Source organism: Oppia nitens, unplaced genomic scaffold, assembly GCF_028296485.1.
Source record: "Oppia nitens isolate AA-2021 unplaced genomic scaffold, nextdenovo-longstitch-racon4-pilon3 scaffold30_pilon_pilon_pilon, whole genome shotgun sequence".
In the NCBI taxonomy this organism is placed as follows: Eukaryota; Metazoa; Arthropoda; class Arachnida; order Sarcoptiformes; family Oppiidae; genus Oppia; species Oppia nitens.
In genome coordinates, this window is record NW_026533211.1 from 185,687 (window position 1) to 247,839 (window position 62,153).

At 28.3% G+C, this 62,153-nt stretch overlaps 6 protein-coding genes and 1 pseudogene across 7 annotated transcripts; 4 read left to right on the top strand and 3 right to left on the bottom strand.

Annotated features, from left to right (window-relative positions):
• Window positions 1-15,168: 15,168 nt before the first annotated feature.
• Window positions 15,169-17,739, bottom strand: LOC128956541 (frizzled-4-like). Its single transcript, XM_054302262.1, has one exon. It carries the CDS (start codon window positions 17,610-17,612, stop codon window positions 15,252-15,254), a length of 2,361 nt encoding a protein of 786 aa, XP_054158237.1. The 5' UTR covers window positions 17,613-17,739; the 3' UTR covers window positions 15,169-15,251.
• Window positions 17,740-21,237: 3,498 nt separating this feature from the next.
• LOC128956551 (cyclin-dependent kinase 20-like) lies at window positions 21,238-22,851 on the top strand. Its single transcript, XM_054302274.1, has 2 exons — window positions 21,238-21,633; window positions 21,932-22,851. The coding sequence occupies exons 1-2, from the start codon at window positions 21,307-21,309 to the stop codon at window positions 22,520-22,522; spliced, it is 918 nt and encodes a 305-aa protein (XP_054158249.1). The 5' UTR covers window positions 21,238-21,306; the 3' UTR covers window positions 22,523-22,851.
• A 471-nt stretch (window positions 22,852-23,322) lies between these two features.
• LOC128956548 (m7GpppN-mRNA hydrolase-like) lies at window positions 23,323-24,748 on the bottom strand. The gene has a single exon (XM_054302269.1). The coding sequence runs from the start codon at window positions 24,563-24,565 to the stop codon at window positions 23,531-23,533; it is 1,035 nt and encodes a 344-aa protein (XP_054158244.1). The 5' UTR covers window positions 24,566-24,748; the 3' UTR covers window positions 23,323-23,530.
• Window positions 24,749-26,167: 1,419 nt separating this feature from the next.
• LOC128956552 (sepiapterin reductase-like) lies at window positions 26,168-27,943 on the top strand. The gene is made up of 2 exons (XM_054302275.1): window positions 26,168-26,789; window positions 27,487-27,943. Exons 1-2 carry the CDS (start codon window positions 26,198-26,200, stop codon window positions 27,774-27,776), a joined length of 882 nt encoding a protein of 293 aa, XP_054158250.1. The 5' UTR covers window positions 26,168-26,197; the 3' UTR covers window positions 27,777-27,943.
• Window positions 27,944-33,481: 5,538 nt separating this feature from the next.
• Window positions 33,482-35,366, top strand: LOC128956542 (myb-like protein AA). Of its 2 annotated transcripts, XM_054302264.1 has the most exons (3): window positions 33,482-34,515; window positions 34,573-34,924; window positions 35,075-35,366. In XM_054302264.1, exons 1-3 carry the CDS (start codon window positions 33,537-33,539, stop codon window positions 35,286-35,288), a joined length of 1,545 nt encoding a protein of 514 aa, XP_054158239.1. In that variant the 5' UTR covers window positions 33,482-33,536; the 3' UTR covers window positions 35,289-35,366. The 2 variants fall into 2 exon arrangements, with proteins under 2 accessions (XP_054158239.1, XP_054158238.1); XM_054302263.1 differs by having other exon boundaries at window positions 33,482-34,924.
• A 3,662-nt stretch (window positions 35,367-39,028) lies between these two features.
• Window positions 39,029-43,222, bottom strand: LOC128956491 (CTP synthase 1-A-like; annotated as a pseudogene).
• Window positions 43,223-45,279: 2,057 nt separating this feature from the next.
• On the top strand, window positions 45,280-48,144 carry LOC128956492 (CTP synthase 2-like). The gene is made up of 4 exons (XM_054302209.1): window positions 45,280-45,618; window positions 45,895-46,367; window positions 46,466-46,923; window positions 47,418-48,144. The coding sequence occupies exons 1-4, from the start codon at window positions 45,453-45,455 to the stop codon at window positions 48,142-48,144; spliced, it is 1,824 nt and encodes a 607-aa protein (XP_054158184.1). The 5' UTR covers window positions 45,280-45,452.
• Window positions 48,145-62,153: the final 14,009 nt, after the last annotated feature.

Genomic DNA, 62,153 nt, shown 5'->3' on the forward strand with positions numbered 1-62,153 from the left:
AATAATAATAAATTTGAAATGACATGCATTCAAACTAAACAAAAATTTTTTTGAAATATTTGCAAACTATTTTGACTAATAAGCAATTTTTTTTCTCTCTCTCTCTCTCTTTCTAAATATATTATACAATATTTTATATGTAATGTAGTTTCTTTTGAGGTAATGCCTATTATAGTGTATATCCTTTATATATATATATACATACTATTGTGACTATACTAAAAGCATTTGGTAATCGGCCCCATAGAAAATAATGGTATTACCACATCATTACACACACACACACACACACACACACACACACACACACACACACACACACACACAACTCACTAAATAAAGTGATTTTTAGGCAAAAATCTATTCAATTATTTCAGCGAAAATTACTATTTTTAGTGTGTCGTTATATATTTAGTACATAGTATGTACTGTATGTATGTATTTAMTGTATATATCGGGTCTAACATAAAAAAAATCATGCCTTTCCTGTTGCTTAAGATACTATGTGTGTATGTATGCACTGTATGTCGTGTTTGACAGTTAGCTCCTTAAGTAAACCTCTAACTAAAAACTTCAATCATATACTTATTGAATGTATAATATTCATGTATGTGTATGTGTATGTGTATGTGTATGTGTATGTGTATGTGTATGTGTATGTGTATGTGTATGTGTATGTGTATGTGTATGTGTATGTGTATGTGTATGTGTATGTGTATGTGTATGTGTATGTGTATGTGTATGTGTATGTGTATGTGTATGTGTATGTGTATGTGTATGTGTATGTGTATGTGTATGTGTATGTGTATGTGTATGTGTATGTGTATGTGTATGTGTATGTGTATGTGTATGTGTATGTGTATGTGTATGTGTATGTGTATGTGTATGTGTATGTGTATGTGTATGTGTATGTGTATGTGTATGTGTATGTGTATGTGTATGTGTATGTGTATGTGTATGTGTATGTGTATGTGTATGTGTATGTGTATGTGTATGTGTATGTGTATGTGTATGTGTATGTGTATGTGTATGTGTATGTGTATGTGTATGTGTATGTGTATGTGTATGTGTATGTGTATGTGTATGTGTATGTGTATGTATGTCTAGAGTTGCTAATCGTCCCCAATAGGACCCAGGACAATATCAGGAATSCTAAAARTTTTAGCAATAATTTTGTTTAATAAATCAATGATTTGTAATATTTGTAAACTCTTTTAGCATACAGTTTAGATAAATAATAATAATAATATAAACCCTATTATTAGTTATAAATTTTTATTATATCGATATAATATATCGGTAGTAATGAAACAAAAATAAAATAAATATTTGGCAACACTACTAATATTATACCGTATACTGTATATAATGTAATATTTAAGGATAACTTTAGTATCACATAATGGTTACATACATCACAAGACAATTGCCGGTGCGATTCGCTTCGCATATCATACTACCAGTCCTTTAATTATACAGTATATGACTTGAAAATTGAAGTTTAACTATAGTTAAGTCAGTTTGCTCTCTCTCTCTCTCTCTCTCTCTCTCTCTCTCTCTCTCTCTCTCTCTCTTATAAATAGTCTATCATAGTTTTATGGTGACATTATGTGAAAAAAGTTATATAATATAAAGTTTGATAATGATGCACTGATACACTGTTTAGTGTATGGTGGTGGGGGGCCACTGTTTAGGTTTAGGTAGTTGTCTAGGGCACCAGTATGTATATATRTATGTATTATTTTATATTATCACAACCTCTCACTTAGGGCTCATTTACTCTACTTTTTTTATATATATATTTTATTTGCCTTCAAGAAAAATAGGACTCATACCTCTAAACAAATATTGATTATCTTCATTAAGTTAGAGAGAGAGAGAGAGAGAGAGAGAGAGAGAGAGAGAAAGAGAGAGGATAGACATTATAAATAATTTTTGTTGTTGTTATATATAAATATATTATGAGTGACTTTCCAAATGAAACTAATGATGATTTTTAGTTTTTTTGTGGATAATTTTGTTGTTGTTGTTGTTTGACCGGGCAATCAATTCAATCGGGTAATTATATGTAAATTTCAATAATAACAACAACAACAACAAAATAGCATAATTATCTGCTAATCACTAGCTAACCATTATAACTAACTAACTATCCTATCATTGCCCTAACTTACCCATGATTTTATTATTATTATTTTCTGATGATTATAATGATGGATAATTTGATCATTTATACATTATTATTATTTTATTTTTTATTTAGGTGATCAAAAATACATTATATAAAGTTATACCCAATATTTGTGTTCTATTGTCTGTATACCGCTATCTAACAAAAAAAGTTTTACTTTTTTTGTTTTGTTTAATAATACTTAAATAATAATTGTCTATAATTTATATAATGTATTTAACTTAATGTTAGTATACAGTATTATAAAGCAGTTTGTTTTAGAGTAAAATAAGTTTGTTTAAAAAAAGTTTATTATTATTAAAGTATAATTATTATACCGGTATATACTGTATATATATACAGTATGTTAWAAGTAATCAAAAACAATTCATCTAACAATATATCAAATGCAATTTAGATTAAGATTTTATATATATAYATATATATTATATATATATAAATGTAATGTTTTTTWATAGAAACTTTAAGATATAAGTTACAAAAAAAATAAATATAAAAAAATATAAAATAAAGTTTAGCTTCAATTTTATTGCCTTTCGCTTTATATTAAAGAGCTATAAGTTATATAATATTATATGATATATAAATTGTTAGTGTAGTTAACATTTTTGTGTGCAGTCTTTCAAAAGTGAGGGGGAAAAACTCAATTGCATGAGTGAGTGAGTGAGTGAGTGAGTGAGTGAGTGAGTGAGTGAGTGAGTGAGTGAGTGAAAGAGAGAGAGAGAGAGAGAGAGAGAGAGAGAGCCGTAGATGATATCATCGTTGATAATAACCATCAAAAAAATAGTATAGATGTGTATATAAAAAAAACTAGTATTAAAATCAAGAGATAATATGATGTGTGTGTGTTGTTTGAAGTATTTTTTGTTCAAAACGATTAAATGATAGTTTATTTAAAAATAAAAGATATACTAAAGATATCGAGAGAGAGAGAGAGAGAGAGAGAGAGAGAGAGAGAGAGAGAGWGAGAAACGGTGYGAGTATTTAGGCAATAGGTATGTGATATGAAATGAGTGGGAATGCCTTTCCTCAGGTTAACCGGACTCTCACTTTAACAGCGCATACCATCTCTTTGGGCGCCCTTTTTTGAGGGCCATTCCGCCGCAACAATTATTCTACTTATTTATCTCTCTCTCTCTCTCTCTCTCTCTCTCTCTCTCTCTTCATGTWATAATATTTTTTTTATAAATATATATATTTTATGTATACATACATAGTTAAAATATACTGTATATATATATATATATATATATATATATATATATATACAGTAATATATTTTTTTGAAGGCCTATTCACGATAATGTTTGTGATGACAACAAAATTGTAGGCCTTATTAAAGAAAAAAWWTTTTTCTTTTGACTGAAGGAATGGGATGATAGAGAAATGAGAGGGAATGTCAACATTGAATGAATGAATGAGAGATAGAGAGAGAGAGAGAGAGAGAGAGAGAGAGAGAGAGAAATGAAATTTTTGTAACAAAAATAAAAATTTTGATTATCTCTCTCTCTCTCTCTCTCTCTCTCTCTCTCTCTCTCTCTCWCATTGCTAACAATTTATATATTTTTTTGTTGATCTAATGATAATCGGTATGAATTATCTGCCGGTGCGGTGTGTTTTTTTGATGGCTATGAAAAACATGCAAAAATATAACAACATATATATATATATATATATATATATATACAAAGTATTTAGTTAACAGTATTAATAACATCACTGATTCATCTATAATATTAGATATATTTTTTTATAGTTAATAGTAAATTATAGTTAATATCTAATAATTAAAAAAAATACTTGAGAMTATATATATAGTTTTATTATATATATATATATATATWTWTTTTGACTAAACTATTAAAAAGTTTTTTTTGTGTTGTTATCTCTTCAACAAAATATATAGCAATTTAGCAACATTTTTAAGTTTATATATATATATATTTTTTGAGATAAAAATGTTTTAAAATGTAATTATAAAAGTTTATATAACTAGAGATATAGTTATCTCATTTTTATTTTTTTAGTTTTTTTTGTGAAGTGGTTTTTATATATGTTAAGCGATAATTTTCATCATTCAAATTGACATCAAATTAATTGTTTGTTACTTTAAAAAAACTAATAAAAAAATTTATTTTATTATTTATTTTTATCCATTTACCTTAATAGGCAATAAAATATTTTTTTTTATATAAATATATATTTTGTTTTCCCTCAACAAATCATAATTTTAAAAAACTTTATTTTATTTGTTTGTTTGGTTTTTTACTGGTGTTTTAACTGTCAGTAAATATCTAATATATATATATATACTGTATATAAATGTATAAAAAAATTTGGTGTTATTTTGATTGTGAATTATTATTTTTAAACAATAAAAAATTATATAAGATGATGATGATTGATTTGCTACACAAAAAATAAAATAAAATAAATAAATAACAATAAAAAATTTAAATTATATTACATACTAAATAAGTAATAGTAACAACAATAAAAAGCATTTTATTTTTATTTATATTTCAATTCAATTTTTTTGTTGTTATTGGTATTAATAATAATAAAAATAAATAAATAAAATTTTCTGTCTATTATCTTCACACAAAAAAAACAAGTTATATAACTTATATCTCATATAAATATGAATATATATATCGGTATAAGTAATAATAATAATATTATTATTATTATAAAAATCTGATTACTATCATATTATTATTAGTATTTATATTATCAATATATGATATTATTGTTTTACTACACAATAAGTTGTTTTATTACTTTTTTTAATATACAATATATAACTTATAATATTATTTTGACAAATGATTTTTGTTTGTTTGTTATTGTTTTAGTTTAATAATATGTTATATAACACACACACACACACACACACACACACACACACACACACACACACACACACACATACATACATACAAAACCTGATTATATATAATATAATATATTAAAAGAGATTTTTTATTTTATTTTTTTTATAGATATTCACTATCTATCTGTCTATCCATACATACAACCAATTGATTGTACAGTATTTGTGGCTATTGAACGGGAAGTGGAGTTTTATTTTATTTTTTAAAGAGTAAGGTTATACTGTATGATCTCCTTATGAGAGGTTATACTGTATGATCTCATGAGAGGTTATACTGTATGATCTCCGTATGAGAGGTTATACAAGCAATTAATTTTTCTACTGTATATTTACCTAACTATTCAACTAAGACATGTTCAATGAGGTATTGATAGATAGATAATATAATATACAGTATATACTGTGTGGTATTATAGCATATATTATTAATATTATTATCATATATAATATCATATACAGTATAAGCTATAATATATAATAATATGTGATATCAACAACAAAAAATAGCAAACTAACTATTATAGCCCAGAGTCTATTGATTATCAAATCAATGCCTCAACTAACTAACTAACTAACTGACAAAATAGCTTGTATTATATCATATATATTTGATAATATTTATTAAAATAATAATAAATAAAAAATAATAAATTGTTTGCATATTAAATATATTAATAAATATTATTATTAACTATTTTATTTTATTGAGCTATACATTAAATTATTATTAGTTTTTTTTCTGCATTTTTTAATAATTTTGTTTTATTGAGTGCAAAGTTTATTCAAATGCTTATCATCACTTCATTTGTAACAAAAAATAAAAATAAAATAAATTATAATATATTGATATAATAATATCATATAATAAATATATTATAAATATATAGCTATAATATCACATTTCTACTGATAAAAAGTTGATAATAACACATAATTCATTAGTTAAAATAAAATTTAAAAAAATTAAATTTTTATTTGATTTATTTTTAACTTTTCCCAGACTTCTCAATTTTAATATTTATTTTAATTTAATATAATTTTTTTAAAAAAAAATATATTGAATGATCTAATATTTAATTTCATTATAAAATAAAAGTTTAAATATCTAGTTGTCTAATAAATAATTTTTTTTTGTAATATACTCTAATTTTATATTTTAGATAAAATAAAATTATTAAAATTATATTTTTGATATCATATACTCAAATATACAGTATATACTCTAAATATATGAGAAAAATATTATATTTTTATTTTTATGAGATTTTTAATAATATATATAAAATATGGAAAAATATTTTATTATATTATATATAAATACATGTACATCATATAAATACATATATATGCACAATATTATCTATAAGTACAATAACTACTGGTATATTTGATTAGGGTATACTTATTAAGCACCGGCAGCTAAAGCATGTACTGTATGTATTTGTTGAGTGATTTTTATATGATATTTACTTTAGGTTTTTTTTGTGTGTGTTATAAAATGTAATATATGATATTTATGATAGGATGCTGTCAATTGTATGTGTGTGTGTGTGTGTGTGTGTGTGTGTGTGTGTGTGCAGCACAGGTAGCACAGCTCTCAGTGTCGATAGAAACTCAAACATATACTGTATTACTTATATATATATAAGTTGCTAGTTAACTACCTGTACATACAGGTTAATAATATGGTTAGTGTGTAGTTAAGTAGTATATTACAGTAGTTGTAATAATAATAATAATAATAAAAACTTGGTGTATTGTCATAATGATTAGATAAACATACAATATAACACACACACATACATACATACACACACACACATACATACATACACACACACATACATACATACACATACACATCATATAGTAGTACAGTACTACACAATGTAAATGTCAAAACACTCATTCATTTTTATTGCGAGAGAGAGAGAGAGAGAGAGAGAAAGAAAGAGAGAGAAAAAAAGAGAGAATCTTATTAATTATAGTAATAAAAATGTTTTTTAAAAAAATTTACGTGTATTTATTAAGTTAACATGTGAAATAAAACAAAAATTATATATATATATATAATTGATTTTTGTTTTTTTGGTTGATTTTTGTCTACTTAAACTGTTAAACAATTATCATTATCATTACAGATATATATATAAGAGAAAATTATTATATATTTAAAAACAATAAAATAATAATAATATTTTCTGTCTCTCTCTCAAACATATTCATCAATATTGTTATGGGTATTATATAGTTATACATGTATTTATGATTATTTTATTATTATTATTATTACTATTTTGTTGATGAAAAACAGGTGCAATGCCTTTACAATTACAGTACACACTGTTGTATAATATAAGATAAGAGTTTTAAATGGCTCAATAAAATACTAATAATATGACAGGTCATTTATTGAAAGAGAGTCAACCCTAACCTATACCTATAACAACAACAACAAAAAAATCATCATCATCATAAATTATTTAGTTGAGTAAATATTATGACTTTGAGGCAGACCCCGGTCCCCCCCCCCTCTCTCTCTCTCAATCTATACACATGTATTTTTAGTCATGGGCACAGGTATTATTATTATTAAGGGTAAAATATATTATACATGTATATATATTTTTAATACCCATATAACAAGGTATGCAACTTTCTATGCATTACTCTCTCTCTCTCTCTCTCTCTCTCTCTCTCTCTCTCTCTCTCTCTCTCTATCCTCTCTTTTACTTATATTTTGTTGTTGTTGTTGTTATTGTTGAGCTACCAGTGCCAGAGTCAACTATACAGTATGTGTGCGCTGAAAATCTAGCTTAAATAGCCTAGACCTCACAGGTATATTGACTTATATACTGTACTAATAGTATATATATTTATAATATTAGGTTTTTAACTATTTAAAATAAAATTAAGCGCTAATAATAATAATAACTAAAATAAACATTATTGTTAAATACTTGTATTTTGTTGTTTAATAATTATGTTTAAACTTTAAACAAATTTTAATAAATAAATTGAAAAAAATTACTTTACACTCTAAGTCAATACTGTATTAAATATAATGATTAATAACTAATATTTACATTTAACTGGAACTAGAAATCTACTGAAAAATTTGTTAACAAAACAATTAATTATTTGAATTTATATTTTTTTCCACAAACATTAGTGTATATTTTTCAAAGAAAAATTTACTTAAAATTTAATAATAAAAAAATATTGTTTAATCAAAATTAATAAAAATTTTGAATTATTACTAAATATCTTAAAAACTAAAATCAGAAAATTAAACATTTCTCATTTATTAATATTATTTACAATAAGGTAGTATTTTTTGTTGTTGAAAATTAAAAATTTTTCATATATTATACTATGTATTGTAAAACCATCTAAAACTTTATTTAAACAGAAAAATTTTTGGCTTAAAATTTTTTGTTTTGTTTATTATTAACATTTTTCACTCATATTTTGTTTGCTTATTTATCTCTCAATAATTTTTAAAAATAAAACCTGTGGTGTGTGTATGTATGTATGTATGTGTATAATATAATAAACTGTATATGTGTGTGTATGTATGTATATATGTGTGTGTATGTGTATGTATGTATGTGTATGTGTGTGTGTCTTAAACTAATAATACTGGTATTACTCGAGTCAAGTGAGAGTACAATAAATATGTTTCTTAACTACTGCTGATCTCTCTCTCTCTCTCTCTCTCTCTCTCTCTCTCTCTCTTTACATATTAATATAAACCCCTAAAACCAACCAAACCATACATCTGGAGATTGTCTCTCTAAAAATACATAACACTTATAATAATAACAATAAATTTAGTGGAAAACCAAAAGTAGAGGAAGAAATCTCTTGTGTCAACATTCAGAAAGAGAGAGAGAGAGAGTATACTATAAGGCATTAAAATAAACAAAATAATGATTAAATACCAGTCCTCTCAACATATGAATAAATAAATGTGCAAAATATCTTAAACATTAGGAAAGAGAGAGAGAGAGAGAGAGAGAGAGAGAGAGAGAGAGAGAGAGACTACAGTAGAGAAAATGAAGAGTTTTGAAACTTTTTGACTCTTAAGACTTAAGCAAAAAACGAGGGAAAGATATATATATATATATATAATATAAAAGTCAGTGAAGAGATAGGGGAACGCCTGGAGTTACAGTTATATACAGTGTATGGGTAGTAGTGATTGATAAAGGACAGGACAGACAGCACTGGCAGCTCTCTCTCTCTCTCTCTCTCTCTCTCTCTCTCTCTCTTAAAAGCCAAAAGCAAATGCTTGGTCCTGTGGTGTGGTGTCTCTTGAGCTACCAGTGCTCTGGTGTGTGTGTAAGTAAACATCTGTGTGTTTAACTTTTTCCGTAAAATTTTTCTATTATTTCTAGTATTTCCAAAAAGTTTTTCAAATGGCTTTTCTTTTGCCAATTTATATAAAAGCAAACGTTAGGATAGAAAGAAAAAAAAGGTTTTTCACTATAATAACAACAATAGCCAATGACCTTATAGTATAGTACTATGAATTAAGCACACATAGACCCCTGTATGTCACATATCTAAGGTGTATGTGCTCTGTAAGCACAGGTACACCACTACAACAGAAAATCCTTATTTCACGGACACGACGACACACATATACACACACAATGTGCTGGGTATACACCTGGGTATACATAAACTCGGGGTTATGGTACTGGTATGGTGTATGTATGTATTTATGTGTGTCCTCAATATATTAATACTAATGCTAAAGAGATCTCAAAACCATTGTGTGTCTGTGTGTGTGTGTGTGTGTGACCATCACTGATCACATCACCAATACTACTACCAGTCAGCACAGATATGGCTTTTTAATATGAGTAGGCTTTTCCTGTGAAAAATCTCCCTGTTTATAATAACAATGATGATGATTGACAATAATGCCATTTAGTATTAGCACAGCACACATACATGCATACATACACACACACACACATTAAAACACCTTTATTTTTACATAGCCGTGCATTTTTAAAGTAATGTATAGTGAAATGGCATATAATATAAAATAAATGCCAGTTTTCTTGTCAATGAATAATAATAATAATATAATTTATTTTATTTTTTTGTTGTAAATTTTATTATTCAATACACCAAATGACTCGTGTCAATGCATTTTAGTTAAATATAATAATAATAATAATAAAAACGTTTTACACAACAAAATACTATAGTAGTAGTAGTAGTAGTAGTAGACATGTGTTATGTAATAAATATATACAGTAAATACAGTAACGTTTATACAGTATATGTACTGTACTTTATATATATATATTTAAAAAATACTGTATATAATAATGTATTTACACTTTTTAAAATAGCATCAAACAACATGTTTAAGCACTTTTACCCCGTGTTTTATGACACATACACACACACACTACACATATACATACATATTGTTGTACAATCTGTTACCTCTCTCTCTCTCTCTCTCTCTCTCTCTCTCTCTCTCTCTCTCTCTCTCTCTCTCTCTCTCTCTCTCTTAAATTTTTATTTTATTTAACTACTATTATCTGGATCTCCAGTTTCCAGTGAATATATAATAAATTATATATATAATAAAAATAATGTTTTATGTAAATGAAAAATGTTTTTCAAAAAAAATAAATTACTATTACATATATTTCCTATTTGTTGTGTTGAATATCACTCATACTTGTTGACTGTGTGTATGTGTTTGAATAAGTTTAATCATTAATTATATTATATAAATTATATATATAATAGATATAATATACCAGTTAATAATTCATACATAAACTTTATGCATACATATACAGTATGATATGATATTAACCTAACATTTTATTTTTGGGGTGATATGATATATATATATATATGTATGCATGTGTATGGTTATGCCATGTAATGGTATATTATCATCAATGACTTTATATTTTTCAAACAACAAAAAAAAACATAATGTACATTGCTCACTAAATAATAATAATAATAATAATATATGAAAATACATGGCTTGTTATCACCACATTATCTCAATTATCTCAACTGTTTTTTAAGAGCTTTATTGAGTGCCTGTTTATAACAAWAATAATAATAATATTATATAAAAAAAATTTGTTATATAAGATGACTAATACTGTATATAGTATTAATAGTATAAAGTATTTATATTTATAGATCTACTGTATATTTCCTACTACTACTACTTCTTCAACTACTGGTGCTCAAAAAGCTATATAAGCGCYAACATATACAAACACACACACACTATGGTATTATATAAATAAACAATGCCACACAAAAATTATTAGAAAAATTTTATTTTGGTTAAAATTATATATATAATATATACATGTATATGAATACCCATATTGTAAATATACAATTAAGTACAGTACTTACCGATGTGTACGTGTATGACTTACATAACCCCATACCAGCATACCATACCATACCATACCTACTGGTACTACCGTATATAAGCACCACAAAAAAGTTCAAGTGATGCCATGCGATGTTTGTGTGYATGTATGTATGTATTTATGTATGTGTATGTGTATGTGTATGTGTATGTGTATGTGTATGTGTATGTGTATGTGTATGTGTATGTGTATGTGTGTATGTATATGTGTGTGTATGTGTATGTATGTGTGTGTATGTATGTATGTATGTGTATGTATGTATGTGTATGTGTATGTGTATGTGTATGTGTGTGAATGTATGTATATATATATATGTGTGTGTGATTATAATATATGATATGAAAATTTTRTAGATATAATAAATTAATGCAAATCTAATTTTTTTATATTGAAATATTACATACAATCATATTATTATTATTTTTATTTATAATATTTGATTAAACAAAATTGAGAATAAATTGTTTAGATGTATTCAAAACAATAATAAATTATTGTTATTGTATATTATATCACATATTGTATAAATATTATTGAAATTTATTAATATTAATATTATTTTGTTTTTGCTATATTTATACTGTTGTGCGGATAAATTGTATTTCAATAACAAAACTACCAATTATTTTGTTTGTTTGAATTTATTTAAAATTAAAATTTCTATACAGTATAAATATAAAAAAATTATTTATTTAATTTCTTATATATTTCTATTACACCATTATATTTCATAGTCTAACTTATATCACCTTTTTTTTTGTTTAAAAATGATATAATGCTGATAATATGCTATGCTWTAACTTAAATAATATTATGTATAATAAATCATATTTTTATTTGGAAATACCACATAACATAACATAACATAATGTACTTATTTATGTATACATATATGTATATATATAATATAAGATAACCATATATGCTGTAAATAATTCAAAAATAAAAAATAAAATAAAAATTCAATTGCTTATACAGCAAATACATACATATATATACATACATACAGTATATATTATATACTGTATCCAACATTTCCAGTTTTTTTACTGAAAAAAAAACTTTGACAGATAATTTATTTTCTGATATATAGTGTAATGTAATTTTATTTTCGTTTGCGTTGAAAAATAGTTGTTTATAAAAGACAAGTTATATCATATACTGTATATATATATATATATATATATATATATGTATACAAAAAAATGTTTTTTTGGTTGTGTTTTCATCCATCAGACAAGTTATGATGAAAAGTCATTTGCAAACAAACATTGAAAAAAACATTTATTATTTATATATTAATTAAAAAGTTTTTTTTTAAAATTTATATATTTCTCTCTCTCTCTCTCTCTCTCTCTCTCTCTCTCTCTCTCTCTCTCTCTCTCTCTCTCTCTGTATGTATGTATGTATATATATTCAGTACTACTACTATARCTATAAATTTTCATTACCTTTAAAGTTTATAMAGTTTTGTATTAACAAATTAAAATGAATTGTATTATTAGTAGTTTTATGTGTGATATTGTATTTAGTTGTCTTCAACTATCATGTAGTGTACTCTCGCTTTTAAAAACAATCTGTGAAAACCTAATAATAATAATAATAATAATAATAAATGAATTCAGTGGTCTATCATCATTATAAACATTTTAAAGTGTAGTTCCCTCCCCCTACYCCTCTCCCCATATAAACTGTATGTATAAACTTTGTTAGAGGTTTTCCTGGTTAGGCTAAAAATATACCGTTCCCCTAACAAACCAAACCTCATCACATCACTAACTAACTTAACTAACTAGACTGTACAATACAGTACAGTAACAAACAACTGGGTAATATAGTGAACCTCTATATATATATATATCTCATTTTCATTACCTTTCAACAACAACAACAGTTCAAAATAGAGTAGACATACATACATACAGTACATACCTGTGCTGTCATCGGAAACAAAGTTTATTTAGAAAAAAAACTTTTCTCTCAATTTTTGTTTTGTTTAGTTTTTCACATTACAGTTGTTTTTACTTTTACTATACACTTGTAGTTATAGTCGTCCCCCCATAATAGTGTGTGTGTGTGTGTGTGTGTGTATAGCAGTGTGTGTTTGTATTTATAATAGGAGGTTAAACTATATACCAGACTAAGTAAACCATATTATTTGAAAGGCAAACCATTTACCCCCAGAAAGAGAGAGAGAGAGAGAGAGAGAGAGAGAGAGAGAGAGAGAGAGAGAGAGAGAGAGAACTAGCAATGAATAGACAGAAAAAAAAWTTTTGTTACAAACTAAACAAATATTTTTGTTGTAAAACTAATATATAAATTGGATGTTTTTGAAGCCACAAAACTAACTTTATTTTTTTTTAACAAAAACCAAACCACACGTATAAATATATTATTATTTATTAGGTATTGTATACTATGATGATAATATGATATATCATATATTATTATTATTACTGTATATATATATACAGTATGTATTTGTCATATATATACTGTATATATATATATATATATATATATATATATATATTTATGAGTAGATTTTTAGTTATGCTTGTTTAAACTAAAAAAACAAAACAATTGCCAATATTTTATTTGTTAAACTTTTTTGTTTTGTTTAGTTGTTTTGATTTTTTGAATACCATTTAAAAATAAAATTAAATAAATTGAATATTACATGTTTATGATTGCAATAATATATTATTATTTATAWTTATTATTATTTTTCTACAATAATTWTTTTTCTACATAAATACATATCATATATAAATATTTTTTGTCATAACAATTACAATTTTTGTGATTTTCAATTAATCTAAAATATTTACACATTTAGTAATAATTTTTGTTAAGCTATTGTGTTAATACATTGGTTGAGATTAGAAACAATGTTATTATTATTATTATATTGTTTTATTGTATTTTTTTAAATAATAATAATAATAAATTAATGACAATAATAATTATATATTTATTTATAACAATGAAACAAAATGTGAAAATCCTATTTTAATTATACAATACATAATATATTTTTATGTGCAATAAAAYTATTATTTAACAATTTATATATATACAATKTGTTTGTCTATTAATTATCAATTATATAATTAAAAATTATATATATAGTTTTGGATTAGTATTATTATTATTATTATTGATTGATGATTAGTTACATAATAATAATAATAAAATAATAGCAATTAAGCCGTCAAAATACAAGTAATAAATAATAATAATAATTAAAACTATTTAACAAACATATATAAAAAAATTATTGTTTTAGTAAWAAAAAATTCATTCATTTCACTCAATCAATTAAATGATTAATTAATTAAATAATCGAAAAAAAATAAAAATCAAATCATCAAATAAATTATWGATTAAAAAAATGCAATGATTTATGGATAATAATAAAGTGTGAGAAATAAAATAAAAAAAATAATAATATGATAACAAATAATTATAGTTTAAATTTATAAAAAAAAATTAGTTATCAAATAATTATTATTATAATTTTTTTAAATAGATTTGTAAATTGTTGTGATTTTGTTTGTTTGTTGAGTAAAATTATTAKTAGTAGTAATAATTAAGATTTTTTTKTTTGTACACTAATTACAATATACAGTATAATAATAATACTAATATTATTATTWAAAAAAATAAAATAAAATAAATAAGTTATTAAAAAAATGCTTTTTTYAAATTGTATACCAAATAACACTTAAACGGTTGTCTCATTGCCACTCTTAACACGTGTCCGCTTACCGCTGCCGCCGCAGCCATTGAAGCCGCCGTTATGGTTGCCATTAGGTATGAGCGCCTGTTTGTGTGCAGCAATACCACCGCCGCCGCCGCCGATACCACCGTTAGCCGCCTGCAGATAGAGCGGTAGCGGCTGTTTCTTTTGGACCAATCGGCGGCCAACAGTCTTCCAGGTAACAAACGGTGTCTTATTTGACCACAACCACAGACCAGTTTTRATACCGATGACCAGCGACATGAAGATCTTCAATGTAAATATTTCCACATTAGGCCTGTCGTCGACAACRATCTGGCCGTTGGTCATCAAATACCACGARTTTCGGCTAAAATATTCGTAGATATTGGCGGCCAATACACAGAAAGCCGGCAACGTATAGAACATKGCAAATATGCCGACCCGTACGGTCAGCTTATCGCTGTCCGGCTGCTGCTGCTGATAGACGCCCAAYTGTCCGCCGTTGACCATAACTCCCGTACATATAGTTGTACCCTTACTGTGACAGCTGCCCGGCCCTACCGATCCCTGTGTGGTTGTCTGATGACTGCCGCTTAGCAATGGATACGGATGCGAGGCATGGGAACAGTTAGTTGATGTCGAGTGATGGGAACCGTGTCGCTGCCGATTAGGTATAATACATGTTCGGCAGCACTGGGACTTTTGATTGTTGTTGTTGGCCAGTTTGCATATAAGACCGGCTATGAGAAATACGGCGCCCAACGATAGATACAGTGCCGACGGTACAATAACAAAGTATAGCAAAGTGGTCAGCGATTGATTGCCAACATAGCAGGTACCGGTCAGTTCGTCGGCATCGACGACACGCATAACCAGTATGGCTATGGTCTTCAGGGCCGGCAATATCCAGGCAAAGAAATGAAATACAGTATACTTTGAGTCGATTCGATCGGCTGGCCATCGGAGGCCAACAGCCATAAACCAAGTGATGGCCAATATTAGCCACCAGACAGCCGAAGCCATACCGAAAAAGTATAGCAACACAAAAACAATGGTACAGTTGACATTGTCGAGTCCTTCCTGTATGAGTATGGGTACGTTGTGTTGGCTGTCCATATGACACGACACGTCCGAACGGCCGGCAATCAGCCGATAGATATAAGCACAAGAAAATACACAATAGTTTGCGGCCATGAATATGATGGCCCGTTCAGGGTATCTGAAGCCGGAYGAGTCCATCAGGAATGTACTTATCGTAAACAGTGTCGACAGGAAGCACAGTGCGGCCCAAATGGCTGTCCAGGCGCTGGCAAACTGTTTGTTATCGTTGGTAAACAATATATCCGCCGAACAGTTATGGGCGCACCGTTCGGTTCGGTTAATATAGTAGTATTGGTCAAAGTATTTATAGTCCAAACAAAGATTGTAGTGATGTTTGCGTGCAGTATCGCCGGCCGCCACTACCACTGGCGGCAGTCCGACGGCAGTGATGGATGGCTGCTGTGTACCACCTGATCCGGTAAGAATCGGCCGATGCATCATCGGTGGTCCGCCGCCGACGACGACCCCGCCGTTAACCACTGGTATGACAACCGCCGGATTCTGGTGGAKGACACCACTCGGCGGCTTATTCTTGTTCTTGTGTTTGCGTTGCGGTGGCTGCGACTGAGGCGGTACTTGCGGTTGACTAAACGGATTAGTGATAACCGGCTGCTGACCACCACTACCGATGCCGGCGCCGCCGCCAACACCACCACCAACCATACCACCTGAACCAATACCGCCGCCACCACCAGTCATGCCAGTCATTGGCGGATAGATATTCAATGGCGACAACGGCGGCATACGTTCGTGTTGGGCCAGTTCGGGTCCTTCCATACACATTGTCATGAGATTGTTTTCGGCRGGAAATTTTTGACATTCAAGCTGTTCGGGCCAATTGAAWCCRAACTCGAGTAATACCGGTTCGCATCGCAATCTAACCGATTCGCACAGTGGCCTACACGGACCGATATTGAACGGTAATTTTTCGGTACACATCGGCGTATAGACCGAACAGAGAAAAAATCGCAATTGTGTTGAACACTGGACATGAATTAGCGGATTGAATGTCTGCAGCTGTAGTTCGGCATCGGTTTGCAACTCGTGGCCAACCATATTGGGCATTGCCGTCACATTATAGCCGATACCTTTGCACAGTTCAATTTTGATCGGGTCACAGGTGCGTACGGCATCGGGTGGCGACAGTTTTTGGCCACTGACACCACCGCCGTAAGCGYGGACGACAGTGGTCGGTGACAACAACAACACCAGTAGGGAACTGGCTATCAGTAGAGCCGTTAGATAATTGCTTTTCGGACACATATTTATTATTATTATTATTTTTTGTGMTGTTTTTTATCCAATAACTTGTTCAACAAAAAACAAAAAGTTTGTTTAAACACAAAACTTTTTTATTTTGAAGTTAGTTTGGGTTGACTTTTAAAAAAAATCAAAATACAAAATCACAATATAATTAAATGTTAWATAAATATTAATAATTCATTTCACAATTCATTGATTTAGTTGTTATTCAATATTTTTTTTTTWAAAAATATTATTTACTATAAATAATATTTAACACAAATAATAATAGTATTGTAGAAGTAGTTGTTAGCTATTGAATACATTGATTACAACTAATCAAAAAATAAAGTTTGACTAAAACTTTATATATATTTATTCAAAAAACATATTATAATTATTATTATTATATATAACTTTATTTTAAGAGTTAATAGTTATAAACATCTTATTATAAGCAGCACTGGTATGTGTCTCTCTGAGCCAGTTATTTGAAGACTAACCTAACCTAAACATATGTGTGTGGAAGTGCTCTGACATATATGAGAGACACAATCTTATGCTGACTACTAATACTTATCATCTGAACACTGGCTGCTTAGCACTGATAGTATTTATATATATATATATATGTGTATCGTATAGTACAGTGAAATCCCGGTGCGCTTATGTATGTGTGTGTGTGTGTATGGGAGTGTGCGCATAGAGAGAGAGAGAGCACACATACCAAACGGGACTCCCTGTTGCTCCCATAATACCGAACCCATAGCCCCCCTTTCAACTGATCATTATGTATATATGGCTTCAATGCCATCCCCTTCCTCCTCTCCATCCACTTCATACACACACTTGTAAAAACAGGTCATCCCTTTCCTACCTCCTACCCCCATAGGTTCGCTCAGTGGGGTGTCCATAGGACTCCACCCCACTCTCTCTCTCTCTCTCTCTCTAGGACCCCCACCCCATATCGCATACCATCTCAAAAAATAGATGTATAGTTTTTGACACGACATCTAAAGTTTTGGGATCAAAACAATAATCAAAAATTTATTTTCTTCTTAAAAATTTAATTTATGGAAAGTTTTACGAAATATAAAAGTTTTACAAATAATTGTTGACAAAAATTATTATTTATTTATTTTTTTTTAAATAAATATTTGATACAATTTTGTTTATATACTGTACAATAAATTAGTATTTATTAATATATAATTTTTGATTGATTTATAATTAAAAATGTTTAATGTTAATATTATCTATGATTAATTTACAACAACAACAACAACAAAATTGATTGATAAAACCATTTTATTTATATTATTTTTTTTTTAAAAATTGACCCTGAAAATTGTTTTATAATTTTAAATTAAATTTGTTTTGAATATATTGATATATCTTATATCGGTATGTTATAACTTATAACTAGCATTGACTGTAAAAAAAAATTTATTTGCGGTATACTATTTGATGTTTATAGAAAATTATTTTCTTAATATTACTAAATAACTACTAATACAATGATAAACACAACATTTTTTTCGGCAATTTATACAATGAATTGAAGACAACACCAAAAAAATAGTTTAAAATCAAATCATTTCCGTTTAGTCGCCTCTAAATCCTTTCATCTATTAATCCATTGATTATATACTGTATATATAATCAATGAATTAGCCGACCCTTTAAAAATTGTAAACTTTTTTTTTGTATTATTATATCTTTCTTATAAAAAACTTTTATAATATTATATTAATTTTTGAATACAATCATTATTTACTGTATATTGAGAGTCTCAATTTGAGACCCAATAAACAAAAGTTTAATTAAACAAAAACATAATAAATCCACACAAAAAAAACTACTATTGATTACAACAACAAAATACTTTACATTATTATAATATGCATAATATGTATGAAATTTTTTTGACACACTTTTTCAAATGCCTATTAATATGCATTTACTAAACACACACACACACACACACACACACACACACACACACACACACACACACACACACACACACACACACACACACACACACACACACACACACACACACACACACACACACACACACACACACACACACACACACACACACACACACACACACACTGTTTATTATAATAAGTGACTTATTTTTTGTTTGTCGGCAAATATCAAAAGCGCTTAAACCTATTGACTGATGACAATAATAATAATAATTAATAATAATAATAAATAGATAATAATTTATTTTTTATATATTAATAAAAAAAAGTTTTTAATTATATAGTTTTAATTATAACATAGAATAACAACAACTCTACTCTAATTATATTAAATAAAATAATAATAATAATAAAATAGATTATGACTTGAAGTATACTACACACAAAATATTATTATTATTATTATTACTAATAATAATACATTGTATAGATTATTATTATTATTATATAACAATATATTTTAGTATTTTTTATGTATACTGTATTATACCGGTATATGTTTCCATAGAAATATGGCATAAATTCAATATTTTAGATGTCATTAAAACTATTATACATTTTACTAAATATATATATATTTTGAATATATACCTGAAATATATGTTAGTCTGGCGTTACTATCAGTAAACTATTGTATTATATATATAATAGTGTGAAATATATATATATATATATATATATATATATATAAAGAATTTTTTTAATTATATTTTATTTAATATTTTTTTTGTTTTGTTTAAGCCTACCTACCTGTGCTCTCACCTGACACACACACACACACACACACACACACACACAGATACATATATAGACATATATAATTTATATAATATTTATACAGCATTTTTGCAGACACACCACACATACACATGTATTTAATAATAAATTTTAAAATGCTTTAAATACAAGTTAATAAAAATATTTATTAACAAAAATGTAATTTTTTCTCAATGAAAAATCACATATGCAATAATTATTATTTTTTTTATTTTGCAAAATTAAATATTATTATATTAGTAGCGTTAATAATAATATTAATAATATAATACTGTATAAAAATTTTATTATTTTTATTGAATTTTGAATGAATCATTGAATATCAATTTTCTAAATAATACTAATATATATAAAGACGATATATAATAATAATAATTATTATTATAATATAAAGACGATATATTATAATAATAATTATAATAATAATAATAATAATTTTGTTGTTGATTTTAAAAAATAATAATAATTGTTTATAACTAAACATTATATATATATATACAGTGTAATTAAAAAACAATTATAATAATTATTATTTTTTTTCGGTGTTGTTGTTATCGTCTAACAAATTAAAACAAAAAACTTGTTTTTTATTTGATGTGTGATTTTTGTTGGTGATTGACAATTGCCTGACTAAATGACTGTCGACTGTCAAAGTCAACCAACAAATTGCAATAATAATAATAATAATAATAATAATAATAATAATAATAATAATAATACTACTGTTTTATAATTGTGTGCATAAATCTATAGCAAATAAAAAAAAACAAAACAAAAAAAATAATTTGTCGCTAAAAAAATCATTTTTAAAAAAATTATTTTCTCATTACTGTTATATGGATTGTGTAGTGTCTCTCTATGTGTGTGTGTATATTATAAATATTTTCCTAAAAAACTAGTGCATAATATTTGTTAAAGTACTGTAAGTAGAAAATAAAATTATGGACAGGTATAARATTTTAAGTCATATGGGTGCCGGTGCTCACGGTGTCATACTTAAGGGCACCTATACTAGCGTACTGGACAGGGCTAAACGAGTAGCCAGTAGTAGTASTACTACTAGTACTAACAGTGTTGGTGGCAGGGCCAGCAGTGTCAAGGGTGGAATAGCTGGTGCTGCTGATGATGATGATGATTATCAGGACAACCTGGATATACCCAATAAATATTTGTTGGCCATCAAAAGGATAATCATCCGGAATAAGACTATACCGCTATCGATAGTACGGGAGATCAAGTGCTTACAGTATCTTAGAAGTCATGATAATGTAAGTGTGATATGTTATTATCAATAAATTAAAGTTTTTTTATTGATGATAAAGCTTGTATTATACCTAACTACCTACCTGTCCACTTAGATATATACAGTACTGTACAAAAACAGGCTTATTATACTCTGATATCCCTTTCCACTGATAGTATTATTATTAGTTTAGTTTAATTAATTTTTTTTTACAAAAATCAAAATGCTATAAAATATTACCTATACTATTACACCCTCACTTTTCCATCCATCCCCATCCCAATCCACCCTACCCTACCCTACCATCCCATCTATTTTTTTAGATAATCCTATTGGAGGACGTGTTTGCACTGGGCTCGAGTGTCAATCTGGTCTTTCCATTGTTGCCAATCAATTTGACAACAATTATCTACGAAATGCCTGGCGAACTGGGCGACAGCCAGTGCCAGATCTACATCAGACAACTGTTATCCGGTGTCCATCACTGTCATACCAACGGTATTGTTCACCGTGACCTCAAACCAAGCAATCTACTGGTTGACTGGTCAGGCGTATTGAAAATCTGTGACTTTGGTCAGGCCCGGACACTGACCACGACGACAACATCAACACCGAATACAGATTGCGGACAGTTTGCCACTGCCGATGATGACGAYCTCAAGAAAGACCATTATCATCATCAKCAGCAGTGCGATAGCGGTAACGCCAGCAGCGGCAGTGCTCGTAGTCTGGATAATCCTGTACTATCGCATCAGGTATGCACCCGCTGGTACCGATGCCCGAACTATTGTACGGTTCCAACAGCTACGACTACACGATCGATATGTGGTCAGTCGGTTGTATTATTGGCGAACTCATACAACGATGGCCACTGTTCAAAGGCGAATCCGATATTGAACAGTTATGTTTGGTAGTGAAAACCTTAGGCGCACCGCCGGCCGACTGGACCAATTCGATGCCCGATTTTAATAAAATTCAATTTACAGTAACCACCGATCATCAGACGGCCAGTCGCCAGTGGCTTAGAAAACTGGARCGCAAATGTCGTACGCAGACATTGGCCGCCGATTTGGTTACCAAATTGTGCACATATACCGACCGATTGGACAGTTATGCGGCTATTGGTCATCCATATTTGGCCAACAACTCCTGTAGTAGTGTAGTCAACAACGATAGTCTACTAATTAAGCCACAGTTTATCATGCATTTAGTGGGACCGCCAATGAATCGCAAGCCATTGTAAATAAAAAAAAATTTATAATTATTATTATTGATTATTATGTTTAAAAAAAATAAAATAAAATTATCGGTAAATAAATATTATATACTCGACATTACCGATAAAATTATTATATAAATTATATACTCACTCAACAACAATAAAATGTAAAAAATTGTTATTACCGTTAAATTATAATCCAAAAAAAAGAAAATTTGTTTTTATTATTATAATTAATAAATATTTGAAAACAATAAATATTAGATATTATTATATCATATTATTTACAAACATTTTTTTCTGCTTAATTTTCATTTTAAATAAACAAACAATCAAAAAAAAAATATTTATACACAAAATAATAATAATAATAATAGTCAAAAAAAATATATACTATATTTAGTGATCATAAACTAGATTTTTACGGTAATTATATTTTTAAGATGAAAAAAAAGTGTGAGAATAATAATAAAAAAATAATAATAGTTTTTTCGCAATGAAGTCATATGTAAATCATAATCAATTTTTAAGTGTTTTTATACATTAATTAATTAAATGAAAAATTAATTGAATCAATCAATCAATCAATTAATTTTAATTTAATATAATTTAAATCTCATATCGCGTCTGATGTCCCGCCAGATGCGGTCCCAATCAAACTTCACGTTATCCCAACTCTTAGCCCAAAATTTGTTGGCCGTATTCATGTTGGCGCTGTTGCCGTCGTCATCGCCCAGTGGTCGTCGGCCTCCCGTTCCTTTCGTTGTTGGCGTTCGCGGGCAATCCAACGGCGCAATGCTTTGACAAACGGTACGACCGAATAGAATTGGTTGGCATTAACAGTATTGCCGGCCACTACAACACTATTAGTGATACTACCGATACTACCGGCAGCAGTAGTAGTCGGTAGGTGCGTACGGACGGGCAGTTCATCCACGGCGAACCAGCGGATCTCTTTGATTTCGTTTCGGGCCAACGGTTTGAAGGCAAACATTGGATCCACATCTTTGGCAATATAAAGTCGTACTGAGGATTCGTTAATACGGCGCTCGATATAGCACTGGTCGCTGATGCCGGCGGTGGCATCGTAACCGGTTTCCTCTTTGACTTCACGGGCCGCGCACTGGACGTACGGTTCGTTTTCGTTGATTTTGCCTTTCGGAAACCCCCAGCTGCGGCCACCGTAACCTTGGACAAGCAGTACACGCGATAGTGTCGGATCTAATAGGATGGCACCGCAAGTGGGAACCAGTAGCTTATAGTCTTTCCATTTGCTAACGATTATAGCCAGTCGACCGATATGTTGATTAAGGAACGGTATGTGATTGAACATGATTTCCGTAAATCTGGTATAGTTGTGTCGGATTAGCTGATGTTGTGGACATATAAAGTCCAGATAGTGCCAGTGTGCTTGTTCAATTAGGAAACATAGTCGGATCAGATCGTCACGTTCCCGCTGAGGTATGTTAATGATGAAACGGGCGGCCAAATCGTCCAGTATTTCGATCGGTATCCCCGACGGCTGTTGCGATGAAGCCATTGATGTTGCCGTTGTTTTCGGTAATGTCGTCACCCGTTGTTGTTGTTGTTGTTGTTGATGGTAATGTTGTTGATGTTGATGATGATGGTGTGGYTGCAGATGCTGTTGTTGTTTTTTGTGGACATCGCACAGGTGGCCACCATTACCACCACCACCACCACCACCATCGGTGGTATTGGTATTAAAAGTGTCAACCATTATATATATATGATATTGTCATCCGATGTGATGATTATAATGATATCAATAGTAATGTCTTGTAATTATTTTGTTGATGATTAGTGTTATATATGTCTTATATATTATCAATGAATCAAATGGTCAAACAATACATTACATTGTTGTTAATGTTGTGAAAAACACTGTATATTCAAAACATATAATAATAATTATTGCAATAATTTTAAATGTTTTATACTATGAATCATAACATTATATATTATTTATTATTATAGATATATTGTATTAAAAAACATGTATTAAAATACATACATAACAATAACAGCGTAAATATACAGTAGAGTTATATTKTATAGTAAATAACGTAAAGGGGGTSTTAAAGGGGGTGTTATTATTATATCATATACAGTATATAAATTAATTAATTAATATAATTAGTTATTATTATTATTATTGATAATATAGTTTCAWAAATAAATTRCATAATAAACACTTTAAACATAATTAATTAWAAAAAATATTTATTTATTTAAACACATYTATAGTACATGTAATGTAATGTTCAAAAAATGTATTGAATATTATTTACTATATAATTATTATGTGATATAATTTATTGATAACGTTATTGATGTTGTATTGTATGTTATTAATAATAATAAGGCGTGATTAACATATTACGTTCGCACTTTTTAAGAAATCTAGACCCCCTCCCTTCCCAATGTTTGCAATTGTTTGCATGTAGTCATATATAAAAATACCCCCCCCCCCCATCACAAGAAATAAGATATTATCTAAATGCGAACGTTCTAAAAGTCTCTACCCCTTCCCCCTCCCCCTCGTTCGCAAAAGTTCGCTTTGGCTAACCACCCCCACCTCCCCTCAAATGCGAACGTAATATGTGAACGACGACTAATATAGTCACCCGTTTAATATTAATAACAGTAATAGGATTCAGATATAAATGTATGTAATTTTTAAAAATTATTATTATTATTATTATTATTATTATTTATAAAAATAAAGTACCTTGAAACTATTATGTTTATTATGTATTTATTTTAATTTTCTCTCTATTCAATGTTAACATATCTATTATAAGTTTATTATTAATATTATTAGTACAGTATTATTGTTATTATTATTATCAGTCAAGTTAGTCAAGTAATCTATGAGATAGAAAAAAAAGTTTAATTAATTAATTATTTTTAAATAACTTTTTTTTTWAAAATATTTTTTTTTTATCTACAGTTTCAACATCAAAAATTAAAACATCCCTGAGCTCACACACACACACATACTAACATACCTGTGCCATACATATATAAACACGTAGATCATATATAAATCATAAATTTTTAACAAAAATTATTTATTTTATTTTTTCTAAATCATTGTATGAATTGCTAAAATAATAATTACATTAAAATAGTTGTAAAAATTTTTAATATAATTTATTTTTGTTAACTAACTTATTATTATTTTTTTTAAAAATCAACTAGGTTACTATTTTAATTTTTAGTATTTTAGTATTTTATATAATATTTAATTTATTATTTTATATTTTATATTATTTTAATATCATATATAAACTCCATGTCCATAGACCTGAACCTATCGACACCATCATCACCACCACCACCAACAACAATGTTACCGTCAAACCTATGGTTGGGTCGACACGTATGTCTAATGATTACCGGTGCCAGTCGTGGCTTTGGCCGTCAAATAGCCTTAAGTTTGGCAAAAAATTTTGTCGACTATCACAACCAACGATGTCAGGAAAGTCCGGCCAATTGCGATACCGATTATAGTCTATCGTTTGTACTGATGGCCCGCAATGCWGCAGCACTTCAGGGACTGTCCCATGAGTTGTCCGCTATTCACGATCGACACATACACGTAGTGGATATCATTTGCGGCTCATTGGACGACCCGATAACTGTCGAATCGTTTGATAGGACGTGTCAAGCGATAGACAGTGGTTGCGGCCGTCCGTACGATCAGCTAATTGTCGTACACAATGCCGGAACTCTCGGCGATGTCAATCAACGAACCTCGGATTACGGTCCCGATTCTAGGCTCAAGATTGTCAACTATTTGGACGTTAATCTCGTTAGTGTTATGCAAATGATGGGCATATTTCTGGGACACTTCCAGGCCGTCGAGCACCGGCTGGCCATAAATATCAGTTCRTTGTGTGCACTGAAAGCGTTTGATGGACTGTCCCTCTATTGTATCGGTAATCTCTCTCTCTCTCTCTCTCTCTCTCTCTCTCTCTCTCTCTCTCTCTCTCTCTCTCTCTCTCTCTCTCTCTCTCTAATCATATTTAATAATTTATATATTTAATGAAAAACAGTTATATTAAAATTTTATCCATACTGTCCATAAACTACCAGTATTGCTAAATTGAAATTTATTTTTATATACAGTATATATATATAATTTAGATAACATTACTAATAATAATTTACTATCGTATAAAACTAGTAGTCAATAAGTTTGTGTGTATCCTAATAGTTATCAGTAAACAAAACAAAAAAAATTAGATAAAAGTTTATTACCGAAATATTAACCCCGTTATCATCCAAACAACAACACCAGTTGATTGATTGCCACTTAACAAACAAACAAAATGCTAACTATCCTCTCTCTCTCTCTCTCATGTTTTACTAACATTTATATTAATTACTAATTATATATTACATTACTTATTGATTATTTATTATCAGCATTTAACTGATAATAATAATAATTATTATTATTATTAAAAAACAGTGTAATTATTTTCAAATCATATACACTATATATCATATATCATATATAAACCTGATATTAACTAAAATCTATAGACACAACAAAAATTAATTTATTAATTACTGTGGTAAACAACATTATTAACCTCCCCATTTTCTCCCCCCTCCCCGTCCACCAATTAGGTAAGGCCGCACGCGATGCCTTTTTCCGATCGGTAGCACTGGAAAATCCTACCGTACAGGTGCTCAACTATTCGCCCGGACCATTGGAAACCGATATGGTCGATACGTTGCGTAACGAAGGATACCTGTGCGATATATACAAACAAATGGATATACTAAAACCGGAACAGTCGGCCAACAGGCTTATTGAGATACTCGAACAAAATGATTATACATCCGGCGATCACGTCGACTATTACCCGCCGACGCCGCCRMCACCACCGACGACTGCCAAAAGTACTGCTGTCTAACAAACATACCGTTCCTCTCTCTCTCTCTCTCTCTCTCTAAAAATCAATGGACTGATAAATTGTCTATCAATTTGATCGCACAATACTAACACCCTTTTAATTAATTGTCAACAACTATATTAAAAAAAAACTTCAAACAGTATTATGTTTAGTACCCATCCTCCACACCCACCCCCTCCCAAATAATTAAGTTATATATAATTTTTTTAAATGTTTAAAAATGTTTTATTATATTATATTAAAAAATATACAGTATATATTACATTATTATTTTCAAACTCACAAATTATTTAAATATTTTTTTTTATATAATATTATAATATATGATTATTTTTTTTAATAATTTATAAATTGATACAATAATGTGTATATGTATAATAATTGCATTTAATTTTGCATAGAAATTGTGAATTTCATTTTTTATATTAATAATAAATTAATTATCAATTATATAAAGTTTTACTTACCAAACAAATATATATATATTTAAAAAAAAAATAAAAACTACTAAATAAACAAAAAAAATAATCACTAATTTATCAATAATTTATTTGTTGATTAAGCATATTGAGAAATATTGAGATTTTTTTTTGTTATTTTAATTAAGTAAAACTTTATTTATTAAAAATTAAATATCACTTTCAAATTGCATTAAAAATTGTATATAAAAAAAAATAAATATTTATATAGTCATTGATATATGACCTAAATATACATAAAAATGTTTTTAAAATATTATTATTATTATTATTACATATTATTTTTAAAAATATATATATTATTATCGACTGATTTAATAAAAATTAATAAAAATTAAAATAATTACATATTTTTTAATTTACAGAAAATAATTACTGAATCAATACTGATATAAATAAAAAGTTATTTTTTMATTACATTATCTTATAATTAAAAAAAAAGCTTAGTTAGGCTTTAATTAATTGATTTATAATTTTTTTTAATTGTCCACTAATTTATCACATATACCTACCTTTTGGACGACTGTCCCCCGCACACACACACACACACATATATATACACCACCACCACCACACCCGTGGCCTCACATATATACACTGGTTATATATACACACAGATATTATCGGGTAATAAGATATTAAGTAATAATAACACACAAACACATACACATCCATAGTATTGCTGTATTAAACGGATGAGACATTWTATAAAAAATAAAATTAAAAAATACATAAATTGTCGGTAAATACTTTTATCTATCTATTTAATCAATCATATATTATATATTGCCAACTAAGCACTGGTATGTGTTATGGGTATGTGTGCGTAATATTATTATATTTTAAGGCCAACAAAATATAAAAGCCTGTATAGTATTGTTTTGACGCCATTATATAACTTGTTTGTTAAACAACTTATATTATATATAATAATAATTTTTTGAATATTGAATATTATATTGTAATTTAAAATTAATAATAATAATAATAAATTTTTTTATAATAATGAAAATAATTTTAAATAATTATAATTTTGTTTAGTTGTTTGTTTGTATTGTATTTATTAATTGAAAATTAAATTTGAAAACTAATTTATCACAACTATTATAATCACTTTACTATTACTACTACTACTACTGCTATATGTATGTAAATATATGTGTTTTTWAAATCACATAATAATAATTATAATGTAATTGTTATCCAATTTGTTTTAATGTTTAATTAAAAGCTCAGTTGGCTATTGGATTGTTCCCATATATATATATATACAGGTATGGCCTTTAATAAACCACTTTACTATAGTCTACTGGATAGTAGGCCTGTCCACACACACACACACACATATCGGGCCTAACATGTACTGTACATACRGTACTGTCAATCGGTGCTATTAATAACATCTACCAGTGCTATCTACCAGTGTTTTCACTGGTCATACCCATTAAAACATAGTTAAACACATACAGACACACACACACAAAATTGATGACTACGGGCACCGGTATGTGTTTAGGCAACACATGTGTTCAAACACTTGTGTGTGTGTGTATATACAGTGTACCGTATAATACATAGTATACTAAAGTAAAACAGTTATACATTGAATATAGCTATGCATTGAATGAATGAATGAATGAATCATTGATTAAATAATAATAAATTTAATTAAAAAACTGTTGACATTTAGTAGCTATAGTTACGGCATAAATATATATATATATAAATAGACGTATTTTATATACACATAACAAAAAATAATGTAATAATAATAATAATACTATAGTTTTTATTAAACAATATATTTACTAATACACTGTATTAGTAGTACTGTATTACTATAGAGATAACAACAATAACAACAAGTAGTTTATAGAATGATAAGACATAATACAGTATTATATTAATAGTAATATTAAAATAATAATAATAATAATAATTAAGTTAACAGTAAGTATAGTATCATTCGAATCGTCTAATTTTCAAATAATAATAATAATAATAATTAAAAAAAAATATATCGAATGTGTTTAGTAATCGAATCATGAGTTGAAAAATACTGTATATATAGAAAAAACTATTGAAATTTAGAACACATTTTTGATATAAAAAATATYTATTTTTTAATTATATTTTTTTTTGTTAATAGAACTATTAGTTTCAAATGTTTGAATCGATGACTCATTCACATTCACATTGACACTGACTCGACAGTGATTTTGATTCGAATGTTTTGTTTTGTTGACTAAAAAATACAATTTTTTTTTRTGTCATAGTTTCAACTCTATTACCAATCTATACACACAACTAAAGTTTCTACACTTTTATTGCGGAAATACTGTATATTATGAGTCAAAAAAAAAAAATAACAAACAGTAAGTATGAATTAAAGGGTCAAATGGGGTTAAAGGTCTAATCGAATCAAATATGGCGGACATATATAATCAGATAATTCGATTTAATTATTTTTTTCGTTCGATTTGTTCCAAAAAAAAATTTCGAATTTTTTTTTTTAATGTGTGCTATGTATAGGTCCTRGTATTTAGATTTTTTYTATGGGGACCCCCCCCCCCCCCGGGGGTGTGGGGTATAGAGAGAGAGGGGGTCCCCAGAATTTATTACAAGAACATCGAACGCTTGCAGATTTCGCAATCATTGTTTTGGCTCAGTTCCAACTTTACTAACTACTACTCTCTTTCAGTCAATGCCTTATTTGGCCTTCAATTGGTTGGCTAATTAGCCAATCATCAATCGAATGCCAAATAAGGCATTGACTGAAAGAGAGTAGTTTCACGATTGAGTCAACATTTAATACAATTCTATTTTTTCTCTCTMAAAACCAGTTGTAGTGCGCAGTTGTCTCTCATTCTAGTTCTAGCTCTTGGAGAGTAAACATCAAGTTTTTCTTAGTAGTGCTTAGTCTTCAAACTTTTAGTGTTTTCAATAATATAGTGTCAATTTCGAAGTTTTTTGGTATTTTAGTCCCGCTAAACGGTAAGTTAAAATTTTTTATTTTAATATAAATATAGGTTCAAATTATAGGTTCAATTTTTAAAGTTTTATTTAGTTTATTTAATAAAAAATTTTCATTTACAAGAACATCAAACGCTAGCAGTTTTTCCTAAAAAACTGCATTTTTACAAATTTTAGCGTTTGGTTTCTTGTATTAAAAAAATTTATTTTTTTTAGGTTAGGTTAGATTCGGTTAAGTTAGGTATTTTACAATAGTTTAGGTTAACTTATAACTAAACATTCTATTGTTTAGTATATAAGTGTGGGGGTTTTACACGCCTCCTATTAACCCCCACTAAGTGGGTTAAACGTGTATACTATTTATGCACGCGCGTTTTTGATTATAAACACGTGTTGCTGTATTAGCATGCTCATTTTTTCCAACTATATATTCGATTTGACCACTAATACAAAAAAATACGTGAAATCCGTTTCGATGTACTCGTGATTATTCTAATACGCCGTAAATTTTTCGCCAATCTATTGATTGATTCAATCGATTGGTCAGCCGTACTGTCCGACCGAAATGGTCACTAACTCCTAACCCCGTTATAAGTGTCCGATCGGACGGAAAAGCGAGCTTCGACTGTACCATTCAATTAACATTACTATTGAGTACTGTTTTCGGTTATAAACATATAATGCTTGACTATAGAGTGTTGCTGTTATACTGCTTTATACTGTAGTATTGATTACCCGTCTGTATGTATGTATGTATTCAATACATATTGACTGTTAGTGTGTTATCTCCTCTCTCAACACTACAATCCCATAGACTTACTATTGTATGCAAACGTGCCGTTAAAATACACTATAGGATAGCTTTACTGATAGTTTTACTATTGAATTGCATTGCATTTGTTATATAAACTAAATTGATTGAAACAAAACATTTTTTAAGGCCTTAAAAACAAAAAGTTTATTAAAAGTTATAAAAATTTATATTTAAATATTTATATATATATTTATTATATAAAAGTTTTTAATTATTAAATATTTAAAATACTTTAAAAATACTAAAAAAAAGTATAGCCAATAGTTTTACTATTGAATTGCATTGCATTTGTTATATAAACTAAATTGATTGAAACAAAACATTTTTTAAGGCCTTAAAAACAAAAAGTTTATTAAAAGTTGAAACAAATTGATATTTAAAAAAGTTTTTAATTATTAAATATAAATCTTTTTAAAAAAAAATTTTATATAAACTATATATCATTGAATTAATTAAATTAAAAATAAATAACCTAAAATTATAAACATTTTTTAAAATATTTATTTGCATTATAATTCATATTTAAAATTTAATTACTAAATAATGTATAGAAATATACTGTATTAATATTAATAAAAATTAACGGTAATATATGTTTTCATTAAACTATTAATATTTCTATTAAATTATCTTAAAATATTATATTAATATTATTAATATTACAAATAATATTAATAACAATTTTACAATTAATATAATATTAAATACAATTTATTTTTATTTCAATGTAATTTATTTTTATTAGTTTCTATTAATGAATATATTTTCAAAAAATATTATGAATACAAAAATAATATATTAATAGTTTATTTTTATACAAATAACTTAACAATAATATATATATATATATATATACCTGTATTTTCTATTATATAAATAATAATAATAATAATAATATACTTTCTATTATATAAATATTAATTATATATATTTTTTCTTTTATATAAATACTAATATATATATATATTTTATTATTATTATTATTATTATTTTTATTGTTATTGTTATTATTAACACTACCAATAAATAAAACATTAAATTTTATTTTTATTAATATTAGTTTTTTTTAGCTATTTGTAGAAAACTTTTTTTCTGTGTGTGTTTTGTTTGTGTTATATTTTAATAACTAATTTATTGATTAACTTTTCTGTTAGTTTGTTTGTTTGCTGTTAAGTTAAACATTGATTTTATATATATATTTTTAATTTGAATGGAAAAAACAAACTATTTTTTTGTGTGTCTCTCTTATTATAGATTATACCATCAAATTCATCATCAAATTCAAGAGATTTTTTTTTTAGATCTAATAGATAAAAGTTAGAGATYTTATAGATATATATATATATATTATATATATATAATAGTTGTTAAACGGTTCCCATATTACCCGTTACAACAATGGCAAACAATTATCATAACATCAATAATAATATGAATAATACTAATAAYGAGAGCCGACTATTAAAATATTTTGAGGACCGAAATGTCTTAGATATGATAGACGAAGATTTCGGTTACAATACTCAGCGTAACTATGGCTCATCTGGTCGTAACGGCAGTTACAATGATCTGCTGGACTCGACCAACAATACTACACTCGCCGGCTTCGGCCGATCAAATACGCCGACATTTGATACTATGGACGACTCGATGGTGTCGCTGATTGGCTCAGAAACTCCTCCTCAACAACAACAGGAGGAGKACGGAGTGGTGATGGACGGCCTAAACCGTCAGGCATTAGACAATAATGCAGACAATAATAATCAGATGGTATCACCGGCCATACACTTGCCGACCATCAGTGATGATGGTATGGATGAGAAGGACAAGGAGGTGGTTGTGGTGGAGAACAGTAAAGATGATAGTGTTGTCTCTAATGACACAAATGATTGGTTGGATAACTATTTCAATTCGGAAGATAATATTATTACCGATTGCGGAGATCTGAGTTTTAGTGGCCTAAACTTCGATGATATCGGCGAAGACGACCTCAACATCAATAACATGTCTACCGCCACCGCTGTCTTCGTCGCCGCCGATCAACAGATGAAGCCAACGATGGAGCAACTGGTAGTGTCTCCTAATACTATGCCAGAGACACTGATTGTTGGCCAGTCGGTGAATAAGCCAATGACTGAGCCGCAATTGCCGCAGCCAATTGTAGGTCGAGCCGATTCTAGTTGCATAGAATCGGTTGTCGGCGAATTGGTGGCACCAGTTGCCCGGCAATTGCTGCCAACACTGCCACAAGAGGTGTCATTAAACCTGACACCGGCAGCATTGCCGGCATCGCAAGTGGTGGACACGGCGGTGGTCAGCAACAGCAACTCCTTATCTGTACAGCCAAACAACAATAGCAACAATACCAGCGCACAGTCCAATGTTACAAAAGTAGTTAAAGTTTTATGGGTTGATCCCATCAGACACTTAATACGCGTACAAATGTATGACATTCCTCAGCATCAACTAAAAGGTATGGACCCGTCCAATGACAGTGTTTTGAATTTGTTATCTGTTATGGGGGCACCAGTCGTTCAATGCGATCATCCAAACAACATACCGGACCAGCTGCAGCAGCAGCCAGTGATGGCTGTACTACCGCCAGAACCTGTAGTCAACAATGAGCCAGAAGTTTTGGACGAGGAGGAGGATATGGATGTCGTTGAAGTGGTTGCCGCAGCAGCTGATGATGATGATGACAATGAAGATGAAGATGATGTGGTTGTAGTACCGCCGGCTCCTGCCGGCCGCAGACCGCGTGGCAGACCCCGAAAATACATGACTGAGGAGGAGTCCAAACGGGCCGAACGCGAGAAGAACAGAATCGCTGCCAATAAGTCAAGAGCCAAAAAACGAAAAGCCAGTGACGACCTCATTGATGAGTATGTGTATTACCAATCAATTATTACCACTACTACCCCCAACTACCTGTCCCTCCTCACCTGATCCTCTAAAATAAACCCCCATTTTCTATATAGTTATAATAAAATTGTTTAACAATTTGTTTGTTTGTTTGTATTGTTTAATAATAGAGTCGACAAATTGATGGAAAACCGTAAACAATTGAATCAAGTGTTTGAATCAATTGTATTGGAAATCAATGGCTTAAAAGAAGAATTGCAGACAAGATATGGTATCGTTGCTAATGATTCGGACACCCGGAGAATGGGACAGCCGTTTACTACACTACCGCCAACACTGCCAACACCACTACCAGTGGGTGCCTTAAAACAGGAGGTGCCCTAAACACACACACACACACACATACACATACATACAATACACACAAACATAACATTCCTATCCCACCGTAACCAAACCAACTAATCGATCGATTAGTTGGGTTTGTTTTGTGTATAGTTTTTTTTATTGGCCACTCCTCTATGCGGCGGCGGCGGTTTTTACCAACTGCTGGTTCGGTAATTACACCATTGATTTGTGATTTTATTATTTTATTTGTTTGTTTGGATTATTTATTAATAATTTGATCTGATATTCAAAATATTAATAGATAGATAGATATTGATAATACAAAAAATAATAATAATTTATGTAAATATGTGTTTTTTAAGAAAAACAAAACACAAAAAAAATATTATATCAGATCTGATTATTAATTTTTAATTATTATTAGATTTATTGTGATTATTATTATTATTTGGTGTCCGATAAATGTGTAAATAGCGTAATAACTATCTATTAATTTAGTTATTTTTTAAAATTAATTAATTGATTGATTCATATATATTTTTTTTAATTGAAACCGAAATAGTAGTTATTAACAGATTATTAATTTACTAAAATTTTATATAACTTTTATAATTATATATAAAAATATTTAGATTCTGTATATATTCTTAATTATATACAATAATTTGGTCGCAATTTGTTTGTTTGTTTGTTAGGCCTTATGTTTAGATCATTTACTATTTTTTACGATTTACTATTTAGTACTTAAATAATTGACTAAAATTTAACCAAAAAAAAATAAGTGACTAAATAATTATATCAGATATTTATATACAATTTTTTTTAAAATTATTAATAATCTAATTATAAAACTATTATCTATTAGACATTTATGAATTAATTATATGCAATAATAGATTAAGACTAATAGATTTAATCAATTAATTAATTAATACTAAACTACAAACAAAAAAATAGTTTATGTATAATATATTTAAAAAAAAAAATTATTATATTTGCACTGGTATGTTGTTATTAGGGGCACATACCCTAATAATAATAATTATGATCCCTTCCCCCCCCCACTGACCACAAGTGTCCGATCGGGAGCGGGTTTTTTTAACCCCCAATGAAAACATAATACCCGACACACCCGTTATTACTTTGGGTTTTTTTGTGCGAATATACTGCCAATAATTAGGTGTTTATTAGTATATATTATCAACAAAACAAATATGTATATTAAAAAAAATGATACCAAATAATCATAATAATTGATAATAAGTGATTCAATTGATTGATTGAGAGATAAGCTATAAGTTTTTTGTTTAGTTATGGGATAAATAATATTTCCCCACAAAAAAAAATTATATATTATTTTTTAAAAAGCAAAAAAAAAACAATTTTATTGTAAATATAGATGATTTTAAATAATCATAATAATAATAATTAGTCAATCAATTGAATCACTATAATTGAAACAAATATATATTTTCAATTTTATAAAACTTTTTTGTATATAAATTACAATTACTATAGAATTGATAGAAATATTTGAATTGAAAACAAAAAATAATTTATATTTAAATTAATATAAAAAGTTTGTAATTTTTTTTTTAGTTCCATTAATCTCATGCTTAAACTTAAAAAATAATTTATATTATTAATTCATAAACAACAACAAAAAAATTACAAACAAATATATTTTATGTAAATATTTATTAATGAAATGATTATTTGATTTTTAAAATTAATTAATAAATATTATTGTAAATATTTTTTTTATTATTATTTAGGAATTACATAAAAATCTTATAACTAAAGACTGAAATTTTATGTTCATTATTAAAAAAATATGTATACATAACAAATGTATAATATTAATTAAGGTAAGTGGTTCTAGGTTATATTAGTTTTATATTAATATAAATATTTATAAGATTAGGCTGTTAGGCCAGTTTAGGTTAGGTTAGCTTAGGTTAGGTTAGAGTAGGTCAGGTCAGCTCAGGTCTGGTCAGATCAGATCAGATCAGATCAGGTCAGGTCAGGTCAGGTCAGGTCAGGTCAGGTCAGGTCAGGTCAGGTCAGGTCAGGTCAGGTCAGGTCAGGTCAGGTCAGGTCAGGTCAGGTCAGGTCAGGTCAAATCAAGTCAGGACAGGTCAACTCAGGTCCTCAGGTCAACTCAGGTGAACTTAGGTCAGCTCAAGTCAAGTCAAGTCAGGTTAGGTCAAAATAAATTAAAGGGTTGCTAACAGCGCATGATATATAAGTGCTCGATTAGATAGCCAGCGGTAGAAATGAGTGCACACGAGTTAATAATATTAATAATAAGTTTATTGATTGAAAGTGTGAATTAAGTGTTGGGAATGTATTGATGAGTGTCTGTTCTGATTTATTAAGAGCTGATTCAGAAGTAGTGCGTGTGGTATATATATAATCAGCTTTTATACTATTAATATCAAATTATATCAAATGATATTATGTTGTAGCGGTTCTTAGCACTACTGAAGTTTGTGTTAGGGATACCTCGATGGTCCCTAAAGTCGACCGTAATTATGTATATAACGTAGTAATGTTTTGGGGATTTTGAGAAAAATATATTTGAAAAATTTGGTTATTTTTTGTTATCATTGCCTTAGATATGTGGTATATATATAAATATAATATAATTTATAGCGGTTGAGGTCGCTATTAAACTTTGCTTGAGTGTACAGATGATAGCCAGCGATAGTAATGAAGTACACACCGAGTGTAACAGAAATAATAATTTATTGATTGATTGAATGAAAAGTAATGTTTGTAAGAAAGTTAGTGAGTGAGTGCCTGTGCTGACTGATTGTTAGGCACTAATGGTGCGGCAGTAGTGTATGTGTTTTATATAGCTCAGGTTGACAACAGTAAAACCGTTGGCTGGTTGTATGGTTAGCGACAATGAAGCGATACGATTGGTGCTCATGTGCTAAGATCCCAAAGTACTCCCCTCAGAGTGTTAACGTGCGGCGACGATATGCATAAGCAATGAGCGGATGACTCGGTAAAAGCTGAGTAGAGATTAGCGTCTATGTATGAGACCAAAGATGTCAGATGTGTTGTGTGTTGATGTCTTCACCACTCTATAGTCTATATTTTTAATATAATGACATAATAATGCTAATAAATTGCAATATTTATTATGCTATTTAATATAAATTAAACATTAACTAAATTTTATATACAGGATAGACTACATATATGGTTATACCATATATGTGATATATTTATAATTAAATAATTAAATAAAATTAAATACAGAAAATTTATATAATTTTCAAGCAGGATGCATTTACCATAAATGTATTAAAATTATAAAATACTATTTTATAAAAACTAATGTAATTATGTTTAACACTCATTCAGGCCGTTGAATCCATAATTTATAGTTAGTTATTATTATTGTTATATTACTGTAAAAATCACTGATAATTACTAATTAACTTAAAAAATATTTATTTTATAATAAATGTTAATACTAATAATAATAGTTGTTATTAGTAATAATTAATAATAATAATTATTATTAAGTGAGACTACACTTATTGGGTACCGTTTGACTATAAAAAAATCTACAAAACATATTGATATTATTGCGGTCAGGTGACACACATCACCTATCAGATAGTAGGTAGCCACCGGCGTGGCCTGAATCAGCTAATAGGCCGGTTGTCACCGAACAATATTATTTATATTTAGTATGCAATAACTGATTGACAAATGTTATCATTGTTGCTTACTAAATTAATAATATTTTCCTCGGGGTACTAAGTTACTTTCAGCTCTACAGCAATAAAGTTTTGGGCGCGGACAAGACCCGAAAAACAAGTCCCCAATAACGGCCCTGCAATTATGGAACATACTCACTTGTAATTAACTGAGGTACAATAACTGCCGAAAGATATCAAGATATCCTAGTGAAAGCCACAATCGATGACTTGTATTCTCATGGATCTGTTTTCCAACAAGACAATGTACCTGCTCACATGGCGCTGTACTTTGTGGTATACAGTTAAAAAAGATGCTTGACTGGCCATCCAACTCCCGACATAAATCACATTGAAAACTTATGGCGATTAATGAAGGATGAGTTAGAAACCCAATGCACTATAGTGAACTGGATGGACATTATCCAGAATATTTGGGATAATGAGGCATCCAAACATTTGAAGTCATTAGTCGGAAGCATAATTGTATTGCGGCCAATGGCGAACATATTAAATATTTATTATCGTTGAATAATTTATATTAATAATTATATTTTTAATAATAAATTATTTAAAAAATTTAATTATAATTATATTTAATTTTAAAAATTTTATCATTTTATCTGAAACACACATTTGAATGTTGTTAACAATATTGTGAGGCAACTATCTTATCCTATTAGAGGAGACCATTAAAAAATAATAAACATAGATAATAAAAAGTATTTTAAATAGGTTATAAATAATAAATGTTTATTAATAAGCTATATTATATAAATATAATGACGTGGAACATAAAAATTCAAAAATAATTAAAGATGGAACCATCTAATAATAGACGATTTTATTATTTAAATAAAAAGGTTTTTAAATTTATATAAATTAAAACAATAATATAATCTAAAATAATTATAGCATTTAAATAGCACAAATATGCTTTTTTGTTAATTATTGTTATTTGGAATGATTGTCTCAATTGGGTATAAAATAAACATTTGGTTCAATTATAATACACAATTAAAAAATAGCAGAGAAAGTTTTTGCAAAATATTAATAAATGAAATTAATACAAATACGCCAGAAACAGGTTTTTAATTTTATTATAATTTATTTATTTATAATTGATAATAAAAATTAAATGAGTATTTAAATATATTTTTATGTAATTTTTATTTAATAATATAATTTAATAAAAAGTTTGAGGGGACTTATTTCGGCTTATCAACTATTATTTCAATATATTTTTTTATTTGATTTCAACAATTATATTGTATTCATTCATAAATTAAGTTAAAAGTATAAATTTTTATATAAAATTAGCGGTCGGGCGACAAACAGTGTGATTGTGGCCACTGTGGCCTGAATCGGTAAACTAATAGGTGGTCACATTTCAATATTATACATAGAAATTTTTTTGATAATACAATAGTTAGATATATAGCTATATATCACTACAACAATCGTTATATTTGTAACAATGCTTATCTAAATAAATAATAATATATTTATATATCTTTTTATAAGTAATTTGAATATTAATAATCAATAAAATTTTTATCAATAAAATGATTGCAAACATAAAATAATATTAATTTCAATTTTTTAAAACTATTTATATATTGTTTGCAATAAATAAATTGCAATAAATATTTACAATAAATATTTTGTAATAAATATTTTAGTAGTAAATAAATAAACAAAAATTTAGTTTCACATTAATTTTTTTCTATCTATTAATATGTAATTTATAATTATAGCAATCATTTACAGATTTAACTTTAAATTCATTGTCTAAATATTTATTTTAATTATATATTATTTTCATATTATTAATAATAATAAAATTATTTTAATATGAAAATGTATTTAAATTATTATTATATATCAAATAATATTAATATTAGAATATATATATATATAAAATACGATATATAATATTAAATTACATATATATTTAAAATGTTTTATAAACTAAATAACAATTATCATTATGTAAATATTTTTGTTAAATAAGTTAATACTAATAATAATAATAAATGTTTTGATTTTATAAAATAAACAATTATTAAGTTTATTATATTTTTGATAATAAATACTTTGATCTAAATTTTTTAAAAATAAAAAAATTAATTAACTATTTAATAAAAATATACTCAAATTATGCAAACTTTTTAAAAAATAAAATAAAAATCATTTATAATTATACAATAACTCATCTAGTAATTTAGTTTATATTAAATTTATATATATATATATTAGATATCAAATTATAACTATATATATAAGCTATAATAATAACAAAAAACTTTTTAGTTATTAATTATTATAATTATATGATATGTTTAGTGTTTTTTGTTTGAACATTGAAATTAAATATTGAAATTAAATATTGATATTAAATATTGATATTAAATATTGATATTAAATATTGATATTAAATATTGATATTAAATATTGATATTAATATCATATATATATTAATATATTGAAAGTTAATTATTTCTACAAAATATAACAACAGTCATATGTTTATTATTAGATAGATATTAAATTTAATCAAAAAAAAAAAAAAAAAAAAATTATCAAACATTTTATACTAAATTTATATTACAATTATTTTATTACTCCGTTTGTAGATATGTTTGTAGACCACCACAAAGTGCAGGCCTTTGGCACTAAAATCGGCGACAAAATCGGGATTCACTTCGTACCGATGTCGGTGACGTTCGTCAACCGATGCCACATCACCGTAGAGTAGTTTCAATGTCGATGGATGTGAACAAAGATTTGAAATTGGTTGTCCGCAAACCGACACGCATAATACCGCCCATATCGCCGCCATGATGTTCGGGCATATCGATGATAACCGGCCGACTAGTCTTATCGTTCACTTCGGTACTGTCCTGGCGTCCGTCCAGTTCAGTACGTTGCGGGCAAACTCAATGACTCAGTGCATTGCATACCCAAACAAACGCCGAGAAACGGTTTTTTTGTTGTTGACTCGGTCCCACTCTATGGCCAGTACCATACCGTCAACGCCGCGCGCGGGCCGAAACCTCCCGGAACTATAACACCTCTGATTTTTTTTTAAAAAACAAATAATATTTTTAAAAAATAAAATAACAAATTAGTAAAAAAAATAACTAATAAATTAATTAATAAAATTAGTTAATTAAAACATTAGTACTAATTATAAAATTAAATAAATAAAATTATATCTAAATAATAAAATAAATATTAAGGTTACAAGGTGAAAAGTTTAGATAACAAATTTTTTTTAAAAAACAAACAAAAATCTCACACATTATTAACCGATATTAAGGATAATAATTTGTTAAATAAAATTATAAATAATGTCAATAATAATAATAATAATAAATAATTTACTATTCAATTATATAATAACGTAAAAATATATAGTAAACAACAAAAAATTAAATTTAAATTAACACCTATTTATACATTAAAAAAAAATTATTAATAACTATCTGTTAAACACCTATTAGTTTTAAAAAGCAATTTTTAGTGAACTTATGGTTAGTGAAACTCATGAGGAATGGTAGCAAACAAACAACAACAACAACAAAAATACATACTCGGCTTTGCATAGCTCCTGCCAGGCCTCGTAGTACTGGATCGGCGACTTGACTTTGGACTCGGGCTCCAGTGATTCGGCATCGATGTACGTCAGATTGAGTCTATGGTGTATATGAAGTGCCGAATGTTGCAGCGCTTTGACTACCGAAGCGTACGAGTCCTGCAATCGGGTATATTTGCCAACCAGAGCAATGTTAACCTCTTTGGTCATATTGTCGTGACGGTCGGCCAGATCGCGCCATTTGGACATCAGTTTGCGAGTGTGTGTATAGTCGGCAACTGAATCGTTAAACGTTCGGCAAAATACTTGGCCAGACCTTATTCTTCGAGGGCGAGCGGCACCCGATAAATGGACGATCGGTCGTGAATACAGATGACATGTTCGGGTAATACGTAATACAAAAGTTTGAGATCTTTTCGCGAACTTCTTCGTTGATTTGACGTTCAATTCGGCAGATAATCTGTTATTCAAAAAAAAACAAACAAAACAAACAAATCTATTAAGTTTAATAAAAAGTGACCGATTCATCAATCGGTGGTTATATGATCGGGTTGATGGCCGCCGTCGGACTGGCCACTACTCACCAGATCGGGTATAAGTCCGAGTCGATTGAGTTCACGAACGCTAACTTGTGTCGGCGATAATGATATGGACATCAAAAACACGAGTAAAACATTTGAATATATTATTTAATTTTTTTTTTGTTGACAAATAAAAAATTATTATTCAATTAAAAAATTTAGTTTTATTTAAATCAACTTTTATTAATTAATTTTTATAAAATAATAGGAGACTATATATACTGTATATATATGTGTCTGTGTAAGCAAATGCTAATATATATATACTGTATATATAATAATAATATTTTTGTTGAGCAAAAATTCAAACAATAGTTAATTTTTAATTAATAATAGCAACAACAACAGTATTAATAAAATAAATTGTTATAATATATATACAGATATATATATATATAAAGTTATATATAAACTTTAATACAATTTTTTAGATTTTTTTTTCAAAAAAAAAGTGAGAAATTTTGTACTTTTGTCGATAAAAAAAAATGTAAGTCAAGTGGTAATAGATATGTGATATACAGTAGTAGTAGTAGTCTTTAAAAGTGTGATACAAACTATTATTGTAATAAAAATAAAAGATAAAAATTTTTGTAATAATAATATGTTATTAAATACTAGAAATATCTTATTATTTATATATATATATATACACTGTATATAATTACATTTAATAGTATGGTATCAGTTATAACTTATAATGCTTACAATAACTGTCTCTAAACTTTAGACTCTAAGCTTGAAATGTATGCTTAGTTATACCTTGTTTTCATAAAGCATTCTCTGCAAGTATTTCTCTCAAAGTAAAGTATAAAATCGTTTTCATTAAGTTATACTTAGCATTACTTTTATAATTATTAATATTAATCATTTAGATTTTGATATTTATATTGACATAAAATATTAATACAAAAATTGCAAATAATATAAAAATATAATATATGTGTAAAGCATGTGCTTTACCTCATACTTTGTAAGTATGGTTTTTATTAAGTATTTGAAGTCTACTTTCTCTCAAAGTTTTGTGTTTTTGCTAACTTTAAAAGTCAAGTATAAGTAGTGTTTTTATTAAGAAATTTTAAAAATACTTTGAGAGATTGCTTTATGAAAACAGGGTATTAATGAATAGGACTATAAATATTAACCTCTATTTACATTGTTGTCGTCATAACATTACTGTATTAAAAAAAAACTGTTTGATTATATTCGAAACCAAAACAATATTACACACACACACACACACACACACACACCACAAGCATATAGATTTATCATAGATTACACTATATATATATATATATACAAATAAAATAGTGTGTATAATAACTACGTAAAAATAGTATATGTTTTGAAAAAAAAACTTCGCCCCTAAACATTAAACACTAATATTGCGCGCATATAATAATACATATTGTATACCAGTGATCAAAATTAAACTTTTTTTTTAAAACAAAATTGTAAAAATAAACTAGTACATATTAAATGAGTGGTAAGTGTTTGTTTAACTTACTCATTGTTTGTTATATAAATTATGAAAATTACTATTAAATATCTGTTAAATTAGTTATGTTATATACAGTATATGTATCAAAAAGTTATCATTGATAACAATTAAATTGTGATCACTAGTGTATTGATTAATAATTTTTTATACTCTATTAAATAGTTGTATATAATTGCCAAAAAAAGCCAAATAGTTATTGAAATAGTTATTTATTTTCTTATAAATATTTCAACTGATATATAATTCACTTGTTTTCAGAATATTTACAAAAATGATTTATATAAATAAACTAAATATTTCTATTGCTAAAAAAGTCATATGAGTTGATAACAGTTTACACATTTTATATAATTTATATAACTATTACTTTTTGTTTTTACGTATATTTGAGCAATATTTTACAATTTAATGCTTATATTTTTCAAAATAACTGAAATAGTTATTTATAAGTTTTTATAGTTGCTAACCTAACAAATTAGTTATTTATAGTTATAATAAAATTTCAGAAATAGCGTCCACTGGTCAACTTCGGTGGACATACTAAGTCCCAGTTATAAGCGTTAAACCGACAAAATAATTTTTTTTAGTTGAAAATCAAGACACTAGTCTATCACTGTTGTATAGACTACTGTGTTAGTGGGCGGCCATTATTGTTTTGGTTTTGAATATAATCAAACAGTTTTTTTTAACACACACACACACACAACACACGTGTTGCTAACACATACACACATACGCCAGACAACTGTCCACAATAACAACGATTAGTGGCCACCAATTACGACATCGACAACAACAACAACAATGAAGTATATACTGGTGACCGGCGGCGTAATCAGCGGTATCGGCAAAGGTGTCATTGCCAGCAGTATCGGTACACTATTGAAGTCGTACGCACTGCGGGTAACGGCCATCAAAATTGATCCGTACATTAATATCGATGCCGGCACATTTTCGCCGTACGAGCACGGTTAGTTTATTTTTGTATTATCTAATAATAACATGACTGTCCACCCCTCACCACCACCCATTGACCAGCAATGTATAGACCATTGCAATCACCCACCGATAACAACCACCGCCACAAACACCAAGTGGTTGATTGATTGGCCATTAATTTATAGGATATATATAAGACCTGAACCCCGTTATACCTACCCGTATATAACTGGCCAATGATTTTTTTTTGACTAACCAATTGTCTCTCTCTCTCTCTCTCTCTCTCTATCATACTGTCCACCGATAGGTGAAGTGTATGTGTTGGACGACGGCGGCGAAGTTGATCTCGATCTGGGAAACTACGAACGCTTTCTTGATGTAACCCTTCATAAGGACAACAATATAACCAGCGGTAAAATCTATCAGCACGTAATTGAACGGGAACGCCGCGGCGACTATTTAGGCAAAACTGTCCAAATCGTACCCCATTTGACAAATGCCGTACAGGATTGGGTCGAACGAGTAGCTGCCGTACCCGTTGACAATACAAACAAAGAACCGGAAGTTTGTGTGATTGAATTGGGCGGTACTATCGGCGACATCGAAGGCATGCCGTTTGTCGAAGCTTTTCGCCAGTTTATCCGGCGGGTTGGCGGCCATAACTTTTGCAACGTTCACGTCAGTCTAGTACCGCATCCGAAAACTACCGGCGAATTGAAGACCAAACCGACACAAGTTAGCGTTCGTGAACTCAATCGACTCGGACTTATACCTGATCTGGTGAGTAGTGGCCAGTCCGACAGCGGCCATCAACTCATATATACCTCCCGATCGGCCATTTTTCTTAAACTTAATGAATTTCTATAATTGAATAACAGATTATCTGCCGAAGTGAACGTCAAATCAACGAAGAAGTTCGCGAAAAGATCTCAAACTTTTGTAACGTATTACCCGAACATGTCATCTGTATTCACGACCGATCGTCCATTTATCGGGTGCCGCTCGCCCTCGAAGAACAAGGTCTGGCCAAGTATTTTGCCGAACGTTTAAGGATTCAGTTGCCGACTATACACACTCGCAAACTGATGTCCAAATGGCGCGATCTGGCCGACCGTCACGACAATATGACCAAAGAGGTTAACATTGCTCTCGTTGGCAAATATACCCGATTGCAGGACTCGTACGCTTCGGTAGTCAAAGCGCTACAACATTCGGCACTTCATATACACCATAGACTCAATCTGACGTACATCGATGCCGAATCACTGGAGCCCGAGTCCAAAGTCAAGTCGCCGATCCAGTACTACGAGGCCTGGCAGGAGCTATGCAAAGCCGAGTATGTATTGTTGTTGTTGTTGTTTGTTTGCTACCATTCCTCATGAGTTTCACTAACCATAAGTTCACTAAAAATTGCTTTTTAAAACTAATAGGTGTCTAACAGATAGTTATTATTAATTTTTGTTTTTATATAAATAGGTGTTAATTTAAATTTAATTTTTTTGTTGTTTACTATATATTTTTACGTTATTATATAATTGAATAGTAAATTATTTATTATTATTATTATTGACATTATTTATAATTTTATTTAACAAATTATTATCATTAATATCGGTTAATAATGTGTGAGATTTTTGTTTGTTTTTTTTAAACTTTTCACCTTGTAACCTTAATAATTATTATATTATTTAGATATAATTTGATTTATTTAATTTTATAATTAGTACTAATGTTTTAATTAACTAATTTTATTAATTAATTTATTATTTTTTTACTAATTTGTTATTTTATTTTTAAAAATATTATTTGTTTTTTTTAAAAAAAAATCAGAGGTGTTATAGTTCCGGGAGGTTTCGGCCCGCGCGGCGTTGACGGTATGGTACTGGCCATAGAGTGGGCCCGAGTCAACAAAAAACCGTTTCTCGGCGTTTGTTTGGGTATGCAATGCGCAGTCATTGAGTTTGCCCGCAACGTACTGAACTGGACGGACGCCAACAGTACCGAAGTGGATGATAAGACTAGTCGGCCGGTTATCATTGATATGCCCGAACATCATGGCGGCGATATGGGCGGTACTATGCGTGTCGGTTTGCGTACAACCAATTTCAAATCTGGCCATCCGTCGACATTGAAACTACTCTACGGTGATGTGGCATCGGTTGACGAACGTCACCGACATCGCTACGAAGTGAATCCCGATTTTGTCGCCGATTTTAGTGCCAAAGGCCTGCACTTTGTCGGCCAAGACATCGAAGGCAAACGTATGGAAGTTATGGAACTGGAAGATCAGCCCTACTTTGTCGGTGTCCAATATCATCCCGAATATCTTAGTCGACCATTGAAACCGTCGCCACCGTATTTGGGTCTACTGTTGGCCACAAGCAATAAATTGACACAATATTTGGCCCGCGGTTGTCGTCTAACACCGCGTAACCGTAGCGACAACGAATCCAGCGATGATGACGATACCGATGATTTCAATGTAATCTACCAGTCGGTGAATTTAGTTGCTAACGGCAGCGCCGGTGCCGACAAACCACTAGTTGAAGAAAAATAGGATTTATGTTATTATTAGTATTATTATTATAAATAATAATAATTGATTAGTTGTTAACTAACTAATTATTTTTTTTAGGATTTCAATTTAATTTCAATTTTTATATTAGGAACTTATATTGCAATTATTATTATTATTTTTTTTTGTCTCAACTAATTTACTTTTATAATTTACAATTAATTATAGATTTATTTAATTAGGTTTAACAAATTTTTTTTTTGCTAATTATTATATATATTTTATAATAATTATTATTAACCTATTATTTTTTTGTCTACTAATTTACATCCTAGTTTATTTAGTATTATTATTATAAGTGCAAAATTTATAATTTTTTTTTTAATTTAGAAATTAATTTATATATATAAATTATAAGGTTGTGTTTCAAATTGTAATTTTTTTTGTTTATAATTTGATTTAATTTGATAGTTTAATTTTTTTTGTAGCAATCAAATTATATTTTTTAGAGCTTATCTCATAATCTCATACTTATATATATGTGAGAGAGAGGACAGGTATTAATTTTAGGAAAACCTTTAAAATAAAATGATTACCACTTTATATATCAATATATATATATATAATTATATAATAAACTTCTTATGCAAAAGTTATGTCATTTTTCGCACTGATAATCATATATATATAAAGTGTTAATCAGTTTTAGTTTTTTAGTGTTGTATTGTGATTGCAATACCTGTCCTCTCTATACCCCTCCTTTACATCCCTTTCCCCCCACACACACACTCATTAATACAGATATCGGTACCATTTAGTGACAATTTTTTAGGTAATCTCATCATTAATATACACTTATTAAATATATAAATACTAAATTACTTTATAATACACGTTTCATTGATTGTAATTTCCCCATACAATCAATAATAATAATAATAAAGAGAGAGAGAGAGAGAAAAAATATTTGTTTATTTGAAATGATGTGTAAAACACAGAGTATAACTGTTTACCTATCCTTCACCCACTCTTCCCTCCCAATCCCAGTAAAAAAATAAGTTAATAACTATTAGAAAGTTATTAAATAGTATATTAGTGCCATAATTATTATTTGTTATACAAAATATATTATTAAAAAAAACTTTATATATAAATATACTGTTTATTAACCCGAAAATTGTAGGTTTTTTTATATATTAATAAAAAAACGATATTTTTTATAATACAATAGTGACAATTGGATCGAAAGTTTATAATAATAATATTTTTGTTTGTTTTATTTTTTTTATACAATATATTGTTTAACAAAATAAAAATATATTACTATTGACTTCACTACTCAAGCGATACGGAAAACCATTAAAAATCAATTCTTTCTCTCTCTCTCTCTCTCTCTCTCTCTCTCTCTCTCTCTCTCTCTCTCTCTCTCTCTCTCTCTCTCTGTTTGTTTGTTAATTATAAGTTATAACTGATACCATACTATTAAATGTAATTATATATATAAATAATAAGAGATTTCTAGTATTTAATAACATATTATTATTATTATTATTACAAATTTTTTTTATGTAATTAAAAAAAACAAAGTTTTTATCACACTTTAAAAACTACTACTACTACTACTACTATATATCACATATCTATTACCACTTGACTTACATTTTTTTATCGACAAAAAGTACAAAATTTCTCACTTTTTTTTTGAAAAAAAATCTAAAAAATTGTATTAAAGTTTATATATATATGTGTATATATATTATAACAATTTATTTTATTAATACTGTTGTTGTTGTTATTATTAATTAAAAATTAACTATTGTTTGAATTTTTGCTCAACAAAATTATTATTATTATATATACAGTATATATTAGCAATTGCTTACACAGACACACATATATACAGTATATATAGTCTCCTATTATTAATAAAAATTAATTAATAAAAGTTGATTTAAATAAAACTAAATTTTTTAATTGAATAATAATTTTTATTTGTCAACAAAAAAAATTAAATAATGTATTCAAATATTTTACTCGTGTTTTTGATGGCCATATCATCATCGCTGATGACAATGACAAACGCCTACAGATTGATTGCCATACCTACCAGTGCTCTGCTCGGTGGAGATGGTGGTCGTCGTGATGGTAGTGGCGGCCGATATCTGGCCGAAGAGAGTCATCCGTACGCATCGGTATTGTTGCCGTCCGAGTCGGCGCCCGCGCCGTCAAACGATAGTCCACTTGAAGTGTCCGACGACGACGAATACAATGAAGAGTCGGCGCCCAGCGGTGATCGTAGCAGTAGTGTTGGCCTACTAGACGGTAGTAGCCTTCCCGAAGGCATACCAGTGTTCGAGATGGCCGGTGCCGATATCCAAGCCCAGGCAACGGGACCGATGGCCGATTTGAAAGCCGCCGCAAGCGGCGGCTATGGCGGTGGACACGGAGCGTCCGGTTGGCTGGATATGGGCGCCTATAGTAGCGGAAAGGGAGCTTTCGGATGGTAAGGATTCCCTTTTTATTATTATTTAGTATTATTATTAATAATATTTTAATGTCATTAATATTCAACATCATAGGTATGCCGACTATCCAGTAGGTAAGGGTCGGTAAATTGATTGGCCGGACATACCTGACACTCGAGATTAGGATTTAAAGTTTTATATATAAAAAAAATAGTTAAATCCAACTAAACATTAATAAGTGTTTCATTTAAAAAAAACATAAATTTCATTAAATAATTTATTTATTTTATATTTATTATTATACTTATTATTATTAATAACTCTATTTTTATATGAATCTAAAAAAATAGTTATATTACTGTAAATGTTAATTATTAATATACAGTATTATTATTATTATATTGTGTCAAATTGTGTGATCAAAAAATGTATTTAAATGTTACTTAAAAAAATTTTTTTTTTATTAGTATATAATGTATTTTTGTTGTTATTGTCAAATCAATGTCCAATGTATTTAAAATAATGTGTTCAATGTTTTATTGATTTTTATACATAATTTATATATAAATCATAGATCTATAACTAGACTAGACTATAACCATATGTATTATTTCTATAATCTATGTTTTTACTAATGTGATACAGTACTGTGTAATTTACATACCTGTCCTCTAATTATGATCTTAATTATGTGTGTGTGTGTGTGTGTTTGTTTGTTTGTTTGTTTGTCTATGTGTTATTTGTGTGTAATATCAATATATATATATATATATATATATATATATTATATAAATATGTTTATTTATTAAATAAAATAAAATGAATGATATATAAAATTTACCATGTTGAATTATTTAATATTAAGTATTAGTATTTATTCACTTTGAAATTTGAACATAAATATCATTTTTAAAAAATCAAATAATTTCATTATATAGTTAATATTTAAGTACAAAAAAATTTCAATAGCTATAATAATTAACATTTTTATAAGTTATATAATACAGTATAATCTGATATATATATTTTCTATTAATAAGATCAATCAAATAATATACATAATATCAATAAAAATTTCAAAACAATATATTATTATATATATATATATAATTTTACAATCAATAGATCAATAATATGTCATATTATGTCAATTAGATATCATATACATAAGTATATCAAATAAATAAATATATATTAAGCAAATCCTATTGATTGTGTCAATGGTTGCGGAGTTACAGTAATAGACTGAAAACGGCCATTCCTTAAGACTATCAAATCAATCGGATTCATACCATTTGTTTCAATAGTTTTTTGTAAATCATCGACAGATTCAACTAAATTGCCATTTATTCTCCTAATTATATCTAATGGCTTAAGTGTTTCACTAATTAATATACAAAATATATATATTATATATAAATATCAACAAAACAAACATTGTATAATATATTAATAGTTATGTATATATACTAGTAATTATTTTTTTTAAATAAATGTTTTTTTTAAAAATGTTTTAAAACTAACTGATCCAAAACATTGTCCATCGATTTGAGTACATTCCACACTAGTATACAGCAATCGATTGTCATATAATCCATATTAGGGAACCGTAGGCCCTGTTTTGTGGCCAGTATTACGTATTGATTAACATTGGACTGTCGGTACCAATAGATTTCTGCACCCAATACTAGTTTATCAGTTAATTGACAATCAGTTTTGATTATATGTTTCATAACGTTATTATTATTTTGACATTCATTCTGTGATAATTATATTAAAAAAAACAAAATTTTAAAATGTTTTAAAATAAAAAAAACTAATTATTATATTTATTTAAAAAAAATATTAGTTACCTGATAATTTTCTGCTCTAGCTAAAAATTCTAAATCGATATAAATTTAATTAAATTAAAAAAAATATATATATTTAATTTCAAAAAAGTTTAGCTATTAATTTCTATTTAATGATTATTATTATTATTATTATTATTATTATTACCATTCATTGTGGTAACGGGTGTGGCATTAGCTTTCCTATGAGACTTATGATCGCTATTATGTATACCGATTAACCGTCCCATTTGATCGATGGTAGGTCCGCCGGAAAAGCCGCTAACAGTGCCACTGTTGTGATATAATTGTTGAACATCTTCTGAACAAAACAAACCGTTCGGCGATTTCAACGGCCGATAACCGCAATAAACATTACCGACCATTGTATATGATTGGCCTTTCAATATATAGCCCAAACAGACTATTTGTTCGCCAAAATCGGCCACCAGTTCCTGTTGTTGTTGTCGTCGCTGCCGCCGACTCCGACTCCATCGTCGATCGGTTGTTGACCACAACTCAAACTGTTTGAACATTTCCTCATCAGTGCTGTCAAACTGTACGCCAATTACGGCCAAATCGTACTGAGGCTCGCAATAGAGTACCCGTGCCTTACGGATAACTTCGAGTTGGGTTTGTGTGCGAAACCGGACGTCCATTTGTCTCATATCTTGACACACGTGAGCATTGGTCACCACTTGGCCAGACTTCTGGTCGATCACACAACCGGTTCCATTGATACCAGATATATAGCCTTTGTTTTTGATATAGACAGTCATTTGCTTTGAATTTTCTTCAATCACATCCAATGTCAGTGTCGGTGTCGGTATACTATCCGATGGTATCATATAAGCGCATCTCATCATCAGTTGACTACTACTACTACTACTACTACTATCACTACTGATGATAGGTTTGCAATCAATAGCACTGATGATAGTATTTACAGATGACAACAGTTGTCGACAACTACTTGACCTATCAATTATCATCCGATGATTAGACCACCACTTATTAATGGCAAACCAATTGATGGCCAGTAGTTGTTGGTATTGTTGTTGTCTTATATGAATAAAAATTGTTGACATCATTGAAAACATTATTACAAAACTAATTTGACTAATACTTTGTATAACTGTTTTTATTTTACTTTTCGCTTATAAGTATAGATTATATAAAAGATTTATAAAAAAAATAAAATATTAATACATTTATTGTAATGAATGCAAAATCAAATATTATTAAATCACATACATATTGCACGAGACTAACAAATATTATTTTTTAAAAAAATATTGATTAGATTTAACATTAATTTTACATTTAGTTAGTTTAGTTTAGGCGATAGTGGTAGGTGTAGGGGGAGGGGGGTTAGGAGGTTTTTACTGGGTCCTTATAATCTAGACTTTTAAATATTATTATTTATTATTATTATTATTGATAATTATCAAAATAATTAACTAATATTTTACTATAAATTTATTTTTTACTGTTAGACACAATATACACTTTATAATTATATTTTTATCAAACATATATAAATAATTAGTTTTAAAATTAAGTATAATAATTAACAATAAAAAACAGTTTTCTAATTTAATTTTTAAATGTATTATAAATCATATATTTATATATGATTTACAAAAAAATTTCGTTCAATTTGTTGTCCGTTTTTTTTTGTTAGTAAATATTATTTTGATATTTTTTTGACAATAAATAGATAGTCAATAAAAAGCGATTGTTTTATTTTCATTGTAAATTAGATAACAGTTATATTATATTATTTTATTAGTAGTTTTAAATAAAAAATTAATTCATATAAAACCAAACCCAACAAAAAAAACTTTTTTAAAAAACAGTAATTTATTTAAAGTATTAATGAAACAATTGAATGGTTTATAATAACTCAAATAAAACTGTTTTTTTAAATAAATTATTAACTAATTATAAGGTAATTATATAATGAAATAATGATAATATATTGTATAAAGTATATTGAGTTTATCATCAAATTATTTGCTAAAAATTTTTTTTTTAGTATTATTTTGATTTTCAGTCGATATGTTGTCCACACGTATTGACCAATCGGTGTCCGATTTGCCGACTTTTGTCCGAAGTGACTGCGAAATTCCCGATCTCTACAACAACAAAAAAATTATCGGTTTTTTAAAAATTAAATTATTAATAAAATAAGTTTTTATTTTTCTTGTATTTCATTATATATATAAAAAAAACATACAGTTTTGTCGTCCGATTTTCTAAAATATTTTCTTTGATAATACATTACAACAATAATAACAACAATTAATATGACTATAATTAATACGGCAATCAATATATAGGTCTTAATAGTAATGGCAGTGGTTTTCATGACTTTCGGCCAAATTGACGGACAGTTAGTTGCATACGGTTTAAGACTGTCGTTGGTTTTGCACTGAAAATATTTTGATTTATTAATCAATAATTTAATTTTTTGTAAAAAAAACAAAAATAAATCAAAAACAAACATTACATTTAGTGATAGCTTTTGATTGAATGGTGTACTACAGTAATAGGGCTTTCCGTTGATCTTAAAAAACAATATATGTCCCGATCTGTTACCGTTTCTATGGTGTTTGTGATCATCATCATCACCACTACCAAAGTCGATACCATAGTCGACAATACTGTCGATGTGTGGCCAGAGTTCATCGGGTATACTGTCTATGAACTCCGGTCGCCAACAATTGTGTTGAATTTTTTTGCATTCATTATAGGTTAGGAAAAATATATCATTACTGCCAACAATATAGACAAAGTTAACCACTGATCGGTTATAACGGTTGACAACAATTGCATAATCGGTACTATAGGCGGGAATCGGACTAAATATTAGACTATTAGCTAAATCTATGTAGTGTTTGATCAATGGTTTATGAAACTCTGTTTTATTATATAAATCCAGACATTGATATATAATTGTGATATTAGTTGAATCCTATTAATTAATTAATTAATTAATTATTATAGAGTTTAATTAGTCATAGAAAAAATTGTATATTATATATAATAGGGGCTGTTCACATATTACGTTCTCACTTTTTAAGAAATCTAGACCTCCTCCCTCCCCTATGTTCGCAATTGTAGTCATTTTAAAAAAATACGTTCGCATGTCCCTAACCATTAACCCCACCCCCTCCCCCACCACCACAATAAATAAAATATCTAAATGCGAACGTTCTTAAAGTCTCTACCCACCCCACCCCTCGTTCGTAAAACTTCGCTTTGGTCGACCCCCTCCCCCCCAATCAAGTGCGAACATAATATGTGAACCACCCCTTTATAGAAAATTAATTATTAGACAAACATGTATTACTTACTGAATAATAAGGTGTACAGTATGTGCTATAATAATGATAATTATTATTATTTTTATCAATTAATTTATAACCAATTTTGCTGATAATACTGTTGTTATAGTCAGTAACAACACTTGTGTCGTCAACTGTTACCACTGGTTCCCTATCGTTATAACTGTCCGGAAACGACACCTTAAACAGCCATTCCCTACCATTTCTATACATTGCATATACATCTCTATAATCAGTAGGCTTTTGGACATCACTAACATCCCATTGATGATAGACTCGGATGCCATCAAACTGTCCATTCGGTGCCAATATATCGCATACTGACTGACATTGAGACAAATGTATGGACACAATAACAACAAACAATATCAATGGGATATTCATTTGAAATTGATTTTTTAAAATCCTTAATATTATAATTATTTAATCAATGGTTAACTATTGATAAAAATATGATAGACAGTTAATTAAAAAAATTTTTTTATTAAAAGTATATTTTGTTTTTATAGTTAAATTTATTCAAATAAATAAAATCTAATAATAAGTTAATTATACATTTCATATGATTAGTGATTTAGCGCGTGTTTTATAATAATAGTTAATACAGTTATCAAAGATTATATAAAATACAGAAATAAAATATAATAAATTGAATTCAACAAAAATTTTGAGGTAAAAAAAGTTGTTTAAAATGTTTTATTTAAAATAAGATTTTTTGTTATTTTTATAAATTTTTATATAATAAATATTAAAATAATTAATAATTTATTAAAATATTGATTGTTTAAGCCATCACTTCCTCTGTATCTTTGGTCGCGTCTCCAGAATCGGCAAATCGTTTCTTGAATTCGGCGACCAATCTATTGTCCACTCGTTGTCGACATTGAATACAATTGACAACTGTTTGACCATCCGTTTCAGTACTACACTTCTCGATGAGTCCGCGAAGACATCGGCGATGATATAGGTGTCCGCAGTCCAGCACATCAGTGTCCACCAGTGGTCGTATAGTATGAACACATAGAGTACAGTGACTTCTGTCGGCCGAATACCACGGACTACGCAAACGGTGTAATCGTTTCCAGGCTTTCTTGTGTTTGCCAAACGATTTCCTATCATTGGTAGGCACCCTCCGGCATCCTCCAGTGTTGCTGTCGTTGTTGATGTCGTCCGGTTCACAATCACTGTCCGACTTTTCATCCGATGACTCGTTGTTGTGCCAAAACATATCTCTCGGACCAAACATTCCGCGACCACCACTTCCCAAGAAAAGACTACGTAAGAGACCACCTAAACCAAAACCACCTCTTCCTCGACCACCACCGCCTCTACAGCCACCTCTCGGTCCGCCAAACATTGCCATTCGTGGATCGGGTCTATGAAAGTTGTCATAAGCCATAAACTGTTGCATTCGTGGATCATTGCAATCAAAACCACGAGTCATATGATCGTCAAGTAGTTGGTGTCGTCCTCCTCCTCCTCTTTCAAACATACCAGTCCTCGGATCGTTCATTATATTATTGTTATTCAATATTATTGATTAACAAAACTTAAAATCACTAATAAAAATATTGTCTTAAACTTTTCAAATAGTTATCAAAAATTCAAATATTTTTATTAATAGTAGTAGTTTTATGAAACAACTGTTAAATGTTATGAATGAAAACCCAGTTTATATATATATAGTGATCGGAGATGTAGTAGTAATTCAGTGATTATTATTAACTATTAGGTGTTTCCTTATCACATATATATATATACAGTATATATATATAATGTTTTTCTATCAAATATACATTGGTTTATGTTATGTATTGTTATCACATATTTTTAATATCGCACTGTTATTATGCACTAATACAATAAAATTTTGATGTATGTCTGTGTATATTTGTAGTACAAATTTTGTACAGTAATTTTTTTAGTATATTTATATTATGTGTATAAAAGTGCACTGCTATCATATCATATACTACAGGTGCAAATGTATGTTATTTGAATTTTTAAAAAATATATATACAGTGAAATAATATTTATTGTATCAATAATTATTAATATTAAGTATTGCAATCGTATTACTGTAATTAAGGCATAAAAGTTTTATGTTTGTAAATATTGATATAAATTTTTGTTTTTGTAAAATATATATATTTTTTTAAAATAAAAAAAAACCCTAAAAAATCTTAGTATAATTTGTTTTGTCTCAACATTTGTTTTTCAATGTGTAGTATCAGTAGTCGTACTCTTAGAGGCTGTCCTCTCGACAGCCACCGGATGTCCAGCCAGAGAGTAGGGAACGGTAGTTGACTTTGGATTTGCTATTATTTTTGTATGATATAAATATACAAAAAAATATATATATATAAAAAATAAGAAATAAAGGTTTGTATTGTAAGAAATCAATGGATAAAACAATACCCTTAGAGACGACACTTTTCTTTGTTTTAGAGACTGATCTATCGATTGCTGTCGTCTTTTCTTCGTCTGAAGAGATGGTAAGAACCGATTCTATTCGAGTTTCGACATTAAATTTCGGCTCAATTTTTGACGAATTTTTCTTAAAAAAAATACAGTATTAAAAATTAAAATTTTAAAAATAGTTTATTATAAAGAAAAAAAAATTAATTAATTAATAAATATTTACTGATTTGATATTTGTTGCCGATATTCGGTAAAATATGATATAAATAAACAAAATAATGGCTAAAATAACGGCCAAAACTACGACAACAGCCGCTACTAATATGTAAATCCAAACTATTGGTTTGGGTATAACTTTCGGCCAAATGTTTTCACAGTTAATGGCATACGGTTTGAGACTGTGTTTGGATTTGCACTGAAAAAAAATTACAATTTTTTTTTTTGAATAAATCAAACCAAACAAAGAAAAACAAATAATAGATAATAATAATAATACTTTCGGTGACAACGTTTGATTCAATTGTGTCGAACAATAGTATGGTTTTCCGTCGATATTAAAGAATAATATATATCCGGATCTGTTGTTAAGCTTATTGTTGACGAGAAAGCCATAGTCGACAATACCGTCGACCAGTGGCCAGAGATCGTCCGGTAAATCGTCGATAAATTTTGGATACCAACAGTTATTTTGTTCTCTGCATTCATCGAAATCTATTGTATTATTCTTTGCCAACAAATATATGAATTTTCCGACACCTTTGCGATGTCTGTCCATCGATATTACATACGGCGCTAAACTATCGGCTACGGGACTGAATACAAATGAATCGTTGAGTTTGTATTGCAAATAGTATTCAGTTTTGGTTGTTATATCCGATCCAATCATCCTTTCCAGACATTCAACAACTGTTATATCAACAGCTAATCCATTGGTCTAATAAAAACATATTTTTTTTGTTTATTTTAAATTGCATTAAATACTACTATTACTACTACTAAACTGTATTTTATACATACAATTGATCCGTTAAAGGCATTACATGATATACAACGATAATGTATATACTTAGGATATATTTCAATATCATCGCTACTACCGGTTACTATACTCTTGAGGTACAGTTTGGCCACAATATCTGTACTAAAGTTTGTAACCACACTGTTGTCAGATATTATCACCAGTGGTTCATCAGTACTATCACTATTGACTGCCGGCTCAGTGTTGGGAAACGACACTTCAAATTGAAATTGTTGTCCGAAATTGTTGTACATTATATAGACTTCGGTATAGTTTTGGGCCAAACTATAGATGACATCCCATTTGTGATAGACTCGGATGCCTTCAAACCGACCATTTGGTGCCAATATTTCGCACACCGACTGCTGTTGAGACCAATGAATGGACGACAAAACAATTACAGCAAACAATAATAACAACGAAATATTCAATGAAATCATTGAATTTAAATTCAATATTTTTTGTTTGTTTTAGTAGTTATTATAAATTATATCATTAAATATCTATTTACTAAATCTCATGTATTTGAAATGTTTTTGTGTGAATTCAAACAATAAGTGAATACAAATTTATTCAATAAATAACCGTTAAATTGCAGATAAATTTTTTTTGAGTAATTAATCAATAAATTAAATATAAGGTATATATATAACTCACGCGACAAAAATTTGTCAAATTATATAATATCCTAACTTTTTATTTAATATTTTTTAAACACAAACAGATATGAAATACTATGATAAACAAAAAAAAATATTTATAATTATTTTTTAATTTTATTTGTATATAAAACAAACTTATATTATAACTGATTATCTGATAATTTATTTACTAATATTACATTATTTAAAAAAACACTATATTATAAATCCTATTGTACTTAAATTATTAAATAATATTATTATTTTGTTTTATAGAATAACGTATTAATAATAAATAAATTTATTAAACAGTAAAACATAAATAAATTTATAAATAATAATAATTATTATAATTGTTAAATAAAAATAAATAAAAATAGATGTAATTTAAAAAAAAAAATTAATATTTTATTATTTTGTATTTTTATATAATTTAATATATTATAAATTATATCCAATTTATTGAATTATTGGTTATGTAGTCAATCGTTGGCTACTTTCGGTGTGTCGGTTGGGGGGTCGCCGTCCATTAAATCGGCAAAACGTTTGCTAAAAAACTTTTTGACCAGTTTGCTGTCCACTGGTCGGTGACAATGAATACAATACATCAGTGTCCTATTGTTTGCTGTACTGATCCGTATGAGTCCGCGCAGACATCGCCTATGATATAGATGTCCGCATTGAAGTACATCGGTGTCCAGTAGCGGTCGTATTCGTTGCATACATAGTGTACACTGACTCAAGTTGTCGGTAGCCGTCAAATGCCACCGATTTCGCATACGGTGTAATAGTTTCCACCATTTTATATGTTTGTCCACTGATTTCCAATTATTTGTAGTCAATCCCTGTTGTCCAGTGTTGTTGGTGTTGTTGTTGTTATCCTCATCGTCCGATTCACTATCACTGGCCGACGATTCATCCGACCAATCATTGGCCAACCAAAACATATCTCTCGGACCAAACATTTCACGCTCATCAACACTACCGGTGAAAGGTGTGTGTCCGCGACCACCCAAACCGAAACCATATCTTCCTCGACCATCACCACTACCAATACCGCCACAACAACCTATCGGTCCGCTAAACATAGCCATTCGTGGGTCGGGTCTATGATAGTTGTCGTAACCAATAAACTGTTGCATTCGCGGATCACTGCAATCAAAACCACGAGTCATATGATCGTCAAGTAGTAGGTGTCGTCGTCCTCCTCCTCCTCCTCCAAACATACCAGTCCTCGGGTTGTTCATTGTATACACACTAACAATAAAATCACTAATATATATAAATATATATACAGTATATTCTTTCAAATAAAACACTAGATTTAAATATTTTATTATTTTTATTAGTTTATATAAAACAACTGTTTTAGGTTTGTTATGCTTGAGAATCCTTTTATATATATATATATGTATTAAATAGTAATTGATATCATTATGTAGTTGTAATCTCTTTTTTATGATTATTAATGCGATTAACAGTTTACTACAATATATATATATATATAATGTACAATATTTGACTATTAAGTGTTTCCTTATCTCTTATATATTTATTTTGTATAATGTTTTTATATCAATTAAACACCTGATTATCACATTAATCTATGTATGTATTGCTATCACACACAACACTCATATGTTTTTATAGTTAAATAAAATTTATCACAAAAAAAATTATATATTGTACAATATATGCAATAACTGTACATTAACTACAATATAATACATTGAATTAACTTTTTTTTACATTAACTAATGTAACCAAAAAATAAATAATAAAATAAATTGAATTTACAAAATTTATAGTTAAATAATATTAATCAATTATCTAGAAATATTAATAAATATTATAAAAAATTTTCTAAATCATAATAATAAATGCTTGAATAATTTATTAATAATAAAATTAGTATTATTATTATTATTATTATTATTCAAATATTACAATATAACCATTCAATTAAGTTATTTAACTAAAAATTTATACAATAAAAAAATGATAATAATTTTAAACATTAGTTTTATATTAGTTTTATACATTTAGGTTATTTAAAGTACAGTATATATAAATTTATATACAGTATATTGTTTTTATTATATTAAATTAAATAACTATAAAAATTATTATAATAATAACACACTATTTTTTATGACTTTTAATTATGACATTTTTGATTTTATAGATTCAGTCGATATGTTGTCCACATGTAGTGTCCAATCGGTGTCCATTTGGCCGACTTTGGCCCGAATTTCTGACGGAACTCTCGATTGCTATACAATTGAATTGAATTAATTAATCATTTTTTATATGTCTATTATTATCAA

Coding starts and splice junctions, on each gene's coding strand:
- LOC128956492 (XM_054302209.1), top strand. CDS start 45,453: ATGAAGTATATACTGGTGACCGGCGGCGTAATCAGCGGTATCGGCAAA. Junction 45,619..45,894: donor ATTTTCGCCGTACGAGCACG/GTTAGTTTATTT, acceptor GTCCACCGATAG/GTGAAGTGTATGTGTTGGAC. Junction 46,924..47,417: donor CAGGAGCTATGCAAAGCCGA/GTATGTATTGTT, acceptor AAAAAAAATCAG/AGGTGTTATAGTTCCGGGAG.